Source organism: Phoca vitulina, unplaced genomic scaffold, assembly GCF_004348235.1.
Source record: "Phoca vitulina isolate PV1807 unplaced genomic scaffold, GSC_HSeal_1.0 scaffold30, whole genome shotgun sequence".
NCBI classification, from domain to species: domain Eukaryota; kingdom Metazoa; phylum Chordata; class Mammalia; order Carnivora; family Phocidae; genus Phoca; species Phoca vitulina.
Window position 1 is genome coordinate 17,643,713 of NW_022589733.1, and position 60,948 is coordinate 17,704,660.

The window sequence follows — 60,948 nt, forward strand, 5'->3', positions numbered from 1 at the left end:
TCTCCCTCTGGGACCCAGGAGGAGCCATGCCCCCTCTCTGACCCTCACTTTCCTCTATAGAATAGGCTGCGGATCATGGAGAGGCTTATGTCCACAGACTCAGGGAAAGTGAGCCTGTGTCCCTGGGGATTATGTACCTTAGGGTCAGCGCCAGAACTGACACCATCAGAGGGTGGCCTGGGGCCTGGGGCCTGGAGGCCAAAGAAAAAAAGCCCTCAAACTGGGGCAGGTGCCTTAATTTGCCCTGTCATCATCCACTCTTTCCTTTGTTGGTACCCCACCAATCTGCTTACCAACCCATCCACCTATCCACCCATTTACCCATTTACAATCCACCAACCTGCCCTCCCATCCACTCATTCACTCATCCACCCACCTACCCATCTACCTATCCATCCATCCAGAATAAAGACCCAGAGAGTGGGGTGATGCCAGGGTCCCAGCTCAGGTGCTACATCCCACCGGATGGCTGGACTTGGGAAGGTCCCTTCACCTCTTCGTGATTCACTTTCCCAATTTTACAAGAAGGAGCTGGCCTGACGATCTAAGGCCCTTCTCAGGGATCTCATGGGAGCCGAGGCCGCTGAAGGCTGTGGACACTTGGGGAGAAGTAATTCTAACCTTGGCCAGACAGTCCCACCTTGTCTGCTTCCAAGACTCTCAGCTGCAGCCCTTAACCTCTCTGAACTTCAAGAAACTCACTGGCAAACGGGGCCAGTAATCCTGCCCTCACAGGTTGGTGGGAAGATTAGATGAGATGCCACCTTTGAAGAGCTTTGCACCCTGGAGATTTCTAAGTGGATGCAGGCTGAGTAGAGGATCTTGGGAGAGGGACAGGAAGCTCTGCTTGGACTGCAGTAGTCCACAGAACCTCACGTTTGTGTGTGTGTGTGTGTGTGTGTGTGTGCGTGTGTGCGTGTGCGTGTGTGTGTGTGTGTGTGTGTGTGCTGGGCCCAGGATGGCGGGACTGGCCTCAGAGTTCAGCCCGGGGCTGGGGATCCTCTGTGAGTCTCTCAGACTCTTCAGGCCAGCCAGGATGCCCACCCCATCTCTCTTGGTTGAGCTTGGCCCCCATCCCACAGAATCTGCCAGGAGCGGAGAGATTATCTCCTAAAAATAGGGCCTGGGCCCCACAGAGGTTGTTTTTCTCCCTTCCCCGTGATTTACCATCATCAGCTCAAGGTGCCTGGGACAGCAAGTCCCACCCTGGCTCCCTAGAGACGGTTGGGATGGGTGCATGGAGGATCAGCATGCGTCTGGGGTCAGTCAAGGGTCAGGGATTGGAGGTCGGCCTGGAGGTGTGGTCAGGGCTCAGCAGGGCACCAGGGCCATGGCTTAATCTTGGGTCAGGGGAAGGGGTTCACTCGGGGCAGGGGCAGCTCCAGGGTGAGCCATGGGGGTTCCTGTCTGTCTGAGTGATTCCCCTTCTCTGACTTTCTGTAGACCCCACCCCCCACGCGCTCACCATCCTGTATATGAAACCCGGAGGTGTGCTAGGGCCTATGCTAGGGCAAAGGGACCCATCCCCAACCTCACCTGTCCTGTTCCAGCCCTATTAGACCCTCACGATTCCTGTGCAGACCCCTCTTAAGACTAAGGGACCTCTGCTCAGCCATGTGCAGGTGACTCCAGATAGAGCAGTGGTGCGCATGTAAGCACAGGACATAGACTCACAGGTGCCCTCCCCTAGCAAAAATGTCCTGGAAATCAGAATGCACTCGAAAGGACACCCTCCTCAACCGTCACCTAGTCAGAGTGGACCCATCCAGGGTCTGCAGCCGTGGTCTCCAAATGCCCATAGAAATGACCCATCCTGCTCCAACCTCAAGTTCTCAGCAAGAACCGACGCGATGCCCCCATGTCCCTCCTCGTAGGGGACCCAGGCTTGTCCCTCAAGCCCCTAGGCCCTTTCTGCACACAGGAGATGGGAAAGGAATGAAGGAGGACATGGGTAATGCACACACGCACAGGACTCTGAGGTGCAGGCACAGCCCACGCCCTGCTCTCTGCGGCTTTATTGGTGGGCAAACGTGGCCCCATTTGGAGCAGTCCCATGGCAGCCCATAAAGTCAGTGTTCAGGCTCTACGGACTTGTCTGGTGATGCTGACTCCACCCGAGGGCAGGTGAGGGGGCTCCTACTCTGTCCTAGCTCCCGGCGATCGGCAGTGCTGGGCCCTCTCCCAGGGGACTCAGATGGAGGTAGAGGCCAAGCTCCCAGCTGGGGCTGCCTGGACCATTCAAACCGCCGCCTTCAGGGGCATGCTGTCCACTGGCTGATTTAGGTCCTTCTTCCTCGCCAGGGTCAAGTGAGTGAAGATGAGGATGAGGAAGATGCCTGAGGGGCCCAAGAGGGATGGATCAGCTCTCAGAAGGAGCCATGGGACTTGTCCACCACACTGCTATTGGTATTGATTTAATAAGGAAACAAGGTTTCCTAGACAGCATCCGCAACGCCGGGTGAGTATGACTGTGGTCCTGGGGCCAGAAGAAGCCTGACTGTTGGGCCTGCAGCTGTCCAGAACACCCCAGCCTCCAAAGCCCCCTTCTCTGGGGAACGGTTCAATGCTAGTCATCTGGGAAACAGTGAGCTATTCCCATGGACTCTGACAAAAAGGCACATGGTAGCATTGTGCTAGAACTAACAACAACAACAAAAAACAGCCAGGGAAAAATCTAGAGGGCCAAAGAAATCAAGGGGATAAAGAGGGAGGCTTGGACTAAAGGGATTAGGCTGGAAAGACCTGGGCTCTGCCACATTCTGGCTGTGTGACCTTAGACAAGTCACTTAACCTCTCTGAGCCTCAGGGATCTCATCTGGAAAATGGGGAGATGCCACAGTCTACCTCACAAGGTTGTGGGGGGGATTCAATGTGACAGTCCTATATTACACAGTCAACGTATAATAATGTAACAGTAGATACTGTCATCAGTGATGATGATGACGAGTAGAATAGTACCAAGCAGGAGCATGATGACTAGGAGAGTTGTGGGGTTCCTTCTCCAGCCCTGGGGAACACCGTGGGATAGGGCACTGTGCACCTGGAGACTATCACTCCAACCATCCTTCACCCTCCCCCACTCAAGAGCCCAACATCCATTACCTATCGCCATCAAGGTGCCCACGAGGATGCCCACTGCCGACAGCTTCGTGGGCATGCCCTTCATGCGGCCCACCTTGCGCATGCACTGCCCCTCCACGTTGCAGCGACACACAATCACTGGGGGGACAGGGGGCAGGGGAGGAAGGTGCAGGCGGTGGGGGAGGGCTCTCGAGCCGCTGGGAGGCTCCAGCGCAGCCGGCTAATACACACGTTGGGGCACACGTGTATTTATGTGTGTGCGGCACTCCTCTCTGTGCGTGCCTCTGAGCGCAGGCATCTGTGTGCCTGGCCACGCATGCGCAGGCACGCACGCACATCTGTAGCCCCCGTGACCCGCAGGCGCGTGTCCCCAGCCCCTCCCCCTGCATGGCAGCGGCTCCCCGGGGAACTGCAGGCACACAGCGCCCTGGCCTTACCTCGGATCTGGAGCTGCCACGTCCGGGCATTGTGGCTGACGACTACGGGCACTGCGTGCTCACGTGGCTCCACCCAGTGCAGGGCCAGGGTGAGGTAGGCATGGGAACCTGTGGGACCGTGAGCAGTGACCAGAGCCCCTAGCCTGGACAGACCCGAGGCCCAGCCCCATCTCACTTCCGAGAGCCCCACCGCCTCCCGCCTTGGCCACAGTGTCCCGCATTTCCCCACCACACACCGTTGAGAGCCTGGAGGTGCCAATCCCGCTGTACCGTAGGGTTGGGGCCCAGGGCAAAGCTGTAGGGGCCATGCCCCCCGGCCAGGCCAGGGTCCTCGCCGGGTCCACTGATAACCACGCCATGGTGCTGGCGGGGTGTGCAGAGGTGTCGGGCGGGTACGGGGTGCAGGGTGGGGTCCCAGGCAGCCGGGGCCTTCAGAAAGTGGATCACGAGGGTTGCAGAGGTGCTCAGTGCCGGCTCATCTGCAGAGGAAGTGCTGAGCTAGCCCCAGGTCGAGATCTCACCCTGCTGAGTCTCTGCCACACCTGCTCTACTCCACCCCTCCTCCCCATCCCCAGCAGCATCCTCACACCTGTCTCTTGCTCACAGTGCACTTGCCCCCTTCACTATCCAAGCGGCTGCCAGACCTTTCTGTGCCTTTCCGGATGCCAGGCTTGCCCTCACTGCCCCGCCCCCTCCCCACCCACTGGTATCAGGGCCCGACAATGTGGAGATGCCCTGATTTGGGGGTGCTCACTTCTGCTGGGTCTGTCGTGCACCACAGGACAGTCCAGCCCAGAGCTGAGACCCGCCTCCCCGACATACCCACCCCGGGGCCAGCTTTTCATCCGGTCAATGTGGCATTCAGAGTCCTCCATACCTGGCTTCAGTGTCCCACTCAGGCTCCCGTCCTGCCTCGCCTGCCATAGACACAGCCCCAGGTACTCCTTCCACCTGCCTGGCCCCGCAGCCTCTGCTCCTAGCCTATGTCTGAAGCCAACACCTGAGAGGCCCTCCAGGGCCAAGGGGCAGGGCTGGAGGATTTTAAGTGTCCAGTGAGGAGCGTGGTCTGAGAGGGGAAGCAGACGCCAGGCGTCCCAGAGACCGACATTGGCCCCGGCCCTCATCCCCCTTTCCTGCCTGGGGCAGGGTGGATGCCAGGAAGGACCCTGGGAAGGAAGCTCAGCCCTGCCCATCTCTCTGTCTGCCCGAGGCTTACTCTCCCTCCCAGAGGCCCCACCACCGCCCGGCCATACCTTCATACTGGGCCTCCACGAGCACTGTGTACATGTCCCCAGGCTGGGCGCCTTGCAGGGGCCGGGCTGTGTGCACCTCCCCAGAGGCCTCCTTGATGCACAGCCAGCCCTCTGAGTCATTGACCAGGGAGAACCTGAGGCCCAAAGAAGACGGGGGGAGGGGGCAGGGAGGCACTGGGACCATATATGGGGTCTTACTCAGAGACCCCCCCAGGGCCGTGTGACCTGCTCAAGTTCCACATCCTCTCTGTGACTCGGGGTGGCCAGTTTCTCTCCCCAGCTTTAGGGACTTGTTGAGGGACAGGGCTGGAATCACGGATACTGTGGGGGGGGGGATATCAGAGCCCGGGGGGCCTGACTCAACTCCACTAGTCTCAGGTCACCCCATAAAGGGACAGGATGGGGCCAGGGAAGAGCCCTTGTGCTGCAGTCTGGGTGAGGGATGGGGGAGGGCCCATTAGGACCGCATGGGAGGCAGCATCTGAACTTGCATGGAGTCCTAACTCTCCTCTCCATGCCCTATCCAACTCGTCTAGCTCTGACCCACCCACAAGTCACAACCTTGGCATTAGCCATGGTTTGAGGAACATTCCAGAACATAGATAATGTGAGTCCCCTCTGAGGCCCTGGGGGTCATCCCTGGGGAGCAGAGGAGGTCCAGTGCAGCTAAGGGCTGGGCGTCTGGCTCACCTGAGGGGACTGCTTCCGGGGTCTGAGGGTTGGACAGTCAGCAGGAGGGAGCCAGCTGGGGTGCTGACTGGAATGCTGGCCTCGTAGCTCTCCTGGTCCAACTTGGGGGGTGGCACCAGCTTTTCCACCAGCACAGTCACTGTGGCTGTGGCTCCAGGGCCTGGGCCTGGCCCCACCAATTCTGTCACGCTCCGAACCACTACCACCAACTTGTGGCTTGAAGCTGCCTCATAGCTGAGGTTCTAGAACCAATGGGGTCTGGGTCACTGTTTGGACCAGGGGATGGCACCCTGGTGCATGCACGTGGGTATATGTGTGCCCCTTCCCCAGCCCCTTACCTTGAGGAGTCGGAGTTGGACATGACTGGAGTCTGGTTCCCAATCGAGGCCGAAGGTCCCCTCCACATCCCCCGCCTCAATGGCAAAGTCCATGAGGCGGAAGGCAGGCTCAAGGTCAGCATCGGTGGCCATGAGTGTGGCCACCAGAGTCCCTGGCTCTGCGTTCTCAGGGAGGCTTACAGGCTCAATCTGGAGAGATGGGGACAGGCCATGAGCCCCTCATCAGTGCTTCCCAAGATCTCCTCCCCTGTTCCTGCTTACCTGGGAGACGGTGAACTCGGGGGCATGGTCATTGACGTCTGTGATTGTGACAGCAACCTCACATGTGCTGCTGAGGCCTGAGGCAGGACAGGGCGTGTTGGAGAGACCAGGAAAGGACCAGAGAGGGAGAGAGCCCGGGTCACCGCCGGGCACTTACCGCCCTCAGCTCCTCCTTGGTCAGCAGCCATCACCTGAAGCAGGATGTTCTGGCCAGCTCGGAGGGGGGCATCCCCCAGCGTCACACTGCCTGAGGTGAAGTCCAGCTCGAAGGCTCTTCCGTCTGCTCCCTCCTCAGGCTCAGGGCTCAACAGCTGATACACAATGTGGGAATTGGGAGAACCAGGGGCATCCATGTCCTCTGCCAACAGCCTAGTCACCTTGGTGCCTGTGAAGACAGCACCCACCTGGGTGGGACCACAGGCCAGTCTGGAGGCCTCCCTGCACCCATTCCTCTTCTGTGCCGGACCGAACCTGAGCTCGTGTGGAGGAGGGGCCCATCTCAGAGAAGAGCAAAATGGGATGGGTCATAAGGACTTCAACCCTCCCGCATCCCCTAACAAGGCCCATAGCCCACCTGGGGGGCTGAGCTCAGGAATGCTGATTGGGGAGTCACGTAGGGGGCAGACAGGCGCGTTGTCGTTCTCGTCCATCACTACCACACGCAGCTCCAGAGGTTCTGTGTAGTCCTCACCGCGGGTATTCCGAGCCTGCACCTGGAGCACGTACTGAAGTGGGCAGTGGGGGGCTTCAGATGAAGGCCAAGGGCAGTTCCAGCCTGGCCCAGGTCTGCGTTCCCTTCTGGTGGCCAGTTCCAGCTCTTCTGGGTGCTCTTCCACTGCCTCAGTGCCTGTGGGGGATGCGACACCCCCAGAAGCCAACCAGACCGTGACCAGGCACCCCTCAGCCTGCCCTCCTGGCTTCCCCCTCACCTCACCTCAGCCTGGGCTTCTCGGTCCAGCTCCTGGGTCACGTAGAGTTTCCCCTCTGCATCCACATCAAAGGGTCCAGGGGGCTGGCTCTCCAGGTGATAATGTATATCTCCCCCACTCCAGCGTACCTGGCAGTGGGACACAGAATGAGGGCACCCTGGGATGAGGGCCAGGAGTAGCCCATGTCAGCTCTTCTGCCTCAACTCTTCCTGGGTGGGGAGCCTGGGTCCCTGCTGCTGTGGGACCTCAGGCAAGTTGCTCTCCTCCCTGCAGCCCAGGTAGGGTCCTTTGGTTTGGGACACTTGTTGTTGTAGCAAGTCCCTGGTGGCCCTGGTCCAAGTCTGGTCCCTGGCCAAAGTGCCTGAATGACCAGGTTGTGTTATTCTCTGCCCTCTTGGGCTGGGCCTGCCCCCAGGGCATTCCTCGAGGAGGTCTGAGACATTCCAAGCCCGGGTGACAATCCCCATGGCAGCAGGGAGGTGGCAGCTGTTCTTCCTAGGGAAGCCTGGGGCAGGGGCAGGTCAGGGCCCAGAGCCACGCTGGCCAGAGGAGAGCAGGTGAGGGGCTATGGCCTGGTCCCAGGGCCTTGGACACTGTACTCCATGATGGGAACTGATGGGGACAGTAGAGGGAGGAACATAGGTAGGGGAGGAGCAGGGGTCAAGTTGGGCCTCAGACCCACCCCCCCCCCCAAATCTTGAGACTCAGTCCCAGCTGTACCAGCCACGGGACTACTTCAACCACTGACAGCCACTCACTTACCTGGGCCATGTGGTGTGGGTATGGAACTTTGAGATTCTCTGCCAGGTGGACAGGATCTAGGGGTACCCAGGTGTTCTCTACTATGGAGACATCTACAGTGGCTGTGGCCTGGTGGCCTGAAGCCTGGTCACCCATGTCCTTGACCTGTACCAACAGCTGGTAGGATCCTTCTTCAGCCTGGTCTAGGCTGGTGCTTCCTAGAAGGGGCAGGGTGGTCAGCTGGCAGGAGTCCAGGGCATCCTTCTCAGCGAGGTAACAAACACAAAGCCAAGCATATGGCAGGTGTTTAGGATGCCCTCTGGGCCCAAGGGCAAGAAGTGCTTTTAGCACCAGAGTGAGACCCAAGCAGGACTTGAAAGTTTGCAAAGTCATTTCTATAGCTACCCACACAATGAATGGCTGATGGACTGGATGACTAGGATGAGGGGAGGGGTCCATGGGTGGATGGGGAGATGAGTAGATGACCAGCTGGATGAATGGATGGTTGACTAGGTAAATGGATGGGGAGTTGGGTGTGTGGATGGGTTAGTTTGGGTAGGTATTTGAATAGATGGGCTGCGTACGGGGTTGGGTGGTAGATGGGTGAATGGGTGACTGGCTGGTAGGTGTATGGTTAGCTTTGCTTTCCATCTCCATCCTGTGCCTCTGGTCTGAACTCCCAGGTCCAGCTCTCCCTAACAATCAGTCCAAAGGTGTCCCAGCAACATCCTAGGCTACAACCCCTCAGGTCTCTCCTATCCTTGACCCTTAGGCTTGGGTGTCCAGAGTGTAGGGCTGAGGCTATTCCGTTCATACCATTTTTTCTCTCCATGAATGGTTCAAGCCTTTTGCCTTGCTGCTCTCCACCTAGAATACTCTTTCTTCTTCATCTCTCAAGCTTCAACCCATCCTACGATTACAGCTCACATGCCGCCTTCCCCAGCTTTCCCTGACCCTCTCCCCTCATCACACCCAGCTTAGGCTCACCCTCAGGGCTGAGGGCCAGAGCCCCCAGCCGAGGCTCCAGCTGGAACATGTCTGGGGAAGGCTGGGCTGGGGCCTGGTTCAGGACGTAGAATCGGAGATCTGAGTTGGCTGTGCCTGGCTCATCCTCGTCCAAAGCCTCAAGGAATAGGAAGGGGATGCCTGGCGTGTGTGGAGAGGGCAAACCTTAAGGGGTGCAGGGGGTGGGGAGAATTTCCCATGCCTCCCCCATCTCTCCCTGGTACTTCCTTCCATATCCGTCATCATATCGGGACGCTGGGGGTGAGCCACAGATTAGAAAGGAGGACAGGGAGTACTGAGGGGACTCAGTACTCAGTTTGCAGGGGAGCAAACTGAGGCCAAGAGTGGATGGGACTGGAGGACTCTCAGTGGGGTGGGGGGAAAGAGATGGGACAGAAGTGGGAGGGGGCAGCTTGGACCCTGGCTGCCCTGTCCTTATGCTGATGGTCAGCCATCCCTTTACTCTCTGTTCTCTCCTCAGGGCCCACCTGACCTGTCGCTCGCTGGTGGCCCTGGGCACTCACCGGGCCTGGTGCCCTGGCTCAGCTGAACTCTGTAGGTGGACTGAGAGAAGTGGGGCACCTGGTCATTCTCATCCTTCACATGCACAAGCACAGGCTGCGGGCCCCACAAGACACGTCCATCCTCAGTCTCCAGGGTGACCTGGCAGGGAAGGCTCGTCAGCACCCTGGCCCACCTTCACCATTCTCCCCGACATCGGGCCCAGTCATACCTGTAGCCGGTACTCCGCTTGTTCTTCTCGGTCCAGGGCCCTGGTCACCAGCAAGAAGCCAGACTCTGGATCCACAGCAAAGGGGCCCTCAGCTGCCACGCTTGGGGTCCCCGACAGCACAATCTCGCCCTCAGTCTCCTCAGGGGGCAGTGGCAGCTGTGAGGGAGAGCAGAGGTAAAGGCAGTGGGAGCTACCCCTGGGGGATGCCCCTCCACCCAATGGCCCCATTTTATATGTGGGGAAACTGAGGCTAAGAGAGGGCTAGCACTTGCCTGAAGTCACACAGCCAGTAAATCACAGGACCAACATTCAAAGCCAGAGCTCTTTCCCCTGTACTTGACGCTCCCCAGTACTCCCCGCCCTCCTTTCTAAAGCCCAAAACCCCACCACCAATAGTTTATTAAAACTCTACTTTCTTCTGAAATTGAAATTTTGTTAGTCACTCACACTATATCACATACTGTCCAGGAAGCAGGATTGAAAGAAAGGCAGAGCAAGAAAGAGAGAGAAATGCTGGAGGTGGGGGAAGTGGGACCTGGGGGGAGGGCAGCCCACCCAGCTCTTAGGCTCACCTTGATCAGGTACAAGGGGAAATTTCCACCATAGTTTTCTGGGACTTCCACATACAGTTCTGCAGGCTGGACCTCGGGGAAAACCTGGGGGGAGGACTCTCACCTTGTCTCCAGGCTTTGCCTTTCTGTCATGGGTGCCCGACCAGGATGGGGAATTTCTGCCCCTTCCATGGGCCTGGCCATACCTTAGCCCATCCACCTTCTGGCCTTTGACCTCCTGATCCCACAGGAGGTCTATAGCCAGCTCTGCACACCCTCCCACAGCTAGTCCCTTCCATGGTCAGTGCGGCTGGTCCAGGTGGAATGGGAGAGAAGGGCGCCAACCCCCAAGGCCGGGATCCGAAGGGGACGAGTGGGGCCCAGCTCACCTGGGCTACAGAGAGGCAAAACAGCAACAGCCAGACAGGGACCATGGTCAGGACGGGCCTGAGGGACGTGGCAGGAAGGATCCAGCCAGATCAGCGGGCAAGGGTTCCCTCCCACTGCTCTCCTTCTAGAGAGTATCCCTCCCTTCATCCCCACTCAGCCCAAGCCATGGCTTCCCCAGGCCCCACAGGGTGCAACTGTGCCTTCTTCAGTGGGACCTCTGCTACCTGTCACTATGGGAAAGGCAGTCAAGCCTCCTCCTGTCCCCTGTCCTTCTATACTCTCAGAGCTGCCCCTCCCCATCTCACCCACTTGGACATTGCCCTCCACCCACTCCCATCCTTGTCCCCTGCCTCGGTCTATTCCATACCAGTAGCCAGAGGGACCTCACGACAGACTGGCCTCCTCTTCCTCCCCTTAGAGGAGCCTGTGACTCCCCACCTCCTGCAGGGTTGAAGGGCATCCAGCTCCTCAACCAGGCCCACCCCGGCCCCCAGGCCCAGCCATCCTGCCTCCGGTTCTTGCCGCCACAAGGATCTCCATGGGAGTTTCACCTCCACACCTCTGGCTCGTTGCTGACATAGCCTCCCCAGCTTGTACAGAGATCCCAAAGTGGTAATTGCCCAGCAGCCCCAAATATCACAAAAGTCTGAAGCTGGAAAGACCCTGATGACCCTGAGGGTCCCTTCCTGCAGCCGCCTCATGTTGTAGGCAAAGCCTGAAGGGCAAGGCCTGACCAAGGTCACACAGGACTTGACCATAGGACAATTCCTCCTGGAACAGAGGACCCATGGTTCAGGGTCTTGGGCCCTGTTTTTCCACCCACTGCCATCCTTCAGACACAGAGTCCCCTCGGGCAGGAACCCTGCCCTCCTCTTGGGATTTGCCAGCCCTCAGCATGGAGCTGGGCATGCAGAGCATGGACAACCACTCCAGCCACTCCTGGGAATTCTTCCCTGAACAAGGGCTGGACAGGCCAATGTTTTTCCTTCCCCTACCACCAACCCCAGCCTCAGCCCTGCTCACCCCTCCACTCCAGGGCCCTCACCCTCCGGTGCCTAAGGCAGGCTCCCTTGGTCCAGCTGCCTGGAGAGAGGGCTCTTTCTCCAGGGAGCGCTGGCCAGGCCGGGATGGGTGGGGTGGGGTAGGGCAGGGCGGACACTTGAGCAGGTAGGCGGTCCAGCCATGCTTGCTCAGGAGTGGAAAACACCACTGGGCCTACAGCAGCAGGCCTGGCCCTGCCCAGCCCCCCAAGTTACTCATTGACTTTGGAAAGCTGGGGGCTGCTCAGCATCCGTGACTGCCAGCCCAGGGAGGTGGGGAGATCATTGGCCTGGCACTTCTCCCGTTCCTATACAGCCCAGTGGGGACTTCTTGGGCCTCTGGGCTTGGACATTACTTCTTTTTCTGTGGTTCCAGACTCGATCCCACTTCTCCCCCATGCACCAGCATCTGCAGCTCTACCTTGGTCCACTCTGTTCCTTTTGTCTGGAATGCCCTTCCCTCCCTTCATCTGTCTGGTGAGCACCTACTCAGACTTCAGTACTCAGCTCAAATATTCCTTTCTCTAGGAAACCTTCCCTGGGCTCCCAGGCTTGTTCAGGATTCTTTTCTGGGAATACCCTCTATGCCATGCCATGTGCTATACCTCTATCAAGGCAGAAAAGACACCAGATTGTCATTGTCTATCTCTCCCATCAGACTGGGACCCCTCCAGGGCGGGTCTCAGGGACCCAGTCATGACCTTGCCCTCACTTGGCCTTGGCAGCTTCTCACTGGATCAAAAACAAGGAGCTAGAGGCTGCACATGAAGGATAAATGAGCATGACCTGAACTGGGTATGTGGCTCCAGACCACCCACCAGTGGGACCAGTAGGTGGGGGCACAGAAGCCCGTGAGATCCCCTGAGGCTCCCAGAGGGCTCACACTGGCTGCTGACATGGACAGGGCTGGGACAACGGACTGTCCTGTGCCTCTGAGAGGGAAGAGCAGATTGAGCCAGCTCAGGTGACCTTGAGGGAATCACAGGGCTTGCCAGAGACCCCTCCCCCACCGAAGGCAGCCAAGTGGAGCCAGGAGAAGCTTCTGGGGCCTGGGAGTCCACGACCAGGGGTGTGTGGGGGAAGGGTCAGGGATCCTGTTGCCAGTCCATCCTTGTCCTCGGAGTTTCCCATGGTCTTCCCCGAGTCCTTCTCACCGCATATCTGGAGGATGGGCGGGGACGCCTCACCCGCCTCCAGCCTTGTCTGCCACAAGCCCAGCGCCTGCCTCAGGGTCACTCAGGGACCCCAGGCACCCCAGCCTGGAGCAGGGCACTGTGGGGTTGTTGAAGGGATCTCCCATGTGTTGAGCTCCTACTATGCACCCAGCACTGCTCTAAGCACATGCCTTCAGTATTCCCCCAACTCCACTTGGAAGGGGCACTGTCCCCATGTCACATACTAGGGCACAGAGATGCTGAGTGGCTTGCCCAGGGTCACACAGCCAATAAGTAGCGGGGCCAGGAAGGCCTGGATTCTTCTTCAGGCCTCAGGATGTTCACCTGCTCTGAGAAAACCATGCCTTCCACATGCCTCTAAGTATGTTGCAGGGTGGGAGTGGGGAGCGGCAGCAGCTTTGAGCAGTTAACACTGCCCTGGGGGGCATGTGGGTGAGTCAAGACAGGTCCTGCACATTCAGAAGTGGCCCTGACACCTTCTGCCATTGAACAACTGCAATCAGTGTTCTAACCAGGTTGCAAGAGCTCCTAGGGGCCTGTGGAATAAACGAATTGAACCAATGAAGGAGATGTATGGACCCTTGCCCAGAACCTTCTCAGAAACTGTCCCAGGCCTCGCCACAGGCTGCTTTCAGGCTCTGGAGACCGGCAGACTTACATACCAGTCCCTACTCAGCCACTTCTACCTGTGTGACCTCAACTTCTTCGATTCCCCGTCTGCCATTGCCAAACGGAGATAGATACTCCTTCCCCAAACACCGTAGGGCAAGTGCCAGCAGTCACCTGTGTCTGGTGTCGGTGGCGGGCAGACAGGCACAGCCCCAGCCATCAGCAAACATACACACATTCCCACACAAATACAAAGCCTCTCCTTCTAGGCAGGGAGGGCTCCGGGAGGGGTTCCCGCCAAGACCATGTCAGCCAGTGCTGAGCACGGGAGACTCTGGCCCGGCCCCTCCCAGAGGAGACAACAGTGAGGCCCTCGCTCCGAAGCCCAGCCCCAGACACTGGCCTCCTCCTTTCCCAGCCAGGGAGTCTCAGAAATCTTCCACAGCTACCCCACCTCAGCAACTTTCCAGCCCCTCGGGAGGAGGCAGGATGGAGACACCAGCCCAGAAGTCAGACCCAGTGTTTTTGTTTGGCCATGAGATCTGGGGCAGGCCGTGGTCCCTCAGACAGACTCAGTTTTCCTTACATACAGTGGGGTGGCTGAACCCTTAATCAGCTGGGCAATGCCAGGCCCCAGTGCAAGAGAAAGATCTGGGAGGGGCTTTTGTCTCCTCCTGCTGCTTGGCTCTCCAATCAGGCCATGACCCACACCTGCCCCTCTGGTCCATCTGGCTAGATCGGAGCCCAAATATTAGGACAGTCAAGGCCGCACACTAGGGTAGGGCAGTGAGGCCCCATCCCTCCACCTCAGGAACCCTTCCTGCTCTTACAGCCCCCTATCGGGAGGAAACACAAAGTCAACAGCCCTGATCTATCAGGAAATAGTCTTTATTACAAAAATTTGCATGTAAACAAATAACCACTGCACTGAACAGCCTCCCTCCAGAGCATGCACACCCCAAGTGTGGAGAAAGCTAGAGTCCTGTCCCCACACACAGGCCTGCCCCACGGGCTGGGCTCGGGCCGCTGCTGGGGACACGCCCTGGCCTGTAGATGCATCGCCGAGGGCCCAGCCCTTGATGGCCACTGGGAGCTGCCCGGGCAGCACTGTCTATCTGTCCATGACCATGAGGTGGGGTGTGCCGTGAGGCACCCAGGGCAGGTGGCTGGGCCAGCCCACCAATCTGCCCATTTGTATGCACAACGCAGTATGTGCCTGTGGAGTCTAGAGCACAGAGAGATCGTGGCAGGACTTGGACTTGGCACGAAAGGCCATCTTGCGGCTGTTGCGTGCTACGATGCGGCCCAAGAAACGCTTTGCCTTCTTGCCAAGACTCTCTCGCCGCCGGGTACCCGCTTGTCGACGTGCGTTGGCCTCTTTGCTGTCCCTGCGCAGGCGTATCTGGCGCACAACACCCTCGAACAAGGCCTGGACATTGTGGTGCAACGCCGCAGAGGTCTCAATAAACTTGCAGTCGAAGACCACGGCACAGGCCCGGCCCTCTGGTGGGGACAGGCACATGGCAGTGAAATAAAGGGGGGGGGAGGAGCCCACTCAGACTCTAGCCACCCCATAGCAGCTACCACTCAGGAATCTGGGGACCAGGGGAGGAGCCCTGGGGGTCCCCAGAAACACCGACCCCAGCTCCTGTACAGAGGATCCAAGGCATTGCTGGGTCACCCAACTGGCAGAATGTGCCCACCTTTAAGGAGCTCACAAAGGCTTACAAGAGGAAACTCATTTATTGAAATAATTGGAAGCCTGATATTTAAATGGAAATGCTGAAGCAGTCAACACAAGAGAAGGAGAGCTTTGTTGGGCACCTTAGTATTTCATGGTTTGATGTTATAATGAATAACCAGTGAAATTGGGAGGAGGATGTCACCGAGTCACTGCTAGGTTCCTCTGAAGGACTCCGTTCTGGGGGCCACAGAGGAGAATGCTGAGCCGAAGAGGAGCAGATCCTCCCCAGGGTCAAGCCCACGCCGAGACCGGCCCCGGCCCTGAATCCACACTCTGACCTCCTAGCCCAGTTCCCTGCACTCTCCTCACTCCTCATCTGTCAGGCCAGGGCCAAAGGGTACAGGAGAGGAGGGTCCTGAGGTGGCCCAGCTCAGTGCCCAGCAGCTTCTTCCTCCCCAGAGCATCTGGTCCTGCCCCCAGGCCTCTCAGCCCGCTGCAAGTCCCGTGGGAGGGCAGCAGCTTTCCCCCCTCTCCCCCTCAAGTTTTCTTTCTGAACATTTTTAGCCACTTATGATCCCCAGGGACTTGAGCTGAGCCAAGACTGAATGGACCACAGCCCAGCCAGGATGTCCCTCCCTTTCCGACCCACTCCCTGCTCACCATCCAAGGAGACCTCTCGAGAGCGCACCAGGTCGCTCTTGTTGCCCACTAGGATAATGGGCACGTCGTCCATCTGCCGTGCCCGCCGCAGCTGGACCCGCAGCTCTGAGGCTTTCTCGAAGCTTCCCTTATCTGTCACTGAGTACACGATGACGTACGCATCCCCCATAGCCATGCAGTGACCAGGTAGCCAGCGGCTGCTATCCTGGGGAACACATACACATGCATATCTACCAACAGTTCTCATGCCCGGGCTACGAGGCTGCCCCTCTAAGCAGGCCCCTATCCCCAGATCACCCCTCCCACCCTGGCCTGGGTCTCAGCCTGCAGCCTACCTGCTCCCAAATGTCATAGACCATGAGTGATGCCTCTTCTCCATCCACCACGATGGACCGATCATATGTGTGCCCTAGGCAGGAGACTAGTAGTCAGGTGATCTGCTGGCTGCCAAAAGCCACCCTCCCACACCATGTGCCAGGTTTCCTGTTTTGGCCACACCCTCCATCTCCACCCTAGAGCCCCCCTAACCTTTCCCTCCACTGATGGCCGCTATGTGACAAAAGAAATGACAGGGCCGAGAAGCGGGCCGTACAGGGCGTGGTGTGTGTGACCCTCACCTAGACACCGCTTCCCCAAGCTGACAATGTCCTGGGTTGCCACTCCTGCGTTCCCCGCCCTCCTGTTGCGTGGGCCCCAGGGTAGCTCTGACCACAGTAGCCTGAGTTAGAATAGTGACTGTCACATTCTTTGGGAGCCTTGGTCACCTAGGGCTCTTCTCCTAGAAACTCCCTCTGGCTGTGTTCCTGCCAGCCCTGGCAGGGAGGGATGTCCTATCCCCATCCTACAGGTATGGCCTGGGCCTTCTACTCTGGGCATTTCTTCCCCTACCAAGGGCTGGAGATCCCTTCTCCCTTAGTTTCCCCATCTGTGAAATGGGTAGGTAGAGGCATGATTCTGAAAGTGCCTTCAGAATCCCATGGTATGTGCCGCTTTTAATCCAGGTCCCCAGCCCTGTAGCCCTCAGTCCTGCCCTGGCATCTCCCCTCCCTTGAACAGTCACAGCCCCTCACCTGCGGCCTCTGCTTCAGGCCCATCCTCGACACCACCGAAGATGCGCGCCAGAGCGCTCTTGCCCACACCAGGCGCCCCCAGCAGCAGCACCTTGTAAACGCTGTCGTCTGAGTCGCTGCCCCCTGAGCTGAGCGACTCGGAGGAGCCCTCGGGCCAGTCGAGCGTCGCACCCTGGGCCCCGGTCCCGGCCCCGGCCGCTGCCAGAGCTCCCGGAGTCAGCGCCGCCTGCAGGTCGCGCTCGTCCACCGGCATGCTTCGGCGGTGCAGCGGGGGCGCCGGGCCCCACGGTGTGCTGCCCCGACGGCGCTCGCGCTCCCGGGCCCCGCCGCGGCTCCCGCCCGCTCCGCTGCCGCCGCCATTCAGAGTCATGGCGCCCGACGCCGTCTGGGGAACGGGAGTGGGGACGGCAGGGTCACCGCCGTGCAGACCGTGTGGGAGGCTGGACCCCCGGGCGCGCCTGCCCGACGCCGGGGTCAGGCCCGACGCTCGGGCCGAGGACCTGCCGCAGTCCCCTCCCGGCCGTGGAGGTCCTGGCGCCCAGACTCGTGAGCCACCCTCCCGACTCGTCCATCCGCACCCCGGACGGACGGTGCGACCACCCGCACCCCGCGCCGCCAGGACACTCACCCAACCGCACACGGACACGGTCCGAAGTAGGTTCCAGGCCCGGATACAGTCCACTCGCAGACCCTGGCTCGGCCACCCGACGCTGCCGCAGCCGCCGCCTCCTCAGTCCGCTCTGGGTCCCGGCTCCAGAGCTGCCTATTTAAGCGCCTGCCCGCCCCCGCCCCCACCCCCGCGCTCGCCCACGTCCCCGCTGCTGCGGGGGCTGACGTGTCGGTCCGCCTCCCCCTCGGGGGAATCCCCCGCCCCCCTCCCAGGACCTCGCACCCACCCACCGAGACCCCGCCCCACCCGACTGGGCAGACAAAGCCCGGGTCTGAGCGCGTGCGGTGGGAGGCAGGGAAGGAGGGACCAGGAGAGGGGGGACTAGGTTGAATGGTGTGGGGGAGGGGTTTGGAGTTGGGGGTACCATCCTGGGTGGGGTCAAGGCGGAAAGCCGGACTAGCCAACTGTGCCAGCTCCTCTCTGGGGAAGAATTAGTTCTGGCCCTTTAACAGTGAATTCTCCCTTTGCTCTCCCCCAGCCCTGGCCTGTTGCCCAAGCAAGCCGAGGGATACAGGCTGGACAGACTTCACCCTTCTCTGTTCAGGACACCCACTCCCCACAGGCCCATATATGAGCTAGAACTGAAGGGTCCTAAATCTGGGCTTCTGGCCTTGGTGCCAAGTCCTCCCTATTCCCCTCCCTGCCCTGGGGAGTTGAAGGTTCTACCCGATGAGGCTGTCCTTCAGGGTGAGGGTTAGTGTCACCATGGGAGCCTCTGGGGACATATGGAGAGCTTTCTGGGGGAGGGGGTGAAGGAAGGGAGGTGTTCTGGCAGTGTATTGCAGGTAGGGGTGCATGCTTGGTTTTGGGGGAGGGAATATAGGCCCCGAGAAGGGAGAGGATGAACTCAGCACCGCCTCACCTCCCAGCACCCTCCAGACAGCTGCCAGCAACTCTGCTAAAAATACCTGGTCCTGGCCCTTCCTGGCCCTCCCTGGCCCTTCTGCTCCTGGCCTTTCCGCTCCCGATCATTCTGCTCCTGGGCTGGAGGTTGCTCAAAGCTGGGGAAATCCTGGCAGACAGGTGTCAGATGGCAGCAAGAGTGGCTAGGGGTGGGACTGGAACAGAGTCAGGGCCGGATCCAGCTGCTGTAAGAGTCTTCAACGTCTCTCTCCTTCCCTCTAGCCCCCGATGGGCCTGTAGTTCAGGGCATATGCAGTGCCTGGAAGTTCAGACTCCCATCTAGGAGGGGCATAGGTGTAGAGTACAGTTTGGGTCAGGGCTGGGGCTGGTGGATGGGATGAGCCACCATTTGGTGCCCCCACTGCCCAGAGCTCACCCACTCCTTAGAACTAGGGTGGATGCCAAGGCAAGAGGGGAGGAGATATAATGGGGGAGCTTGGTTTCTAGACCTGTCTCTGCCTCCAGGCTCCTGGGTCTTGCCTCCTCTCCCAGCCTCAGGGTGCCTAGCTATAAAATGACCTGTTCCCTCCTTTGTTCATGTCTAAGATGTGTGAGGATTGGGGGCAGGCAGGCTATGAGGTACTTTGTGACAGGGATCTGCTATCAGACTCTGACGTTTGATTGTGATGAGTGTGGCGAGGGTGGGGGCGCCCATTCAGGGCGCAGGTGACATCACCAATGGAGATCCTGGTGGGCTGTTGTAGGTTGCCATGGAGACCTGGGTGGGGTTGTCTGGCGCTCTATCAGTTTCCTTGGCAACAGCTGAGAGGGCCTTGGAGTGAGGAGGGCCTGGCTAGGTAAGTATGAGGGGGTTCATGCAGGACCCTCTGGTCTTGAGGTCCTCAAAGTAGGCAGCAGCTAGACTGAGGGGTGTCCTGGCCGCTTGTGTCCTTCCCATGGCCCCGGGGTCTTGGGGGCCTGGGCAACCCGAGACTGGCTCCAGCTTACTGGATGAGATCCAGTGGCCAAGAGGGAGTTGTGGGTGGAGCCTCCTGCCAGGACACGCGTCTCAAGAGCCAGCAAACCACTTCCCATCAGGAATCCTGGCCCCGGGCTGTTTGTGAGCCCTCCTACCCACCTCAGATATGATCTTACCCGTGAAAATAACCCCCGAATGTCCAGCAGAAGGTAGGTATGTGGTGGAGCTGTGACCCTTCCCAGCAGGAGCCATGCAAGAAATTAGGGCTGGGTTTCCCCTCCAGTAATCTGAACTCTTGACTTCAGCAGTGTTTCTTCATTGCCAAGTGAACTGCATCCACATTGGGCCAGTCAGGCCCCAGGCATTCCCCAACAGGCCAGATGCACTCACCACAAGTGGGGTATGGCCAGGGGCCCCAGGAGCCAAGACCAGGACATGACCTTGAGACATCCTCACTCCCACTACTGGTCCTCCCAGCTCTTGGGGTGAGCTTGGTTACCCAGAAGGAGCAAACTGAGTCTGGAACACACCTAGGACAGCCCAGCCTTCAAATCCCAGCTCTGCCACTTGCTAGCTGTTTCACCTCTGCCCATTTATCTTGGGTAAGCCTCAGTTTCCTCATGTGTAGAACAGGGATAATGTCTGTATGGGAGTTGTTGTAAGATATAAAAAACATGAAATGCAGAGGTAAAATGGTTGCCACAGCCCTGGCATATAGTCATATCTCAGTAAGAACACTTTTACCATCCCTGTTTGGACGGGACAGGTTGAGTGAATCTGTGGCCCCTTCCTGCTTCTTCTTTCCTGCTTCTGTTCCATTCTCTCCAAAACAGTGGTCTGCCCAGGAGAGGGGCATTGCAGATACCCTTCCCCTCCCCTCCATACCCACCTTCCCTCTTGCAGGTAGGGGTGCACCTTCCCTCTGTGGGACCCCACACCTTTCCCTCTCACTCCAGTAGCAAAAGGTTGCAAAGGGAACTTGGCTGGGTTTCAGTATCCCCAGCTCTCCTCACACAACAGCCCCTATGCCCCAGTTCCTTTGTTCTAAGGCTCATTTCATTCAAGGGCACCTGGCTGGCTCAGTCAGTAAAGCATGCGACTCTTGATCTTGGAGTCTTGAGTTTGAGCCCCACACTGGGCGTGGAGCCTACTTAACAAACAAAGTAAAAAATAAAAATAAATAAATACGGCTCAATTCATTCATTCATCTCACTGACCTGTACTTAGTACCTACTGTGTGTCAGGCCCTTGTGCTGTGGGCATGATAATAAGCACAAACTGACATAGCTGGGCATGTTCATACATGTAATCTAATCCCTGGGCCAATCTCTCCAGCTATGATTTGTTGTTCCAGTTTTGTAGACATGGTAACCAAAGCCTGAGAAGTCACAGGCCAGAAATAGCAGAGCCAGACACACCTGACAGAGGGCTTCAGAGACCTCAAACCTCACCCCGATCTCATACCCATGTACAAACAGCTGGAGTTCCAGAAAGTTCCCTGGGCACTAGCCCAGGATTCACAGATGGTGTCCCTGCAGGCAGCCAGAGGCCACGCACAGATGAGTCAAGACTGACAAGGGGACTATCTGATATGCCAGCTGTGACAGGAGCAGCTTGATGTCCCTTGCCCACCATGGCCTGGCTGCCAGGAGGGCTAGCTGAATGACTCAGTGACACCTACGTCCCCCATGACCTCCCACCCCCAGCTGAACACAGACACCACAGACACCTTACACAGACTGGGGTTGGCAGGGCGGAGGTACACACATGGTGAGGCCCACAGCTGGATACAGGTGGTTGGGAATGCTCCTTGGGCCCAAGGGGCTCTGGTTGGTCACCTTGCCTTTCTGGAAAGGTTGGAGAGGGGGTACAGTGCCTGGAAGATCACCTGAAATGGGTGCAGATCCATTTTAAATCTCCACAGAGAAGTCCCAAGTGATCGTCACAGCTATGCCCACGTTACACATGAAGAAACTGGGGAATGTGGGCTGATGACTTCATCTCTCTAAGCGTGGGCAGCCAGATCTTGGTCACTAGGTGGCAAAGCCCCTCCTTCCTGGAATTGGGGGCTGGCGGCTGTGGGGGGACAGTGGGGGCGTAGGCCCTCCCATCCAGGCAACAGCGCCCCCTGCCAGCTGAGGAGTACGTGCCAAACTGCTCAGGTTCCTCTTTACTCCCTGGCTGGAGGTCTTGGGGAGGGAGTTATTTATTTCAGAAGCCCATTTCCTCATCTGTGAAATAGGGATAATAAAGGGTAGCAACCGCAACGCAGGGCTGGGTGGAGGATTGACCTTCAGCTAGTGCCCACTCTCAGGACAGGCTCAATGTTGTCAGCAACCCTCAACAGATCTGCAAAGAGCCTCTGGAAGTCTCTGCCCACAATCACACCTGAGCCTTCGCAGGGAAGAAGTGGCCAGGGCAAGGCTTCTTAATATTCCTATTTATCCTCAGAGAAAGAAACTGAGGCCGGGAATCATGGCATTATAGTTTCTAACTGGCTGATCCCAGATCCAAACCCCATGGTCCATGCTGGTGACCGACTGTGCTCTGGGCACAGGGTTGGGGGAGGCAGAGGGCCCAGACCTCAGCACCTGAAGTGACACACATCTTTGGGGATGCTGGTGAAGAGGGCACTTCGGGGTCCTTTGAACAGAGAAATTGGCTGTCACTGCCCTGACCAGGGGACCAGACCGGGCATCACCAACAGTGAGACAAGCAGGCATTGCACAGCTACTGGTGGATGCTAAAGGATACATACGGAATTCTTGGGCCAGGTTCTCATTAATAAACTCAAACCTGAACTCAATCAACTTCTAGTTTATAGAAGCGTAGCAGACAAAGAAGCACGGATTGCAGGACTTCAGGACAACTCATCTGAGTTGAATTTCAAAAAAGTCAATGTCAAAAAAGATCAAAAGATGAGGAGTGGGGTGACAGTTCTAGAAGAGGCTAAAGAGAGATACCAATACAATACATAAAGTATCACTGGAGCCTGATTTTTTTTTTAAGTAGGCTCCACACCGGCCATGGAGCCCAATGCAGGGCTCGAGCTTGAGACCCTGAGCTGAGATCAAGAGTCAAATGCTTTTTTTTTTTTTTTTAGGTTTTATTTATTTGACAGAGACACAGCGAGAGAGGGAACCCAAGCAGGGGGAGTGGGAGAGGGAGAAGCAGGCTTCCCGCCGAGCAGGGAGCGGGGCTCGATCCCAGGACCCTGGGATCATGACCTGAGCCAAAGGCAGACGCTTAACGACTGAGCCACCCAGGCGCCCCAAGAGTCAAATGCTTAACTGACTAAGACACCCAGGTGCCCCAAAGCCTGATTTAAAGAAAAAAAAAAACTATGAATGATATTTTGGGGAAATTTATAAACGATTGGATATTAGATGATGTTAGAGAATTTTTCATTTTTTGGCCAGGTAAGGGTACTATGGTTATACAGGTTTACTCTTAGGAGACCAGGATGAAGTCCTTAGGAAGTGAAGGCTCATGTGTCTACAGTTTACTCTCAAATACATTTATATTATACATACACACATAAATCAGGCCAGTGTTGCAACATGTTAACAACTGTTGAATATAGATGATGGATATACAAGTGTGTTCACTACTCTCAATTTTTTTGTATACTTGCAACTTTTCCTGATGAAACCATTGGAAGAAATTTTAAAAATGCACTGTATCTCATCATCCCAGCCTGTACAGGAACTTGCACTCACGATTACCATCTCCTCCCAAACCCGGGATGACCCAAGATGAAAGATTCTGAGACACACTGGGAAATGAATATAAATTAAGGGTTTATTACAAAATGCAAAATGTTAGTTTCTCATTGTCAGTGATTCAAGAAAACAAGGCCATGAGCCCTGCGTGTGACTGGGGGCAAGAAGCCAGGCTCAGGAGCGGGCTGACAGGCACTGGTTCACAACCTCCAGCAGGTGGGTGTTCTCTAGGGCGGCTGCTACCCGTTCCTTATCTGCAAGCTGCTTGTTCACTGGATGGGAAAGTAATGGAGAAGGATCAAAGCCAGGCTCTGGCCAGCCTGCCAACCAGCCCCACTTCTAACCCTTGTATATATACATACACACTTGCACCAACCTCCTGTCACCTCCTTCCCAGGACCCCAAGCCTCGACCAAGCTACCCAAACCACCTGCTGCCCCCTGTACTATTAAGTCTGACACACCCTGGTCCTGTGTACTTAGAGGGAGAGGGCAGGATTGGAAGAACATGGTAAGCATAGGACACTTAAGCCAGCTTCACTCTAGGCTGCCACCTCCACTGAGGACTCACCCACCCAGCCCTCCTCCTTCCATCTTGCCCTACAAACCACCATGGCAAGGGGGAAGCCTCAGGGCCAATGCCTCAACATCAGCCCACACTTACCTGCATGCTCCGAGGCATGGGTCCCCGGTGTAATGTGCACATCCATCTGGGAGGGAGATAGGTGGGGTGTGAGGACTTATCACCTATCTACCCCCTCGTCCCCTTCCCCCCACTCATCACCTTCCACTGATCCTCCTAATCGTGACTGTGGACTCTGGACCTTCCATTATGCCCCAAACCCACCCACAGCCACTCCATCTCTACCCAAAGAACTGGCTGCTACTGTTGACTTAAAGGCCTGCCTCTGCCCCATCCATGCTCCAAATCTATCTAAAGCTTCCTACTCCCCTTCCTGCCACACTCACTACTTTTCTGCACTTTCCAGTGCAGGCCTTTATATTTGTTGTCCCATTCAATTGGAAAGGCTCCTCCCAGTTTCATCACCACTACGTGGGATCCTTGCAGGCCTCACTCTGATGTCCACATTCATGCTCTCCATGTCTTCCTCAGAAGCAGAAGCTCACCCCTGTCCTACCCCTGGGGCTCAGTTCCAATTTACCTTAAAACGCTGGGGAAGGGATCGAAGAAGCTTGACTTTGATGGATAGGCCAATAAGGGTGGCCATGCTGCAGTGTGGAATGGTGGGTGTGAAGGCCACGGCCACCGTGCTCTCAGGATCGCTCACCTGGTTGAAGAATGAGATCTCAGAAGAAGGCACTCCCTTCCTCTTAGTATGTTGCTTCAGGCAAATCGTCTAACCTCTAGGGGCCTGTTTCCTTATCCACGAAATGGGCACAGCAATCCCCCCCCTTCCGAGGATCCCCTGACGAGTCCGTCAGAACTGACAGGAGCTGACAGAACGCCAGTCTCTTGGTGCAGATGAGCTTTTCCGACTCTTCCGAACCATCTGCCCCCCACGGACGCTGGCAGTGACTCACCTGAACCCGGACTTGCTCTACTACGTTCAATTCTTCCAGTGTCAGTGGATGCTCCGGGTCATTAATGGAGCGAATCAGATGTGGCAAGTGAAGGAAAAGGGACTCTGTGCCTTAGCCCACTCAGAACCCTCGGCCGGGAATGCCCGGCCCTGATACAGCGCCACTCACTGCTGGACATCATCACTTCAGCCCCCTCCCAGGCCCCCGCGAACCCGCCCGCGCGCGGCAGCGGTGGATATCGAAGATCTCGCGCGCGTCGATGCTGTCTGGAACCTGCTCGTCCTCCTCGCCCGCAGTCACCGGTCGCTCCCCAGAGCGCTCGTAGATGAGGGGGTTAGCGTTCTCCAGGAGGCCGCTCCCCACCCCGCCGCCGCCGCCGCCGCCCACCATCCCGAAACCGCGCCGGCCGCTGTAGGCGCGCACTTCCGCTCCCGCAGGAGCACTTCCGGGGAACGGGCAGGGGGCGTGGCGTGGCGTGGCGACGGGGTCGCTTGTGGGACATGCTGCACCGCCCTACTCGACCTGGGTTTTGAGGGGGAGCGGTGGCCTCGGTGCCGTCTGTACGTTAACCCGGAAAAATGCAGACCACCCCGGCGAATACACAGAGAAGGCACTCGAGCGGCACGGGGCCGTTGGAGCCCGTAAGTTAGGTGCTGGACGGCGGAGGCCACGGCTGGCTCTCGGGGACACTAAAGACCGGCCAGGCGTATCTTCGGGCACCACTTCCTCCAGGAAGTCGGCCCTCAGGCTGGGCAGGTCCCCGCGTACCAAGCGTCCTCTGTCCTGGCACCGTTTACAGCTTTTCGGAGTCACCCGGTGACGTACCTGCCTCGCCCGTTCCACCTGGGCCCCAGAGTGCCCTGCCGAGTCCCTAGCACACGGACCCGCAAGCGCTCCTTAAATGTTTGTCAAATAGATAAATGACCGACCTTTGCGGGAGGTGGGGAGAGGGGAAGCCATAGGATTGGGTTGCGGTTGTCCTTAAGATAATGCCACAGTCATGGGTGCATTTCAAAAGGCAGGCTGTGGCTGAATAGGGAGGAGGCCCGCGGAGACCCTCAGATTAAGGAAAATAGGGCATGAGGGACCTTGAGGTGGACCCAGAAACTGAGTCCTGAAAGCAAGGAAGAGCTCTCAGGATGGGCAGTCCCACCTCCCTGCCCTTGCTCATACGGTTCCCTTCACCCTGAACAAAGGTCGTTCCCATTTCTACATCTGGGGGAATCCCGATCGTGCACCTCCTCACGGAAGCTCTCCCGGGTTTCGCAATCACAGCTTATTGCTCCCGCTCTCCCGCCCCGAACACCCTTATCAGGCCTGTGACCATGAGGACAGTGAACACAGTGACTCCAGTTTTGAGGAGAGGGTTGTTGGTATTGTGGAGGGGCTGCAGAAGCCTCGCCGCCCCTTCTGAGGAAGCCCAAGGGGATCTGGGAAGAGGGGAAGTGGCCATGCAGTGCCCGCCTGTCACTGGTTTTTGCCTGTTCAGTCCGACCCCCGCCCCCGCGCTTTCCCTGCCCAGCTAGCCCCGCCTACTCCTAGACCAGTCCAAACTCCAGACCTGGTTGAGACACTCTCTGAACCGCCGCTGGATGGGCACCAGGGCAGTCTTTGGGTGAAAACAGCAGTGTGCTGCGAATAGACCATGCTGCTGGACCGACTTCGCGTGCGGCTGAACGCCGTGGTCTGTGGGCTCCTGCTTTTCCTCGTCCTGGGCCAGGGTGAGGCTCTTTCCAGGGGCGGCAAGGACTGGGATGGAATTTGCCAGATTCTGCAGAGGCAGGACCTGAAGCTGCAGGAGGGAAGGCCCCAGGGAGGTGGATGAGGGTGGAGAACCACAGTATGGGGAAACTTGCACCAGACCCAATGCTTCGAAACCCCTGGCTGGGCCCCCTGAGGTGCAGAGAGAGTCGTGGCTGACCGAGGTCACACAGTACGGAGGGGCAAGCGAGGCCAGGAGCTCTGAGGGGCACCTGGCGAGGCAGGCGGGAGTGGGGGTCATGATTCAGGACGTTTCCTTCTTAGTGTTTGTGGTAGAGCTAGCGCTGCCTGGGAAAAATAATAATTATCTTCCTGCCACGGTTTGGCTCTGAGTGTTGCGCCCTTGGCCAGAGGGGCGTCCCAGCACCTGCCAAGTGCCCCTCCAAAGGGGCCCAAGTCAAGATTACTGGCTCTTGACGAATCTGACTGCGCAAGCCCACACCCCTGCATCCTAAAGCCTGTCTGTTGGAGAGATCGTCATATCCTTCTATTCACTTCATGCATCCATCTGGGGTGAGGTCACCTTTTGTTCTCTAGAGCAAAGGTGATTGCACTTTGGGCCAACTTCCATTTCTCCTGGCTGTTACCAGTAGCGTAGGCTATTCTGGCACCATGCGTGGGGCCTCCGCAGCTCCTTTGCCCCCTCTTAACTGTGTGATCCTCTCACCCCAAATGGCCCTACCTGTGAGACCCAGCTATCCTCCCCCTTCCCAGTCCGATCTGCCCTGGAGGCATCAACATTAATCCGTTTCGCATGGCCCACCCCAAGAGGCTTCCGCCCTTCCCAGCTGCTCACTAGGCTCTCAGAGGTCACCGAGAGCCTCCAGCAGGACAATTTGCTAGGCCTTGCTGATACCTCCCTTTAAAAAATGTTAATGTTTCAGATTGGGCCTACATTCAAAAAGAAAAAATGGACAAGCCGTAAGAGGGCACAGGTGATAATGTCTGACCCTCTCCTGTCCCATCCCATCCTGGCTCCTTCACAGGGACTATTAGGATCCCCAGGGCCTTCTACACACTGCTCAGGATTTTACTCCTGAGGATGCACACAGGATGCACACATCCTTGGTTTTCACCTAAATGATCACAAACTCCCTCCTTTTCTGGCACACAGCTTTTTCACTTCCTGACACAGGGGGTGACCTCCCCACAGCTGTACATGCTAGAGCTTCCTCATACCGTTTCCTGCAAGGGTTTCTCTTCAAAGAGGAAGCATCCTTCATGTAACTGGCCTCTGATCAGGGACATTTCAACAGGTTGTGTCCTTTGCCATAACAACCTTCAGGCATTGGAGGCCAGTGGCCACAGTGAATTACATGGACAGATGTCCCACCTGTGTAGGCAGCATGTTACTGGGGGGAGGGCGGGGGGCTTTGACTTGAGAAGACATTGCTTAGTTGCCCTCGGTGGAACCTGTGAGTGGCTGCTGACCCCGGCCTTATCCACACGCTCTGGCATCAAGCATGTGCATCAGTGTTGATCCAGTAGGTGATCTGAGCAGGGAATAGGCAGGCGAGCTGGGAAGGGAAAGGTGGGTCTGGCAGGGGAGTGGGACTGGACAGGCAAAAACCAGTGACAGGCAGGCACTGCATGGCCACTTCCCCTCTGCCCAGACCCCCTTGGGCTTCCTCAGAAGGGGCGGCGAGGCTTCTGCAGCCCCTCCACAATACCAACAACCTCTCCTCAAAACTGGAGTCACTGTGTTCACTGTCCTCATGGTCACAGGCCTGATAAGGGTGTTCGGGGCTGGAGAGCGGGAGCAATAAGCTGTGATTGGGGAACCTGGGAGAGCTTTCATGAGGAGGTGCACGATCAGGATTCCCCCAGATGTAGAAATGGGAACGACCTTTGTTCAGGGTGAAGGGAACCCTATGAGCAAGGGCAGGGAGGTGGGACTGCCCATCCTGAGAGCCCTTCCTTGCTTTCAGGACTCAGTTTCTGGGTCCACCTCAAGGTCCCTCGTGCCCTGTTTTCTCTGATCTGTAGGTAGTATAGATCCCTGAGGCTGTTTTTTGGCTTTGTTTTTTACTTTTTATTATGAACCAGGCTCAGTTTGGCCAAATTCTGCAGAAGCAGAACCTGAACCTGTGGAAGGAAAGCTCCAGGCAGGCAGGAGCTGGTGGAGATGACACCAGGGGAACTGGGAGCCTGACTGCTTACCTCCCTGCACCCCGAGGGGTAGAGAGGGTCGGCGCTGCCCGCAGCCACACAGCACCAAAGGGTTTCTGGTCTGTGGTAGAACACTGTAACACACCCACTGAATCCATGACGTACCTTCAATGATTATCAAGACCTGAGCAACCTGGTATTGTCTAGACTACCACCTCTCCCTTGCACCATTATTTGAAGCAAATCCCAGACATTATATCATCTGTAGATATTTCTATGTCCTATTAAGAGAAAAGGAATATATAGAATATAACAATATCATGATTTCTTAATGCAATCAAGTATCTAGCCAAATGTTCTTATTTCATATTATCTCATAGATAATACTAACAGGGTTTTTTTTTTTAAATCAGGATTCAAATAAGGTCCATACTTTGAAAATTGGTAGATGTGTTGGTTATAACAGCTTTGCGATATAATCCACATAACATACCGTTCACCTGTTTAAAGTATACAATTCAATGGTTTTTAGTATATTCAAAAGTTCAGCACATCGATTCCTCCTTCTCCCCACCTTGAGCCCTAGGCAACCACCAATCTGCTTTGTCTCTATGGATATGCCAGTTCTGGGCATTTCATATAAATGAAATCATCCCATATGTGATCCTTTGTGACGGACTTCTTTCATTGAGCATAAGGTTTTTAAGGTTCATCCATGTCGACATGTTCAGTACTTTTTTCTCTGTATGCTGAATGATGTTCCATTGTACAGATGGGATACATTTTATCAGTTGATGGACATTTGGATTGTTTCCACTTTTTGGCTATTATAAATAATCCTGCTATGAGCATTCACGTGCAGGTTTTTGCGTGGATATATGTTTTCAGTTCTCTTGGGCTTATACCTAGAAGTAGAATTGCTGGGTTGTATGATAACTCTATGTTTAACTTTTTGAAAAACTGCCAGATTGCTTTCCAAAACACCTGCACCACTTTACCTTCTCACCAGCAAGGTGTGAAGGTTCCAGTTTTTCTACATCCTTACCAATGTGTGTTATTATCAGCATTTTTTATGTGAATCTCTTTGAATCTTCAGTCTTCCTCTGCCTCTCTTTTATTTTCCTTGTAATTTTGTTTTTATATCGAAGAAACCAGTTTAGTTGTTCTGGAGAGGATCCCAGAGTTTGGGCTTTGCTGATTACATCCATATGGTGTCTTTTAACTGTTTCCCTGCCCCCAGTACGTCTGTACACTTGTGTTCATTTATTTGTATTCTAGAGGCTTGATCAGATTTCAGTTTCAGGTTCTGCTTTGTTATGTTTTGGGACAAGACTATTTCATGTGGGGCTATGGACTTCCATCAGAAAACATACATCATCTGACTTTTTGTGACAAAGTAAGTTGTTAACATCACAGTCAGATTTCAGCGAGCCTTTCTCTTAGCATGAGTGAAGTGAACATTTCTTCCTTGGCGTATGAGTCATTTTTTTGTATTCCTTACTCTGAACGTATTCCCTCACCATTTCATATTCATTCACCAAATATGCACAACTGGCACACTTCTTTTTCATTTGTAGAAATTCTTTGTGTGTTAAGAATCTCACCTGGGCTCCTTGTGTTAGGCGACCCTCAGTCGCTTCCTCCCCCTCGATCCCCATAGTAGGGCGGGCGGTACTTCTTACCGTCTAGTTACAGTGGTACCTCATTTTCGTAGCTCTCCTTACCATATCATCACTCTTGGTTTGAAAGATGCTTTCTTTATGTCATTTATTGCCACTTAGAGCATGAGATCCCTAGGGACAGGAGCCTTGCGTGTCCTATTCCCACAGTTCTCCTACCGCCTCATGTGATCCACACAGTCAGCAGAAAGGATACTCTCACCCCTTCAAGCTTATGTGACCATTTATTTGAAGCTCCCAGGGCTCAACGATGGTGCTGGGTCCCAGGAAGCCTCACTGAGTGTGGTGGAAAAGGCTGGGGCCAGACCCAGCAAAGAGAGTTGGGGGAGTGGGCGGGAGTGGGGTGGGGTGCTGTGGACACACAGGGTTAAAGGCAGGAAATTTGTAAAGCAGGTGTTTGTAGATCAGAGTCCCTTCAGCTGGGGACCGGAAGCAGCCGGCAGCATCAATAGCCTGGGAGGGCAGCTGATGGGTAGACTCAACCCTGATGTCCATTTCTCTGCTCACAGGCCAGGACTCTGCCAGCCCCATCCGGACCACACACACCGGGCAGGTGCGGGGGAGCCTCGTCCATGTGAAAGATACTGATGTGGGAGTCCACACCTTCCTGGGAATTCCCTTTGCCAAGCCGCCTCTAGGGCCCCTGCGATTTGCACCCCCCGAGCCTCCTGAACCTTGGAGTGGAGTAAAGGATGGGACCTCCCACCCAGCCGTGTAAGCAGGGAGTCCAAGGAACTCCAGTGGAGGGTGGAGGGTACTCCAAGTTCTAGGCCAGGCTGCAGTTGTCATTTCATCTAAACCCCCACGGCCAGTCTCCCCTCAGTTTAGTGGATCCCCACATGCATTTTTCCCATGAGCATGCAGACACTTGGAAGGGTAAAGTAACTTGCCCAGGCTCCGGGCTTGACACTTAAAGCAGAGATACACATCTGCCTCACTTCTAGCCATGTCAGGTGTTCTCTGCCCCCAGGGAAGGCTTGGGTTGGCTCCATGAACCCCGTAATAGCCCTTGACTCCAGCAGCAGGTACTATAGATCCCTGAGGAGTGGAGGACCCCCTCTGTGCGCAGTTACTGGGCCAGTGACAGGGCCAGCTGCCATGGGCCAAAGGGCATGTGTATGTTCTTGCAACTGGAAACTCTGTGGGAGAGATGAGGTTCCCTGAGAGCCTGAGAGCCTGACTGGAGCTGAGGGCTGTCCCACTGCCCTTCTCATGAGAAGTTAATATCCATTCGGGCAGCCCACAGATGTGAGCTACTCCCCTGTTCCACGCCTGTCCGGGTACAGGAATACAGTGCTGAATGTCAACACTTGCAACTCACGGCTCTCACAGAAACCCCCAAGAGTCAAGATTTCCTAGCCTCAGGAGGGTTGGTATCCAAGGCCTTCATAACCTTGAGGCCTCCCTGGAAGATGGGGCTCCCTCCCAGCTTCCCCAGGGCCTGCGGCCTGTGACTTGGTGCAGAGGGGCTTTAGGGAAGGACCATGTGTCAGCAAGGTCTCAGGGGAAGTGGGACTGAAGGTGGCAGGGAACAAATCTGGGCGCAGGATCTGGTTTTGACCATGGTACGGCCCCACTAGGTGTCTGCAGAACATCACTATCATGAATGCAGTGGCTTTGAAACTGCTGAATAAGACCCTGCCTGTCACCTCCATGTCCGAGGACTGCCTGTACCTTAGCGTCTATACACCTGCCTACGCCCGGGAAGGTTCCAGTCTGCCGGTGAGTGCCAGGCCCCACCGGCTGCGGTGTGGGAGCACATTTCTTCTGCAAGAAGATTAGAAGGGACGGGATCAGCCGGGGCCCCTCTGCAGTGTGGACCCTATTAAGAAGCCTCTCACTGTTGGGTCCAAGAGAGTGTTCTTATCCAGCATGAGTGGCTGACCCTCGGGCATGGGGTCATAGAACCCTGGCTGCTCCCGGAGGTCAGAAGCTGTGGCCCTGGGATGGACCCAAGACTCACCCAACCAACTCATGCCCAGGAGACCCACTCAGGTGCTGTATCTGTTGGACCAACGAGAATGGAGAAACTTTTAATTAACGTGCATGTGCGATGACACCCCTTTTCTTTTCACCTGAGAGAGAGTTCCAGGAGAAATGGAGCCAGGCCTTGGTACATAGGGTGGGACCCAAAGTATGAGAAGCCCAGTTTTCCTGATAGAAATTGGGTCACCTTCAGCCCAGGTCATGAAGACACCACCCTCTCCTGCCTGAGCTCTGTCTATGTGGTTAGGCACACAGAGCCAAAGTGGTGGAGAGGCGGGCGCCTGGGGGGCTCAGTCGTTGGGCGTCTGCCTTCGGCTCAGGTCACGATCCCAGAGTCCTGGAATCGAGCCCCGCATCGGGCTCCCTGCTCCGCGGGAAGCCTGCTTCTCCCTCCCGCACTCCCCCTGCTTGTGTGCCCTCTCTCGCTGTGTCTCTCTCTGTCAAATAAATGACTAAAATCTTTAATAAAAAAAAAAAGTGGTGGAGAGTCCAGGTAGCAGCCCCAGTGGGGTTTGGGCTGGGTGGGAGCCACATGGTGTCTGTGCCTCAATTTCCCCAGGTGTTGGTGTGGATCCACGGTGGTGGGCTTGTGACCGGCATGGCTTCCATGTATGATGGCTCAGTGCTGGCGGCCTTTGAGGATGTGGTGGTAGTCACTATCCAGTACCGCCTGGGTGTGCTGGGCTTCTTCAGGTGAGACCGGGGCTAGGCAGGGCAATGCCGGCTGAGTGAAGCCAGGACAGCCCCATCATCCCTGTCCTTGCCACCTCTCAGCACTGGAGACAAGCATGCACCTGGAAATTGGGGCTACCTGGATCAAGTGGCTGCGCTACGCTGGGTCCAGCAAAATATTGCCTATTTTGGAGGAGACCCTGGCCTTGTCACCATTTTTGGCCAGTCCGCGGGTGGCACAAGCGTGTCCTCCCATGTCGTGTCCCCCATGTCCCAAGGACTCTTCCATCGTGCCATCATGGAGAGCGGTGTGGCCCTGTTGCCTGGCCTCATTGTCAGCTCAGCCAGTGCGGTCTCCACGGTGAGTACCCCGAACTGTGGGAAGCCAGACTGCTGCCTCGTCTCTTAGCTCTCAGCCTCCAGTACTCCGTTAAATGGGGATAACAAGGGGCCCCGGCATGGGCACGACTGTCTAGGCAGGTGGGCCCGCCCCTCTGGCCGAGACCTCCGAGTCCACACCTAATACCTTGAGATTTGGGGCGTACCTGCCCCCGGCTGGGACGTTGGGCAAATCCTCTCCCGTGTTCGGAAGGATGAGGCGGCCCCTGCCTGGTCTCTTTACAGATGGTGGCCAACCTGTCTGCCTGTGGCCAGGTCGACTCAGAGGCCCTCGTGGGCTGCCTGCGGGGCAAAACTGAAGAGGAGTTTCTGGCCATCAGCCAGGTTGGGCTGAACGGACGTGTGTATGCAAGAAGGGGACCAGCAGGGGTGGGGAGCCTGTGCTTTACATTCTCTGGGCAACTTGTTGCATCTCCACACCTTGGTGTCCTCACAGCCCTGGGTGGAAAGTTGAGGCCAGGCCAGGCTAAGCCAATGGCAGGACCTCTTGGGGGAGGGGGTGTGAGCATCCTGGATGTGCTGGGAGCGGGGGAATGGGACTCAGAGCGCATCAGGAAATGTCTGGGACCTCACTCTGTGGCCCTCTCAGCCCTTCATGATCACCCCTGGCGTAGTGGATGGGACCTTCCTGCCCAGGCACCCCCGGGAGCTTCTGGCCTCCGCTGACTTTCAACCTGTCCCCAGCATCATTGGTGTCAACAACGACGAGTACGGCTGGCTCATCCCCTCGGTGAGGCCCAGCCCCAAGCTCCCAGGTGCCGGGGGCCCACAGGGGTGGTGGGGCCAGGGCTCAGGGCATCAGAGCTCTAGGCCCAGCCTACCCTCAACTGGAGATTCCCCCACTGCCCAGACCATGAAAATCCCTGACACCCGGAAGGAAATGGACAGAGAGACGGTGAAGTCTATCCTGCAGCAAGTGTCGCCAACATTGGTGAGGCTTCTGGGGTCCTGCCCCGATGGAGGGGGGCTCCTCTCCTGTCCAGAGGCAAGGGAACACCCAGCCCCAAGATATCTCGTCCATGCAGTATCTCCCACGAGCAAAGGCTGGGGTCACCGCAGAGCTCAGCCCCTTCCTCCCGTTCCCTATACCTCCCCAGAATCCATCTCCGCAGACCTGACCCTGCTGCCTCCCTGCTGCTGCCAGCCTGCCTAACCTGCCTACTTCTGATCCCCCTGGGGTAGATGTTGCCTCCTGAGTCTGTTGACCTGTGGATGGAGGAGTACATGGGGGACAGTGGGGACCCACAGACCCTCCGAGCCCAGTTCTCTGAGATGATGGGGGACTGCATCTTCGTGATCCCTACACTCCAAGTAGCCAATTTTCAGCGTGAGTAAATCTATAAGGCCAGAGCAGTGAGGGGGCAGCTCAGAGCTATAGGTCCCTGGTGAGGTCTATTGGTGTCCAGGTCCCAACCCGTGTCTATGTATTGGGTCCTTAGGTGCCAAGCACTTGATGTCCCTCATCTCAGTAAATCCTCAAAGCTAGTCTAAGAGACGGACATTTTCCCCATTTTACAGATGAGGACCTTCAGTGACTTGCCCAAAACCACACAGCTAGGAAGTTCTGAGGTCATGATTTGAACTCAGGTCCTTCCCCCTGCTCTTGCTCCAGCCAGGGGCTCCCTCACCCAGTTGTTCAGATTCCAACCAGCTTTGGACCTAGCTATCTTGTCACCACGGGTGATGCAGGAGAGCCCCAGGTAAGGGACCGCCATGTCATGGCCTGTCCACCCCACCCCCTAGGCTTACATGCCCCGGTCTACTTCTACGAGTTCCAGCATCGGCCCAGCTTCCTCAAGGACGTCAGGCCGCCCCATGTGAGGGCAGACCATGGTGATGAGTTACTCTTTGTCTTCGGAACCCTCTCTTGGAGAGGCTACAGTGAGTGTTCCTGGGAGGGGTCCCTCAGAGACTCCTCGTTCCCAGAATGGGGGACGGGGCCTTGCCTGGGTCCCTCCGTGAGGGTGACAGATGAGCAAACCAAGGCTCAGAGAGAGGATGGGACCAGGTGCCCAAGATCTTACAGCTAGAGAGGCTGAGCTAGAATTGGAGTCCAAGACTCTTCAGAATGGGACCTGTGCTCCCCCCACCCCCCCCACCCCAACCATGGATGCCTGGCATGCGTGCAGAGGAGGGTGTTTCGCAGGCATATTTGTTTCTTAAGTCACTTTCCGGTGTCAGGAGGAAGGAGAGAGCCTTCTCGGTCAGGAATGAGCCTTGTTGGGGCGAGGAGAGGGCCTGGCGCCCCACGGCTGGGGCGGGGAGTGGGCAGAGAGCCAGGCCAGGGAGGGCAGAAGAGGGCCCAAGGGAAAGTTGCACGTGGGCTGGCGAGTGTGGTGGGGGCTGACCCGTGTGCTGAACTGGGGTTGGCCTTCACCTGGACCCTTTTCCTCTTGCCCTCTGTAGTTGAAGTCACGGAGGAAGAAAAGCTGTTGAGCAGGAAGATGATGAAATACTGGGCTAACTTTGCTCGAAATGGGTGAGATGTCACACCCCACCCCAACCTCCAGGGCTGGGGGGCTTGAACCCATTCACGGGCCCCCCTTTTCTGTTGGGACCTCATTAGCGTACATGTATCCTTAATTGCATGGTGGCTCCTTCCCCAGCTCCAGGTCCCACACAGACAGGGAGGGGCCTTGTGGGTGCTGGGCGCTCCGTCCATCTCCAGGTGACCTGGAAGAGGGGGACAGTGCTATGTTACCCACAGAGCCTCCCTCTGACGGGAAGGGAAGAAACAGTCCAGGTTGCCCTGCCTCCTGGTGACACTCTAGTGGGAGGTAGTTTCTTTCCTAAATCTAGAAGCATCCGCCTGTCATTCCCCAAGGCCACCTGGCCTGTTTGGCACCTCGCCCGACCCCAGTTGGGGTGCCAGGTCTGGGCTCAGCAGGGCTCCGAGTGACTCTCCCCCTGCCCTGCTGGGTGGGCATGTCTACAGGGACCCCAACGGCGAGGGGCTGCCCCACTGGCCCGTGTTCGACCAGGAAGAGCAGTACCTGCAGCTGAACACGCAGCCTGCAGTGGGCCGGGCCCTGAAGGCCCACAGGCTTCAGTTCTGGACGAAGACCCTACCCCAGAAGACACGGGAGCTAATGGAGGCGGAGGGGAAGCACACAGAGCTGTAGCCTCCTGTGTCTGGGGCTGAAGGGCCGGGGAGGGGGGGCTCGAGTGCAGGTGGGGGTCTGCCGGGTATACCCACACACATGCACTGAGGAGCCGGGAGCTTTTCCTTCCTTCCCTTAGCCATTCATTCGTTCTGCCAGCCAGCCAGCCAGCCAGCCAGCCAGCATTTACTAAGAACCTACCGCATCTTGTTAGTTGCCAAGCCTCCATAGGTCCTCTCATGTTAGACGCACTCAGTGAATCCCCCCATTGGCAAACCCCAGTGGAAATTCACACTGCACTGAGCCTCAGGCCCCGTCCCCTCTTCCTCCCCTCTCCCCCACCCCCACCCTCCCTCTCCTCGCCCTTCGAAGGAGGGTGCTTTGGGAAGTCTTACCCACACCCGGCTCTCAGCAAGCCCCACGTGCTCCCGTATTTGTACAGAGCCAGTAGAAAATCTGGATGCCAGGAACCCAGGAGCTCCGAGATCTTGGCCACCGAGGCCACCAACTACTGAGAATGTAGAAGTCCCCGTCCCCACCCATTGTCCCCTAGACAAAATGTCATCTACCACTGACATTTAAACACCCACCCACTTACCTGTGTCACACAAGGTGACCGACTCCATTTTTTGTAAGAAGACTGAGCTTGTCCATGGGCCCCTGGAGCCTGGGCGAGCTGTTCAGTGGCCAGGAGAGCCAGATGGGTCCCTCAGCCACCCACCCCCTGAAGTCTCCCTTTATTTTCAGTGGTTCTGTGACACGGCTGGGGGTGGGGGAGGGCAAACTTTACACAATTGCTGCACATCAATACAGATGTTTATCTGTGAGATGTTCCCTGGAAGTAGGATTGGGAGACCAGAAAGTCCAGGAGAAGAGACTCTTTTCTCCTTGGTTCCAAAGGTCTCTCCATCCAAGGAGATCTCCTCTTTCCTTTTGGAATTCTCCTTGTCAACCATCCCCCCACCCTCTGCTGACCTTCCCCCAACTCACCGTGGGCATCCACATGATCAGTTCTCCTGCTTACCCCATCGCCCCCCCTCAACTCCTCCCCCCCCCTCCTCCTCCCCCCCCCCCCCCCCGCAAAGGAAACCCTCTCTTACACCGTATTTGATCTCAGCGTGCAGAGATACCAAACTGTGTTCACAGCCTGTTTGCTCTATCAAAGCACTTTCTCTCTAAGAGGCTGTATCCTTCTCACAGACCTAGGAGTCCTGCTATGCCCCTGCCTCTGACCAACTTGCCCTCTCCAGGCACTAGATTTTCCAGGAGGAAAGCCCCCTTCCTTCCCTCCACGGCCTAACCACAGAGCCTCCGGAAGTGGGGTCTGAAGGATGGGGACTGGCCACCAGATGGCAGACAAGGGTAACCTTAAGCCTGGGCCGTCTTGAACTAGGGAGAGGGGAGAGGCTTTCCTTTTAGGGGACACTGACTGGTGCATAATGCTTCTCCTGCATCCTGAAAGCATTTATTGAGCACCCACTGCATGCATGCCTCTGTATGTTTTTCAGTCCTGCAGATGCACAATATACTTTCCAAAAGTGGGTTCCCAGTATTAGTTTTTTAGTCATCTTATTTTTTAAACAGTTTTATTGTGGAATAATTTACATACAATTAAATTCCTTTAGGTGTACAGTTTCACAAAGTTGGCTAAATATATGAGACATACAACCACCATCACATCAAATTTTAGAATGTTTCTCTTTTTTTAAGATTTTATTTATTTGTCAGAGTGAGCACAAGCAGGGGGAGCGTCAGGCAGAGGGAGAAGCAGGCTTCCCGCCAAACAAGGAGCCCGATGCAGGACTCCATCCCAGGACCCTGGGATCATGACCTGAGCCGAAGGCAGACGCTCAACTGACTGAGTCATCCAGGCATCCCTCAAGTTTTAGAATGTTTCTAAACTCCAAAGAGTTCCTTTGTGCCCCGACCCTGGTCCCACACAGCCACCAAACTGCTTTCTATTGCTATAGTTTGCCTTTTCTAGAATGTCATAGAAATGGAATCATTATTACTGGTTTCTGTCATTTAACATAATGTTTCTGAGATTCAACCAGTGGTTTCCTTTTGTTGCAAAGTAGTATGTCATATATGGTATGCTACATTTTTTTCCATTCACCAATTAATGCACGTTTGAGTGATTTCTATTTTTTGGCTTTATTAAAGTTGCTGTGAACATTTTCAGACAGGTCTTTGTGTGGACATATGTTTTCATTTCTTTTTTAAAAAAGATTTTATTTCTTTGAGAGAGAGAGCACACGAGCAGGGGGGAGGGGCAGGGGGAGACGGAGAAGCAGGCTCCCCACTGAGCAAGGAGCCCGAGATGCAATGCGATGCGGGGGCTCGACCCCAGGACCCCAGAATCATGACCTGAGTGGAAGGCAGATGCTTAAGCGACTGAGCCACCCACGCGCCCAGTGTTTTCACTTCTTTGGGGAAAATAGCTGAGAGTGGAATTGCTGGGTTATATGGCAAGTGCATGTTTAACTTTTAAAGAAAATGCCAACCTGTCTTCCAAAGTGACTGTACCATGTTTGTGCCCCCACCAGCCACCTATGAGGGTTCTAATTGCTCCATAGCCTTGTCAACACTTGGTCTTATCAGTCTTCTACCGTTGATGAATTGTAGTGGGTGTGTAGTGGTATCTTACTGTGCTTGGTTCCCCGTTTCAGTGTCTTTCTCTCTGTCCCTGTCTCTGTCTCTCTCCCGTCCTTGCTCGTGCTCTCCTGCATGTACCTATGGATCAAGCTGCAGGGAGAGAGATGGGCCCCACCTGGAAGCCTGCCAGAGACAATCCGGGAGGGAAGTTTGATCCTGGGCCCCTCCAGCTCTGAGTGCCAGCTGGAACCCCAGGAGAGAATCTGGCATCTTGTCTAGGCATGACCCTCACCCAGCTCCTCACTGAGCCAGCACTTCTGTTCGAATCAGTAAATATTTGCCAGTGCCCCGCACTCCCCACACATCCCCCCCACCATCCCAACTCCTGGCCAGCCGTGGTCCTGACACTAAGGCCCAGAGGTGAGTCCTGCCTTTATTTGGGGTAGAGGCTGTCCCAGAGAGACAGACACCCTGACAGACGCCTGGCCTGAGGCAAGAACAGACTTCCAGTGGCTCTGGTTCCGTGTCTTGTGTTTTCACACATGTAACCTCAGACCCCGTGAGGTGCTTCCTAGAATCATCACTGTTTCCCAGACGACAAAACCAGACCCAGGGCTCTGGGTACAAAGTCACACAGCCAGTGCTCGGCAGGGCCCGGATTTGAACGCAGGAGGTCTGGCCCTTAAATCACGTCATTCTGGGATGCGGAGTAGGATTTGAGTTGTGAATAAGAAGCTTCCTGCTCCTCTTCCTCCACTCTCTCTACCTGCAGACCTCAGATCCTCCCGCCAGGAGCCCGAGGGCCTCTTGAGGGCATTGCCCTGCTTCTGCCCTGTCACTTGAGGAGCCTCAAGAGAGGGGGCCGACATGAGAAAATCACGCCCAAAATACACCCTGGGCATCCTCAGTCCTGGGGCCCCGTGGCAGGGCCGCCTAGGCCCAAGGCCCTGAGGCTTTACAAGGGTATCAGCCAGCCACAATGGAAAAGAGCTTGCCGGTCCTTCAAGACATTAAACACAGAATTACCAGGTGACCACAAGGCCATTCCTAAGTGTATGTAGCCAAGAGAAATGAAAACATAGGAACTCACAGAAACTTGTACATGGGTATCTGTAGCAGTATTACTCAGAATAATCAAAAGGTAGAAACCACCCAAATGCCCATCATTGAATGAATGGAAAAACAAATTGTGATATAGCCATACAGTGAAATATTATTATTCGACCATAAAATGGGACCGAAGGACTGATATGTGCTACAACTTGAATGAACCTCAGAAACATTACGCGAAGTGAAGGAAGCCAGCCACAAAGGGTCGCATATTGCCTGGTTATTATTATGTGCTATATCCTGAGTAGGTAAAATCCGGGGAGGCAGAAAGCAGACGAATGGTTATCAGGTCATCAGGGGATGGGGGCGCGTAGCAATGGGAGCGATTATTGAACAGGTATGGGATATTTTGCTGAGGCAATGAAAGAGTTTTATAACTAGAGAGATGTGGTAATTGCACAAAATTGCAAATACACTTAAGTGCCACCGATTTATATACTTTAAAATAGTTAATTGCATGTTATATAAATTTAATCTCAATTTAAAAACAACAACAACAACAAAGAGCATCACCTTCAGTTCCCTCCATCCAACATCAGTGCTCAGGCACCCCCTTGGCCAGCAGGACTGGACACCAGCTCTGCCCCGAGCCATGGGCTCCCTCGGAACTTCAGCCCAGTCACTGGCCACCACTCCCTCAGATCAGTGGCGTGTGTCTCTTGAAATGAGCACACGGGGTCTGGTGGAGCTCACTGAACCAGGAGAGCTGGAATTTGAGCCCAGGGCTGCAGAGCTCCAAAGCCCAGACTCTTACCCTTCCCCCCTGCCTGCCCGCCCCTTCCCGCCCCCCTCATGAAATATCGCATCACCCATGCCCCTGCAGTGCACTGAGCCCTCCTTCCCCCACCTGGGTACTGGGTCTTAGGGCTGGCCACCAGCCAGATGCGCAGGGCCACTGAGGTTTTTATAACATAACCCTTTAGAGATTGGTTGTGCCAAAGGGCAGGGCCTTCTTATACCTTCCACCACTTCTGCCCCCAGTTAGTTGTGAGGAGCATGGGGACAGTGGTAAGAAGTGGGTCCAGGGTCCAGCTGTGGGTGCCCTGTCTGCTCCTGGCATTCCCTGCTTCAGCCACTGGTAAGACATGCCAGCTTAGCCTGCAGAGGGGGGAGCTTCAGGGTTGCTGGGAGGACTTGGGTGGAAGGGGCAAGAGGGAGGCAGGGACGGGGAGGGGTGGACAGCCTGCTCAGGGAAGAAGCCCTCAGTTCCAAGAAATGCCAGGGGTTGTGTGCATCCTCTCTGGGCTGGGTCTCCGCCACTGTGGTCGTGTGTGGTCTCCAGAGCAGGCCTGCCAGAGGACATGATTGTCCTTATGTTTTAAAGGGCACCCAGGATTTGATTAATCAGCAAGACACAGACACAGAAGGGAGGGTCACGAAAGGTTTCCTCCCAGGTCCTAGAAACAAGCGGCATGCAGGGAAGCATGGGTCAGTCAGGAGGCAGAGCAGGGGAGGGGAAAACGTGGGCAAGAACCTTTATTGTTTGCAGAAAGAAGCGGCCAGGGGGCTAAGCAGGGTCTGGATCGGCTAATTCCAATGTTCTCAGTGGGCTCTGGGGCATGGGGCGGTCCCTCACTATCTGGTATCTGGCCCTGGGCTGATTAGGGCAGGTGGTTAGTGGTGGGGAATCTGAGAAGCCCAGAGGAGGTGGCTGGGGGCACGGGCTCTGGATTGGTTGGTTCGCATCTGAAAGACACCTTTCAGTGAGTTACTATCTCTAAGAACTGGCCAGCCCTGGAACCCGCAGTCCCTCCAGAGTCTGCAAGGTGTCAAAATAAAGAAAACGAAAAGACATGGTTATTACACTTAATTTAGCAGATGAGAAATCTGAGGGTGAATGGCTAGCCCAAGGCCCAAAGCCCCACGACAGGTCTGTGGGTCCCAGGAGAACCTAGTTCACCCTCAGGGGATTGGTTTGGCCTAGAGGAGAGTGGCAGACCTGCGAGGGGGGAGGAGAAAGTGGGGGGTCATCATAGGGCCCATCTCCCAGGCTTGCTGGGAAGGTTAGTCACGGTGCTGTGTGCAAAGTGCTCAGAACAGGGCTCACAAAGTAGGTGCTCCAAGAACCACTGTGTAGTGAGTCCATTTGCCCGGCCCCCCACCATCACCTGTGGAGGCTGCAAACTCATTCGCTGGCGCTCTGTCCTGCCCGCAGGGCCTGAGGTCACACAGCCTGAAGTGGACACCCCCCTGGGCCGTGTGCGAGGCTGGCAGGTGGCCATGAGGGGCACAGACCGCCTGGTGAATGTCTTCCTGGGCCTCCCGTTCGCCCAGGCACCTCTGGGGCCTGGCCGATTCTCAGCCGCGTGCCCAGCGCAGTCCTGGGAGGGTGTGGGGGATACCAGCAATGCCCCTGCGATGTGAGTAGCCCCTTGGAGGTGGACAAGCTGGTAGGTTGCAGGGATCCAGATGGCGGGGCTGGTGGGCTGACCCCCTGGCCCAGGTGTCTGCAGGATCTGGAGAGAATGGACAACAGCAGATCTGTGTTGAATGGAAAGCACCTGTTTCAGAGGACTGCCTGATCCTCAACAGCTACAGCCCCGCTGAGGCCCCTGCAGGGGCCAGGCGGCCGGTGTGCAGCTCCGAGGGCCCTGTCTGCACATCCGGCTCCGCCTGGCCTGTCCCCTCCCCAGCCCCGTTCTCATACTGCCTCAGGGGTCCCAAGAATACCCTGGGTTGATGGGAGGGCAGCTGGTGTCCCAGGAGCTGGGGGTCACTGCCCCATGGCCTCTCTGCAGGTCATGCTGTGGACCCATGGAGGCGCTCTGGTGGCGGGTGGTGCCACCTGCCAAGACGGGTCAGCCCTCGCCGCCTACGGAGATGTGGTAGTGGTCACCGGCCAGTACCGCCTGGGGTTCCTTGGCTTCCTCAGGTGAGGTGGCCAGCCTGGGGGAGGGCTTTGCTGGCACTGGGAGAGGCCAGCTTGTGAGGGCAACTGGGGAACTAGGGTAGGGGCCCAGAGCTTGAATGCAGATTTCTCAGGCAAGCAGGGTGGCTGGAGACCAAAGGACCCTTCCCGAATGCCGGTCCGGGGCAGAGAAGGAGGCTCCCCATCGCCCCCCTCTGGGGAAGGGGCTCTCCCGAAGCCAGAAGCATACAGAGAACTTGGTCCTTTGGACAGGAAGTGTTGACGGCTGGTCTGGGGCCTGGATCCCAGCAAGGGGCGGGGGCAAGGAGCACTAAGCTGTGGCTGGCCCCCCAGCTAGGCACCCCACACCACGTGCTGGGCAGGGGGCTACGAAGCATGCCTCATAGCCAGGCCGGACCTGGGGAAAGGGGAAGGGTCTGCCGTCCCGGCGGCTGGTTCGGAGCAAATGGGCAAAGGCTGAGGAGAAGCCCGGCCGCCTCCGCTAACCACCGCCTCCCCCCTGCCCCCTAGCACTGGGGATGAGCATGCGCCTGGCAACTGGGGCTTCCTAGATGCGGTGGCTGCTTTGAACTGCGTGCAGGGGAACATCTCCCCCTTTGGAGGTGACCTCAACTCTGTCACCATCTTAGGCGCTTCGGCTGGCGCCTGCATCGTCTCTGCCCTGGTGAGTCTCCACAGGCTGGCAAGAGTATCTCCCGTGGCCCCAGACCGCCCAGCGTTTCTGCCCTCCCCTGACAGCCCCCTGTCCTCAACACGGCACCCAGGTCCTGTCCCCGCTGGCTGCAGGGCTCTTCTACAGGGCCATAGCTCTGAGTGGGATCGTCACCATGCCGACGTCAATGGATCCTAACCCAAGGGTCCTGGCTCTGGTCTGCATTTCTTTGCCTCTCTCACCCCACGTGCGCCGGCCACAGCCCACCCTTTGCTTGCCCTGAAGTCCCAGAGGGGTGTCACCAGTAGGGAGCTGACTCCCCAGCCTGGCTCAGGCCTCGGCAGCCCCTGTCGTCCCCTCCCCGCCACACTGGCCGTGCTGGAATCCCTCCTCTCTGAACCCTGTCTCATTTCCTTAACTCACTCTGCGGAACTGGACTGAGCCCGCTGGCTCTGGGAAGATGGTTAACTAGGTAATGACACTGTTCTCAGAGGGGTGAAGGGGACTCCGCTACCCGCACAAATAATGACGGTATGATGTAATGGGGGACACACGGGGTGCCTGGGGACCACCCAAGCTGGTGGGCAAAGAAGCCTTCTCAGGGTTGGCGGCAGGTCTCTGGCCAGTCCCGAGGCCCCATCTCTGACATCACTGCCCCGTCTTTCCCACAGATACACCCGTTGTGTGTGGGAGGCAGAGGGCTGCAAGGTGGGGGTGGATGGGTGAGGGAGAGGCCAGGCTCTTGTCTGTCCCCAGAGCTTCGCGGACTCCCTGGGCTGCAGCTCTGCCTCTCCGGCTGAGATGTTTCAGTGCCTTCGGCAGACGGCAAAGAGCAGATCCGTAACATGAAGGTGGTATGCCTACCTCTCGGGGGGCGGTGGCAGGCAATGGCGCAGAGGGGTCCGTCCAGCTCCTGTGGGAGCAGAGAAGCAATCAGCAGTCTGGGGTGAGCGTTGGGGCAGCCACCCCTGAGGGGAAGGGATGGAGGGCCCAAGCAGGCCTGGGAGCATGAATGCAGGGCCAGCTCTTCTAGGAAAGAGGTCTGCTTGGAAGTATCCATTGCCTGGTCTCCCTATTTCTCCTGGTCCTCCAACCCTGGTGACCTCTATCCCCTCTAAGGCTCAGCCACCCAGGCACGCAGCCGGGGGACCCCCGCATGCCATCTTTTAAGGCATGGGCCTGACTGGGAAGACCCGTGCCTTGCTTTCTCCTGCAGAACACTACGGCTTCCTACACTGTTGATGGCACCTTCTTTCCCAAGAGCCCCATGGAACTCTTGAGGGACAGGCACTTCCACTCTGTGCCCTTCCTCGTGGGTGTCAACAATCACGAGTTTGGCTGGCTCATCCCCAGGGTGAGTGTCCTCTGGCTCTTGTGCTTTTAAGGCCCTGCCCTAGCCAATCCTCTGCCACCCCAACATCATCACTGCAACCTATGAGATGACACTCCCATTTGATAGGTGAGAAAGTAAAGCTCAGAGAGGTTTATGGGACTTGCTTAAGGTTACCCAGCTTAATTTTCACAAAGTAGCCTTCTGGGCAGTTACTGATTCACAGCATATTCTCGCCTTGGTGTCTGGTTTATACATCAAACTCTATGAGACAGGTTAGTATGACTCTGTGCCTAAACATCATGGCCCAAGTGCCTTCCAGTCCCTTGCAGGTGCACAGAACTCCCCACACAAAGCGTTAACATCATGCTTTCCTTCTGAGCATCTTTCCTATCATTCTCCTTCTTCTACCCATCTTCACGGTGATTGACTTTTTTTTAATTTTTTTTTAAAGATTTTATTTATTTATTTGACAGAGAGAGACACAGTGAGAGAGGGAACACAAGCAGGGGGAGTGGGAGAGGGAGAAGCAGGCCTCCCGCAGAGCAGGGAGCCCGATGGGGGGCTCGATCCCAGGACTCCGGGATTATGACCTGAGCTGAAGGCAGACACTTAACGACTGAGTCACCCAGGCGCCCCACGGTGATTGACTTTAATGGCTGCAAAACCTTCCACAAAGGGAGGGTCCCATCATAATATTCCTCAGTTTCCACACTTGGGTACTTTCTAGTTTTTACGACCGAAGCTAATAGGGCAGTGAACCTCTGCACGTCCATAGCTTTTGTCCTTTGATTTCTTCCTTTGGAATAGCTCTCCAGGAAGGACATTTGGGTTTTTGCTGGATGACAGGCTCATGCAATCTTGACATTCAAGGAAAAAGCTTGTAGAAGTTTCCAGGCCAGGTGTGTGTATGCAGTATGTGTGTAGGGGTGCGGGGGGGGGGGGGGGGGGTGTGTAATGGCAGAAGAACGTTAAGGGGAAACAGTGCTCTGGACTCTGGCAGGCAGCCTTGGCCCCACACTGTCAACTGAGAGCCATGAATTGAACGGTGAGGAAGAGCCAACCTGGCTGGCTCCCAAGACCCGGGCAAGCCTGCCTGGTGCAGAATGCTGTGCCTGGGACTTTGTAGCCAAGGATGTTTCTCAGGAATTGGGTGGCTCAGGGGGCTGCTCACCTCCTCGCTGGTGCAGGCATTCTCTTTACTCCCCCTGTCATCCATATGGGCACAACCGTACATTGCTCAGCCGACTAGATGTTTACTAAATATCCATGGTGGAAGCTTTAGCTATGGAAAGTAATCCATACATCTCATGGAGACCTCTCCATCTCTTACGCATTGCCGCTCACATAGCACTTTGTGAAATTGCTGCGCCGATTTAAACTGCGGCCAGCAACTTGAGTCTACAGGTTTTATTACAACTTTACCGGCATTTGCAGACCATAATTTTTAAAATATCAACTTTATTGAGATGTAATTTACATACCATAAAATTTACCCTTTTAAAAAGCATGTAATTCAGTGGGTTTCAGTATATCCACAAAGTTGTGCAACCATCACCACTATCTTATTCCAGAACATTTGCATCACCCTAAAATGCAGCCCGTACCTGTTAGCAGTCACTTCCCATCCCGCCTCCCCCCAGCCCCTGGCAACCACTAATGTACTTTCTGTCAAATCTGTGGATTTGCCTGTTCTAGACATTTCAAGCGATCTCTACACCCGAAGTGGGGCTCAGACTCACAACCCCGAGATCAAGAGTCACGTGCTCCACCAACTGAGCCAGCCAGGTACCTCCTAGACATTTCAAATAAATAGAATCCTACAATATGTGGGGTTCTTTTGTCTGACCTCTTTCATCCAATAGGATGTTTCCAAGGCTCATCCATGTTGGAGCATGTATCAGTACTTCCTTCTTTTTTATGACTGAATAGTGCCTTGTATAGATACAGTACAATTTGTTTATCCATTCATCAGTTCAGAGATATTTGGGTTGTTTCTACCTCTTTGGATATTATGGGTAATCCTACTCTGAACATTCATGTACAAGTATATGTTTTAACTTCTCTTGGTTATATACCTAGGAGCGGAATTGCTGGGTCCTATAGTAACTCTGTTTAATTATTTGAGGAACTGCCTGTTTTCCAAAGTGGCTGCACCATTTCACATTCCCACCAGCAATGTATGAGGATTTCAATTACTCCACATCCTCGCCAACATTCATTAGCTCTCATTTTGATTATAGTCATCCTAGTGGGTGTGAAGTGGTATCTCATTGTGGTTTTGATTTGCATTTCCCTAATGACTTAAGATGTTGAGCATCTTTTTATGTGATTATTGGCCATTTTTATATCTTCTTTGGAGAAATGTCTTTCAAAATCTTTTGCCCGTTTTAAAATTGCATTGTCTTTTTATGGTTGAATTGTAAGAGTTTTTCATTTACTGTAGATACAAATCCCTTATCAGATATATGATTTGCAAATCTTTTTTGCCATTCCGTGGGTTGTCTTTTCACTTTGTTATGGTATCCTTTTTTTTTTTTTTTTTAAGATTTTTTATTTATTTATTTGACAGAGAGAGAGACAGCGAGAGAGGGAACACAAGCAGGGGGAGTGGGAAAGGGAGAAGCAGGCTTCCTGCCGAGCCGGGAGCCCGATGTGGGACTCGATCCCGGGACTCCAGGATCATGACCTGAGCCGAAGGCAGTCGCTTAACCAACTGAGCCACCCAGGCGCCCCCTGTTATGGTATCCTTTACAACACAAAAAACTTTCATTTTGGGGTGCCTAGGTGGCTCTCAGGACATGATCCTGGAGTCCCAGGATCTAGTCCCGCATCAGGCTCCTTATTCAGCAGGGAGTCTGCTTCTCCCTCTGACCCTTCCCTCTCTCGTGCTCTCTCTCTCTCTCTCAAATAAATAAATAAATAAATAAAATCTTTAAAAAAACACTTTCATTTTGATGACGTCTGATTTATTTTCTCTTTTGTTGCTTGTGCTTTTGGAGTAATATCTAAGAAGTGATTGCTTAATCCAAAGTCATTCAGATTTACCTCTATGTTTTTCCCAAAGAATTTTATACTTTTAGCTCTTATATTTAGGTCTGATTCATTTGAAGTTAATTCTGTATATGGTTTAAGTTAGGGATTCTTTTGCATGTGGTTATCCAGCTGTTCCTGAATCATTTGTTTAAAAAACCTTTCTTTCCTTATTGAATTGTTTTGGTGCCCTTACTGAAAATCATTGACCATAAATGTAAGGGTTTATTTCTGGACTCTCACTTCTATTCCATTAATTTATATGTCTATCCTTATGCCAATACCACACTATCCTGATTACTACAGTTTTGTAGTAAGTTTTGAAATGGGGAAGTATAAGTCCTTCAACTTTGTTCTTCTTTTTCAAGATTGCTGCATTACTTTGCTAGGGTTGTCATAACAAAGGACTACAAGGTGGGGGCGCTTAAACAATAGAAATCAATTGCCTCACAGTTTTAGAGGCTAGAAATCTGAAATCAAGGTGTTAGCTGGACTGGTTCCTTCTGAGTACTGTAAGAGAGAATCCATGCCTCTTCTCTAGTTTCTGGTAGCTTCAGGCATTCCTTGGCTTATGGATGGCATTCTCCCTCTGTCTTTACATTGTCTTCCTTCTGTACCATCCATCTCTGTGTCCGAATTGTCCCTTTTTACAAGGACACTAGTCATATTGGACTAGGGCCCACCCTATTGATTACCTTTGTAATCATCTTAACTTGACTACCTCTCTAAAGGCCCTACGTCTAAATAAAGTCACATTCTGCAGTCCTGGGGGTCATGATTGTACATACCCTTTTGTGGAGATACAAATCAGTCCTTAACAATTGTTCTGGTTATTCTGGGTCCCTTGCATTTCCATATGAATTCTGATCAGCTTGTCAATTTCTGCCAAAAAAAAAAAAGTGGCTGAGATTTGGATAGGGATCACGCTGAATCTATAGATAAGTTTAGGAAGTATCGCCATCTTAACAAGATGAAGTCTTTCAACCCACGAACATAGGATGTCTCTCCATTTACATAGGTCCTCTTTAATTTCCCTCAATTATGTTTTTGAGTTTTCAATGTATAAATCTTGCACTTTGTTAATGAAGTGGATTCTTAGTTATTTTGTTTTTGATGCTATTGTAAATGAAATTGTTTTCTGCACATGATCTTCAGATGTTCGTTGCTGGTGTGTAGAAACACAACTGATTTTGGTCTATTGTTCTTATAGACCATCATTTTTAAGACATTTGCACCTTTAGCTACTGTGGCCTTTAGTTTAGTCCTTTATTTTTTAGTGCAATTAACATCCCCCTTTAGGTATACACTCGTTGAGTTCACTCATCTGTGGGTTTTCTCTTCCTGTTTTCACAAAGATTAACAAAGAGCCTTGTAGCCATGAAACTAACTTCAATAGCTAATGTTTCCACAGTGTTTACTGAATGTCAGGGTCCTTGTATTTGCTACTTCGGTCTTCATAATCCTATGAGGTAGGTTATTGTCATTTCTGTTTCACAGATTAAGAAACTGAGACACAGAGAATTTAAGTAATAGGCCCAGGTCATGCACCTAGAAAGTGGCAGAGCTGGGATTTGAACCCAGAGACTATGCCCTTAAAACTGTAACATATAAAGACAACATTTCATTTTATCTTATTTATTTTTTAAAAAAGATTTTATTTATTTATTTGACAGAGAGAGACACAGCGAGAGAGGGAACACAAGCAGGGGGAGTGGGAGAGGGAGAAGCAGGGTTCCCGCCGAGCAGGGAGCCCAATGTGGGACTCGATCCCAGGACCCTGGGATCATGACCTGAGCTGGAGGCAGACACTTAACCGACTGAGCCACCGAGGCGCTCCAACAACATTTCATTTTAAAGACAGCATTTTGGGGCGCCTGGGTGGCTTAGTCATTAAGGTGAACACAAATCCTAAGTATAAAGTTTGATTAATTTTCATAAAATGAATATTCACATACACACCAGTATGTAACCAGCACCTGGATTAAGAAACAGAATATTATTAGCCCCCGGAACGAGTTCCCCTGTGCTCTTTCCGGGACTCCCCTCCAAAGGTGATGGCTATACGATTCTCAATGGCAGAGGGTAGTTTTGCCTGCTAAATGGAATCACACAGCCTATGATTCCAGGAAATGGAATAAAAATGGAATTATACAGTAGATGCTCTTTTGTGTCAGGCTACTTTCACTCCACAGTAGGTCCGTGAGATGCATCCAAGGATCATTCAATCTCATTGTAACAGGATTTCATCGTGTGAATACACCACGGCATGTTTCCCGTTCTCTTAACAGGCCTTTGGGTAGTCTCCAGTCGGGGCTTTTACGAATGGTGTTGATAGGAACTTTCTAACACGTCTTCTGGTGAGCATACAGACACGTTCATTCAGTATATATCTACCACGTGGAATTAGTGGAGGGATTTGGAATTGCTGAGTCATGGTGTTGTAGCTTTCAACTCGAGTGGATTATGCCAAGCAGTTTTCAAAGAGGTTGTACCAATTTACACTCCCACCAGCAACGCCTAAGAGTTCTGGTCGATCCAAATCCTTGCCAAAATGTCAGGATTGTCAGTCTGTTTCACATCAGCTTTCCCTTTTTCTTAGATTGCTTTCTTGAGATTGTATTCACATACCATACAATTCACCTACTTGAAGTGTACAGTGAAATGATTTTTCATATCTAATCTATTTTCTTTTTTTTTTTTTTTTAAAGATTTTATTTATTTATTTGAGAGAGAGAGAATGAGAGAGAGCAAGCACATGAGAGGGGGGAGGGTCAGAGGGAGAAGCAGACTCCCCGCTGAGCAGGGAGCCCGATGCGGGACTCGATCCAGGGACTCCAGGATCATGACCTGAGCCGAAGGCAGTCGCTTAACCAACTGAGCCACCCAGGCGCCCCTCTAATCTATTTTCTGTCTTTATTAGCTTCTCTGTTCTGGACATTTCATATTCATGGAATCTTATTAGACATAGTCTTCTGTGATTGGCTTCTTTCACTTAGCATAAGCATGGTGTCACATGTATGAGTACTTCATTCTGTTTGGCCAAATAGTATTCCATTTTATGGATATATCACATTTTGTTTCCCATTCATTAGCTGATTCATCATTTGGGTTGTTTCTACCTGGTAGCTATTAGGAATAATGTTGCTCTAAATGTTTGTGTACAAGTTTTTGTGTGGACATGTTTTTATTTCTCTTGAAGATACACACACACACACACATACACACACACACACACACACACACACACACACCCCTAGGAGTAAAATTGCTAAGTTATACGGTAACTCTTATGTTTAATCATTGGAGGAACTGCCAGACTATATTCCAAAGTGGCTGCACATTTTACATTCCTACCAGAAGTCTATGAGGATTTGGATTTTTCCATGTCCTTGACAACATCTACTATCTGACTTTTGTATTCCAGTCACCCCAGTGGGTGTGAAGTGGGATCTACTTTGGTTTTGATTTGCATTTCCCTGATGGCTAATGATGTTGAACATCTTTCCATATGTTTATTGGCCTTTTAAACATATTCCTTGGAAAAATATCTTTTCATATCCTTTGCCCATTTTTAATTGAGTTGTTTGTCTTTTTTTTTGTTAAGTTGTAAGAGTCCTTTATATATTCTGAATGCAAGTCCCTTAACGGCTATATGATTTGCAAATATTTTCTCCTATTCCGTGGCTTGTCTTCATTTTCTTCGTTCTTTTGTATGTGGCGATCCAATTGTCCCAACACCATGTTGTGGACAAGACCATTCTCCCCACCACTGAATGATCTTGGCACCCTTGGCAGCCTTGTCGAAACTCAGCCACGCATAGATACATGGGTCTATTTATACATATATGCACGGGACTCTCAATTCTGTTCCATTAATTTCTATGGTTGATTTATGTCAGTACATACCACCCTCTCTTGCTTACCATTTCTTTGTAATAAGTTTTGAAATAGGAAATTATGAGTCTTCCTGTTTTATTCTTATTCATGATTCACCTATTCCAGCTTCCTTGCAATTCCGTATGAAATTTAGAATCCACTTGTCGGGGCGCCTGGGTGGCTCAGTTGGTTAAGCGACTGCCTTCGGCTCAGGTCATGATCCTGGAGTCCCTGGATCGAGTCCCGCATCGGGCTCCCTGCTCGGCGGGGAGTCTGCTTCTCCCTCTGACCCTCCCCCCTCTCATGTGCTTTCTCTCTCATTCTCTCTCTCTCAAATAAAGAAATAAAAAAAAAAAAAAATCTAAAAAAAAAAAAAAAAGAATCCACTTGTCAATTTCTACCAAGAAGTTAGCCGTGATTCTTACAGGGATGGCACTGAATCTACAGATCAATCTGGGGAGTGTTACTTTACCAGCTTAATAATATGAAGTCCTTTCATGCACAAACACAGGATGTTTTCCCATTCGTTTGGATCTACTTTAATTTCTTTTTTTAAATAAATTTATTTTTTTTTACAGTGGGCTCTAGGCCCAACATGGGGCTTGAACTCACAACCCCAAGGGCAAGAGTTGCATGCTCTACTGACCGAGGCAGCCAGGCACCCCGATCTGTTTTAATTTCTTACAACAATGTTTTGTAGTTTTCAGAGTATAAGTTTTGGACTTCGTTTGTTTGGGAGCCTCCAGGCCATGAAGGCGCCCCAGAAGTTATCAAATCCAGAGCTGAACTGAGTCTGTGTTTTCTTGGGCAGCGCGTGTAGATGCAGAGGTAACCAGGCACACTGGCCACGCCCCTGTTGGCAGCCGGGGTTGGGGGGTCCTAGCTGTATCCACCATCCATGGCTCGGTGTTGCCTACACTCTCCTACCCTCACCCCTGGCACTGGCCTCTAGGCTTCCTCAGGGCTAGTCATCTATGAACCCTTGCTTGCCAGAAGGTCCCAGAGATTCCTTAAGGGTGCGATCCTAACAGACACACACTCTCCTTGGGTCTGCAGCTGCTACCTTTGATGCTGTTTGGAATAGAGAAGTGTACCTCCCCCCATGTTTGATATACCCTGATGAGAGTCATCCCTGACCAGCCTGGGCACAGGATCTCAGCTCAGTGAGAGGATTCTTCCACCCTCGCAGGTACCCTTTACTGCCCCCTGCGGGTGGGAGGTCACATTAGAACCCCGGTGGGTCCAGAACCAGGCCCTCTACCTTCACCCCAGGCCCAACGGCTAGGCCAGCTCCAAGCAAGTCTCCTCTCTCCAGGACTGTGACTTCACCCTGTCATCTGGCCTCTAAGAACACTCCACCTCACTTGTTAGACATGTCTCTTTATGTGTAAAGCCCAATAGTGGACCAGATGGGGCTTCGGTCTTCCCCCTGACAAAAAACAGAATGCTGGCTGACTCAGAACAGGAGCCACCTCGTGCTACATATCAGAATCACAGATTCTTAACCCTAAGACAGCGTTGCACCAAGGCCACCTGGCTGACCCAGCTCCCCATTCGACATTCCCTGTGCCCCATGTGAACACTGGATGGAGCCCACGTGAGTCCTAGCCCACACTCCTCCCCATATGGATGGACCAGGTGAAAGGCTGTTTCTTACTCAGGGAGAAGTGACAGGAGTAGAGCCAGGTGTTGGCAGGACCAGACCTTAAGGCCCACCCAGAACTGACCAAGATGTGGGGCACGTGGGCGTCTCAGTCAGCTAAGCCTCTTTTACTCAGGTCATGATCTTGGGGTCCTGGGATGCCCCACATCAGGCTCCCTGCTGAACAGGGAGTCTGCATCTCCCTCTCCTTTTGTCCCTCCCCCAACCCTGCTTGTGCTCTCTCTCTCTCAAATAAATAAATAAATAAAATTTTTTAAAAAGAGAAAAGAACTGCCAAGTTGCTGCACAGCTGAGTGGAGTAGTCTCTATGTGACTGGCCCCCAGGCCTGGCAGGTAGACTCACAGTCTTGTCTGCCTTCTCTACCACTCCCTTCCCTTGTCCTCCATCCCCCAGCTTGGCCCTTGCTTTGAGTGACACATGCTTACTACATTAAGGTAAACCAAACTTGTCAGATCCTAGGTAGAAGAAACAAGCAGCTCTGTCACCTCCTCTAAATGGGGCTCCATACTCCTATTGATGTGGCCACACACAACCCGCAGGGGAGGCTGGTAGAGGTGATGAGGAGGGGAATGTGGTCCAGAAAGAAGATTGTGGTCCAGACCAGACAGAACTATTGATAACCCCCACTTCCTTGGTCCTGCCTTCCCTGTCCTCCCATCCCTAGTCTCTTGAACCCCACACTGATGGTGAACTCTCCACTGTTTTTTGTTTGGTTGTTTTTTTTTAAGTAGGCTCCACACCCAGCATGGAGCCCAACATGGGACTTGAACTCACAACTCCGGATCAACACCCGAGATGAGATTAAGAGTTAGTCGCCCAACTGACTGAGCGCCCCCTCCATTAATGTTGATAAAGAAAATACGGAAAAGTTAAAGAAAAAAAAATCAAGGTCACTAATGCCTGCAACTCAGAGGCAACCACTGACACCATTTTGACATTAATCCTTCCTGTTACTTCAGACATCTTTGGAGTGTTTTGGTGTTCACTCTCCATGACTAATATATAATTTCAAATTCTGCCCTTTTCAAGTTCTTGAACGACATCAGCCTTTTCCCAAGGACTGATGACAACAGCTGACATAATGGGTTTTCCCTGTTTTAAGTGCCTTCCCTACATGAGCCCATCTAACCCTCACTACAACTGTAGGAGTTAAGTACTATTATTATGTTGATTTCACAGATGGAGTAACTGAGGTTCAGAGAAGGTAAGTGATTTTCCCACGGTCACACAGCTTATGAATGGCAGTGCTGGAATTCAAACCCAGCAGCCTTGCTCAGAACCACCACATTAAGCCATCTGCTGCTACAGAGTCTTACAGAACATGCCATTACTGACCGTGTAATATATATTATATAATGTAGATATAACATCCCTTCCTCACCCATCCCTTCTGGTCATGTTGGGCGGGGGAGGTTGTTGCCAACAAGGCTACAGGATACTTATCACATAAACAATTTTTTAAAAGATTTTGTTGTTATTTATTTGAGAGAGAGAGAACACGAACAGGGGGAGTGGCAGGCAGAGGGAGAGGGAGAAGAAGACTCCCCACTGAGCAAGGAGCCCGAGGCAGGGCTCGATCCCAGGACCCTGGGATCATAACCTGAGCTGAAGGCAGATGCTTAACCAACTGAACCCCCCAAGGCACCCCTTAACTCCTGGTTTTAATTAACATTTTATGCCTACTCAAAAGGTGGAATATTGTCATAAGGGCTTACCTATTGTCTCTGGATAACAAGGCTGCGATGAAGACCACTCCAAGGGGCGCCTGGGTGGCTCAGTCATTAAGCGTCTGCCTTCGGCTCATGTCTTGATCCCAGGATCCTGGGATCGAGCCCCACATCGGGCTCCCTGCTCAGCGGGAAGCCTTCTTCTCCCTCTCCCACTCCCCCTGCTTGTGTTTCCTCTCTCGCTGTGTCTCTCTCTGTCAAATAAATAAACAAAATCTTAAAAAAAAAAAAAAAAAGTGAGGTATCTTTAAAAAAAAAAAAGACCACTCCAAGGCAGCTCTTGTTCAGGGGTATAGAGCACTCTGCTGCATGCTTAGGTGCCCCCAGAGACTGGAGTGAGGAGAGCAAAACAACACTGCTTAGAGCAAAACTCTGAGGAGAGCTTCACTGTGTGACCTTAAGCAAGTTATATAACCCCTTTGAGCTTCCATTGCCACATATGTATGGTGCAATAATAATAACAATTACCATCTACATGTTTTAGGAGGACAAGGTGAGATAGTCCATGTAAAGTGTTTGGCACAGCGCCAGAGGATCAGTAACTCATGGTCGTTGGCTAGTTGATCATGAGTGGACCCAGGCTTCAGGGCAAATCCAGATAATGTGGCAGACCTCTGCCTCCGTGCTCTGTCCTATGAGACCTCAGGCTAGTCATTGCCCCTCTCTGGGCCCATAGGCCTCCCCCAGCTCTCCCCAGGGCCAATGAGAAGCTCACATGGCAGGACCATGTGAAAAGGCTTTGTAAACTGCAAAGAACAGCACACATAGGAGATTTGAGATGACCCTTTGCCCGCACTGTCCTGCCTACGTGCTTGCGGGCTCACCATTACAACCACCCCTCTGTGCTCAGATATTGCTTTCGTCAGCCCTGCAGAGACCTGGGGACATGCGCAGAGAGGTACTTTTGGCCACCTGCAGCTGGAGTGTGTCCTCTATCACACCAACTCCAAATGCTATTCCCAAAACCAGGAGGTGTTTGTAAATCACTTTCCTGATGCAACCCTGAGATTCTCATTCAGAGGGTGGGCCTAGGAACCTGGGTTTTAACAATGATTTCCCCCACATGATTCTGATACACAGCCAAGTTCAGTAATACTTGGATCATATTTGCTTTCTGTCATTTGCAGAGTGAACCCCAGGGGACCAGGGCACAGAACAATTCAGTTTTGATAAAGGAGGGGAAGAAATGACAAGGGTGCTTCAGGAAAGGGCAACAGATGTGGGGCCTAAGTGACACTTGGCAACACGAGTGGGGCAGGATGAGAGCCCAGAAGAGGAGGAAGTGCCATAGGCAGAGGGTAAATTCAACTTGGTCTAGTTCATATTCAGTCCAAGAGCTGGCTAAGGTGTAGATCTTCTTGTAGTGTGTCTGTGTGCCTATGTGTAACATGTGAATGAATGTATGCTACATATGGATACACTGTAACTTTTATATAACTGTTCTTACATGCATATGTATGTATGCATATGGGTGTGCATTTAGCTCTTGCATTTCTGCATGCTTCATTGTAAATGAGCTGAGCTTGTATGTACCTATGTATGTGTAGATTTGTATGTACATGTGAGTATTAATTTGAGTAGATATATGAATGAGAATGCCTATATGTATGTGATTTCTTCCCAGAAGTATGCCAGGTAAATGTTAGCAATAAGAAAGAGATATGGTAATATCAATATCAGACAAGCAGAATCAAAATGACACAATGATATTGACATTAAATGATGCATTAAATGACAGAAAATATTTTATATGACATGAACCTTTACACACCTACCAACATAGTGTTGAAATCTTAAATCTTAAATAATGATAGAGAAACATACTGAGAGAAACACAGAAAAAGTGGGCAAGTACGCAATTGTGAAAAGCTTCAAGCTGCAACTGGTGCCATGGCAGATGGGCCAGAGTTCTTTCAGGGGCCAGAGTGACCCTTCTCCTCTCTTCCTAGGTACCCTGCACACCAAAGAACCTCTAGTGGTTACCAAATATGGGACCCTCCAAGGAAAATAGATGCACATGGGTGCATCTGACACTGATGGGTGTCTCCCTAGGAGTCTTCTTCTCCAGACCTCCTGTGGGTGCCTGCAGGTTCACTGCCCCAGGGCCCCCAGAATCCTGGGAAGGAATCAGAAATGCCACCACCTATGTCCCTGCGTAAGAGCCAAAGGACTACTGTCTGGAAGGTGGGCAAACCCTAAGGAGGGCGGTGGACCAATGCCTGCCTCTGTGTCAGGGTTTGAACAACTCACTAAAAAGAGTCCACTGTGTAGCCATAAGTGGGCCAGGGGCCCATTCTGGGCCTCAGTTTCCAAACCTATATAATGAAGTAATTGGCCCAGATGGTGTTTAAGGCACTGATAATTCTGTTCTTGGCTCTCTCGTGGGAGAGCTCCAGGTAAGGAGGAGGTGCTCACTGATGTGCCCCTGGCACCTTCTGGGGAGCTGAGTTGTCCTAAAAGTATGTGAGGAGCAGTTCATTTGTTCTTTCTCTCTCTCTCTCTCTCTCCCTCTCTCTTTCTCATTCACACACACACACACACACACACACACACACACCATACTCAGTGAACCCTGAGCTCTTCCCTCTCACTTGGGACTTGAGCCCAAGGACAAGCCCACATGGCACATCCAACCCTTCGCTGCAGAAGAAGCTCCAAGATGGGGAGGTCACAGGCTCAGGTTCAGTTTTAATGTCCCAGAATCTTATTTTTTTTAAGATTTTATTTATTTATTAGAGAGACAGATAGTGAGAGCAGGAACACAAGCAGGGAGAGTGGGAGAGGGAGAAGCAAGCTTCCTGCCGAGCAGGGAGCCCGATGTGGGACTCAATCCCAGGACCCTGGGATCATGACCTGAGCTGAAGGCAGACGCTTAACGACTGAGCCACCCAGGCGCCCTAATGTCCAAGAATCTTAATGCAATCTCTAGCAAGGCTCAAACCCTGAGTCACATGAGCATGTTGAGATTATGACTGCCTTTTGAAGCCTTGGGCTTGGGTATTTACCCAGAACAAATGTATTAATTATTTATTCAGACCATTGAGTAACTCACTGTCCAGAATATTCTGTGGCAATCATTAACAATTAGTTGGATAAAGCACTGGGTTTAGAAAAATGTCTACTGTAAGAACCTGGGTGTCAGTTGATATTAAGAAACTACAACCACCAGAGTGCCTGGGTGGCTCAGTGGGTTGAGACTCTGACTCTTGATTTCGGCTCAGGTCAAGAGCTCAGAGTTGTGAGATCAAGCCCTGCACTGGACTCCATGCTGGGCTCTGCGCTAGGTGTGAAACCTGCTTGAGATTTTCTCTGTCTCCCTCTGCCCCTCCCCCATCCCACACAAGCACAGGTGCCCTCTCGCTCTCTCTCTAGAAAAAAAGGGGGGAGGGGTGCCTGGGTGGCTTAGTCGGTTGAGTGACCAACTCTTGGTTTCAGCTCAGGTCATGATCTCAGGATCATGAGATCAGGCACGCCAAGGGCTCTGCACTCAATGTGGATTCTGCTTGAGATTCTCTCTCCCTCTCCCTCTGCTCCTTCCGCTGCTCATGCACATTCTCTCTCTCTCTCAAATAAATAAATCTTAAAAAAAAAGAATGTTAAAAAAACTATAACCACCACCCTGGGTGTCTATTTGTTGAGAACAGGGCATCCACTGTTAGAACATGAATGACTGTTACTAGAGTGCTGGGGTGTTAGTCATTAGAACAATGACCACCACTGAGAGAAGCCCAGACATTCTGAACACTCTGTGATTGTTATTTGGAATCCCATGGATCAGGTGACAGAACATGGGATAGCCATTACTAGAGCCCCAAGGATCAGGGGTTTAGAGATTGGGGTATCCACTGCACTGAAGTCTGGGTGTCAGTTGTTGGAACACTGGCCATGACCTGTCAGACAACAGCTGTTTGGAACACAGAGTATTAGGTATAGGAATTTGTGGATGGCTTAGAACAGACTACGGGGTGGTAATTAAGAGGGGAAGAAGACCAGTGACTAGTTTGGATAATGACTAGTTTGGGGCCAGAGCAGCAAGGGAACAAGCAGAGAATGGAGCAGAATAGGCAGAGAGGGTCTCCTGTAGCCAGTCAGATGGACCCAGCCCCAACTATTGAGAAGAGCCACTCTCAGGGCTCGGCCAGCAGGGAGAAAAGGTGAGGTGGCCCAAGAGCCAAGCTCCACAAATGTCCACATGGGTGCCAGGACTCAGATAAATCCTCATCCATCCCTGCCCCTTGGGAGTACATGGTTCAACTGCAACCCAGTACTATAGTCAACATGGATAGAGCTTTGGGGAAGCACAGAGGGGAACTGCCCAGCAGAGGGGGCACCACTTGAGCTGAGCCTTAAACATGAGCAGGAGTTTGCCAGGCAGAGGAGAAAGCATTTGGCAGAGGGGACAGAGGCAAAGGGAATTAGAGGTGGGAGGCTAGGGTCCATGTGTATCTGCAGGAAAGCATGGCCAGAAGAAGGCTAGAGGGAGAGGGCCTGGGGCAGTGCAGGTGAATCTGGACCTAATCCTGAACACAGGGGGCCCAGGAAGGTTTTAAGGTGGGGAGTGAAAAGGTCAGGTTTTTGTTTTCTATCAGTCCTCTGTGGAGGATGAGTTGGAAGGGATATAAAGAGGCTGGGGCAGTGTCCTGGCCAGATGTGGTAATGGCCTTTGCAGGGCAGCAGCTCTGGAATAGAGGAGGAGGCCTATTTAAGAGCTGTTTGGGAGGCAGAACAGAGACTGAGGGAGGGGAGGGGATATGAAAGACAAGGAGGTGCCCAGGGTACCCAGGTTTCTGGCTTGATAGCACCAACAGCCTCTCCAACAGGAGCAGGGAACCTCTCCCCACAAAGACTCATGGGGCCAGGCTCAAGGCAGAGGGGTGGATCTTGGGGAAGCCAAGCTGCCTCCCACCCCTGGACCCTAACGCTAGTGGAAGCCACTCGGACACAGGCAGATAGACACACACACACACACACACACACACACACACACACACACTCTGCCTAAATAATTGCTTTTGGTTCTATTCCCTCAAATGCGGAACCTGGGTTTTCAACCATTCTCAGCTCTATGGCCACCACATTGGGCCCAAACTCATATCGTGGCCGCAGGGGGCTTCAGGAGGCCTGGGGCAGATCGCCTCCATGTATCCCAACACGCGAAAACAATCCAAGTGGCTGAGCTTCCGCGAGGACGGTCTGTACCTGACCGTGTACCGCCCCCGCGCGCCTGGGGACGCTCTGCTGCGGCTGAGTATTCATCTTCCTGCGCGCCGCCCGGCTCAGCCACTCCACCGCCCCGCTCAGGCCTCGGCTTTCCACGCCCGGGTGATGGTCTGGTTCCCAGGAGGCGCCTTCCTCGTGGGCTCCGCTTCCACGTACGATGCCTCTGAACTGGCCGCCCGCGAGAAAGTGGTGCTTGTGCTGCGGCAGCATAGGCTCGGCATCCTGGCCTTCCTGAGCTAGGCGGGGCCGGGGACCGGCGCGGGGGACGAGGGACCCGGCCTCCTCCGGACTTGGGCTCAGGGCGGAGGAGGTGCGGTCCGGGTGGAAGGGGAGGGGAGGGGGCTGTGGGGGCGTGGCTGCAAGAGGTGCGTGCCGGGGCTGCGCCTAACTTCCGCGGACGCTCCATACTGCGATGGAGAGGGACCTAACTCTAGGGGAAGAGGTGTGGTCCCAAGACCAGGTGTCTCAGGGACGCGGCGAGGAGAGGCAGGGCCAGGCAGAACCAGGCAGGATCGCCCGAGCAACCAGGCGGTCGGGGCTCGGGACCCTGATTATAAGCCCCGCTCTCCGAGCGCGGGCGACACGCAGGCCCGCGGGAACTGGGCGCTGCTGGACCAGGTGGCGGCTCAGCGCTGGGTACAAAAAAACCATCGCAGCCTTCGGTGGAGACCCAGGCTGCGTAACCCTGTTTGGCCAGGCTTCGTGGGCCATGTCTATCTCGGGACTGGTGAGTGCAGTGCCCGGGCAGACCCAGCACAGACTC

The 60,948-nt window shown here is 53.8% G+C and overlaps 5 protein-coding genes across 6 annotated transcripts; 2 read left to right on the top strand and 3 right to left on the bottom strand.

Annotated features, from left to right (window-relative positions):
* Positions 1-1,969: 1,969 nt before the first annotated feature.
* CDH16 (cadherin 16) lies at positions 1,970-11,522 on the bottom strand. The gene is made up of 18 exons (XM_032424403.1): positions 11,455-11,522; positions 10,409-10,466; positions 10,041-10,124; positions 9,469-9,624; positions 9,260-9,398; positions 8,718-8,876; positions 7,752-7,948; positions 6,995-7,117; positions 6,635-6,785; positions 6,218-6,445; positions 6,061-6,137; positions 5,800-5,988; positions 5,462-5,703; positions 4,772-4,905; positions 3,755-3,997; positions 3,519-3,626; positions 3,103-3,219; positions 1,970-2,336 (listed from the first exon to the last, which is right to left on the bottom strand). Exons 2-18 carry the CDS (start codon positions 10,451-10,453, stop codon positions 2,239-2,241), a joined length of 2,490 nt encoding a protein of 829 aa, XP_032280294.1. The 5' UTR covers positions 10,454-10,466; positions 11,455-11,522; the 3' UTR covers positions 1,970-2,238.
* A 2,585-nt stretch (positions 11,523-14,107) lies between these two features.
* On the bottom strand, positions 14,108-17,405 carry RRAD (RRAD, Ras related glycolysis inhibitor and calcium channel regulator). Of its 2 annotated transcripts, XM_032424346.1 has the most exons (5): positions 17,276-17,405; positions 16,648-17,032; positions 15,913-15,986; positions 15,578-15,782; positions 14,108-14,736 (listed from the first exon to the last, which is right to left on the bottom strand). In XM_032424346.1, exons 2-5 carry the CDS (start codon positions 17,015-17,017, stop codon positions 14,459-14,461), a joined length of 927 nt encoding a protein of 308 aa, XP_032280237.1. In that variant the 5' UTR covers positions 17,018-17,032; positions 17,276-17,405; the 3' UTR covers positions 14,108-14,458. The 2 variants fall into 2 exon arrangements, with proteins under 2 accessions (XP_032280237.1, XP_032280238.1); XM_032424347.1 differs by lacking the exon at positions 17,276-17,405 and having other exon boundaries at positions 16,648-17,082.
* A 5,048-nt stretch (positions 17,406-22,453) lies between these two features.
* On the bottom strand, positions 22,454-24,839 carry CIAO2B (cytosolic iron-sulfur assembly component 2B). The gene is made up of 5 exons (XM_032424083.1): positions 24,642-24,839; positions 24,403-24,482; positions 24,024-24,149; positions 23,525-23,570; positions 22,454-23,133 (listed from the first exon to the last, which is right to left on the bottom strand). Exons 1-5 carry the CDS (start codon positions 24,790-24,792, stop codon positions 23,036-23,038), a joined length of 501 nt encoding a protein of 166 aa, XP_032279974.1. The 5' UTR covers positions 24,793-24,839; the 3' UTR covers positions 22,454-23,035.
* An 890-nt stretch (positions 24,840-25,729) lies between these two features.
* Positions 25,730-37,866, top strand: LOC116644485 (cocaine esterase-like). Its single transcript, XM_032424080.1, has 12 exons — positions 25,730-26,123; positions 30,461-30,665; positions 31,532-31,673; positions 32,497-32,630; positions 32,712-32,970; positions 33,234-33,332; positions 33,598-33,738; positions 33,859-33,939; positions 34,191-34,335; positions 34,752-34,889; positions 35,415-35,487; positions 35,944-37,866. Exons 1-12 carry the CDS (start codon positions 26,048-26,050, stop codon positions 36,128-36,130), a joined length of 1,680 nt encoding a protein of 559 aa, XP_032279971.1. The 5' UTR covers positions 25,730-26,047; the 3' UTR covers positions 36,131-37,866.
* A 2,753-nt stretch (positions 37,867-40,619) lies between these two features.
* On the top strand, positions 40,620-60,425 carry LOC116644660 (carboxylesterase 3-like). The gene is given in 10 exon segments (XM_032424412.1): positions 40,620-40,892; positions 41,970-42,174; positions 42,258-42,313; positions 42,316-42,386; positions 42,553-42,686; positions 43,194-43,347; positions 43,448-43,552; positions 44,092-44,175; positions 44,552-44,689; positions 60,072-60,425. Coding segments are annotated over 10 exon segments (1,383 nt in total). The 5' UTR covers positions 40,620-40,810.
* Positions 60,426-60,948: the final 523 nt, after the last annotated feature.

What these genes read in the sequence shown, in the direction of transcription:
- CDH16 (XM_032424403.1), bottom strand. Translation starts at nt 10,453, where the DNA reads ATGGTCCCTGTCTGGCTGTTGCTGTTTTGCCTCTCTGTAGCCCAG. An exon ending in TCCTGAGCTCAGCCCCCCAG is followed by an intron (nt 6,446 to 6,634) that starts GTGGGCTATGGG and finishes CTGTCTTCACAG; the next exon opens with GCACCAAGGTGACTAGGCTG. An exon ending in CCAAGGAGGAGCTGAGGGCG is followed by an intron (nt 6,138 to 6,217) that starts GTAAGTGCCCGG and finishes GTCCTGCCTCAG; the next exon opens with GCCTCAGCAGCACATGTGAG.
- RRAD (XM_032424346.1), bottom strand. Translation starts at nt 17,017, where the DNA reads ATGACTCTGAATGGCGGCGGCAGCGGAGCGGGCGGGAGCCGCGGCGGG. An exon ending in GCCTGAAGCAGAGGCCGCAG is followed by an intron (nt 15,987 to 16,647) that starts GTGAGGGGCTGT and finishes TCTCCTGCCTAG; the next exon opens with GGCACACATATGATCGGTCC. An exon ending in TCTATGACATTTGGGAGCAG is followed by an intron (nt 15,783 to 15,912) that starts GTAGGCTGCAGG and finishes TGTGTTCCCCAG; the next exon opens with GATAGCAGCCGCTGGCTACC.
- CIAO2B (XM_032424083.1), bottom strand. Translation starts at nt 24,792, where the DNA reads ATGGTGGGCGGCGGCGGCGGCGGCGGGGTGGGGAGCGGCCTCCTGGAG. An exon ending in CCCTTCCCCAGCGTTTTAAG is followed by an intron (nt 23,571 to 24,023) that starts GTAAATTGGAAC and finishes TCTCCCTCCCAG; the next exon opens with ATGGATGTGCACATTACACC. An exon ending in CCATGCCTCGGAGCATGCAG is followed by an intron (nt 23,134 to 23,524) that starts GTAAGTGTGGGC and finishes TTTCCCATCCAG; the next exon opens with TGAACAAGCAGCTTGCAGAT.
- LOC116644485 (XM_032424080.1), top strand. Translation starts at nt 26,048, where the DNA reads ATGCTGCTGGACCGACTTCGCGTGCGGCTGAACGCCGTGGTCTGTGGG. An exon ending in CAGCCAGTGCGGTCTCCACG is followed by an intron (nt 32,971 to 33,233) that starts GTGAGTACCCCG and finishes GTCTCTTTACAG; the next exon opens with ATGGTGGCCAACCTGTCTGC. An exon ending in CCTCTCTTGGAGAGGCTACA is followed by an intron (nt 34,890 to 35,414) that starts GTGAGTGTTCCT and finishes TGCCCTCTGTAG; the next exon opens with TTGAAGTCACGGAGGAAGAA.